This window comes from Helianthus annuus, chromosome 10 (genome assembly GCF_002127325.2).
Source record: "Helianthus annuus cultivar XRQ/B chromosome 10, HanXRQr2.0-SUNRISE, whole genome shotgun sequence".
NCBI lineage: Eukaryota > Viridiplantae > Streptophyta > Magnoliopsida > Asterales > Asteraceae > Helianthus > Helianthus annuus.
The window spans coordinates 73,655,942-73,728,030 of record NC_035442.2 but is presented as its reverse complement, the minus strand read 5'-3'; positions in this window follow the sequence as shown (position 1 = coordinate 73,728,030).

The window sequence follows — 72,089 nt, the reverse complement described above, 5'->3', positions numbered from 1 at the left end:
ACTTTGATGTTATTCTAGGAAAAGATTGGTTATCTCGGCATCACGTAACTATAGATTGTCATTCTCGCCGTGTTATTTTCGGTGATCTTCATCATCCTGATATTATATATCAGGGAACTCAAGCTCATAAATCTCTTAAAATTATCTCTGCGCTTAAGGCTCGAAAATCCATATCAAACGGCTGTGCTGGATTCCTAGCATCGATTAAGGATACTTCTACTAGTATTAAGAGTATCGATAGCCACTCTGTTGTTCGTGAATATCCTGATGTATTTCCGGATGAACTCCCGGGATTACCACCCGACCGTCAGTTAGAATTCACCATCAACTTAATCCCTGGTGCCGAACCTATTTCTAAAGCTCCATACCGTATGGCCCCGATGGAACTGAAGGAGTTGAAGGAACAATTGCAAGAATTGTTAGATCTAGGATTCATAAGACCCAGTGTTTCACCTTGGGGTGCTCCGGTCTTATTTGTGAAGAAGAAAGACGGTAGTATGCGTTTATGTATTGACTACCGAGAGCTGAACAAGATTACTATTCGTAATCAGTATCCTCTGCCTCGCATTGATGATCTCTTTGATCAACTTCAGGGGGCTCAGTTCTTCTCAAAAATCGACCTGAGGTCTGGGTACCATCAGCTAAAGGTCAAGAATGATGATGTTCCCAAGACCGCTTTTCGTACTCGATATGGTCATTATGAATTTTTGGTTATGCCCTTTGGGCTAACTAATGCACCCGCAGCCTTCATGGATTTGATGAATCGCGTATTTCACCAATTCCTAGACAAATTCGTTATTGTCTTTATCGATGACATTCTGGTGTATTCTAAGAGTCGCGAAGAGCATGAAGCACATCTACATGTAGTACTTGGAACCTTGCGGCATGAAAAGTTGTACGCAAAGTTTTCCAAATGTGACTTTTGGCTTAGCCAAGTGTCATTTCTAAGTCATGTCATATCAGCAGAGGGAATTATGGTAGACCCAATAAAGGTTGAAGCTATTACAAAATGGCCAAGACCCAATTCTGTTACCGAAATACGAAGTTTCTTGGGTCTTGCTGGCTATTACCGAAGATTTGTTGAAAGATTCTCGGTAATTGCTTTACCACTCACAAAACTCCTAAGGAAAGGGGTGAAGTACTCATGGAATGAGGAACAAGAGAAAAGCTTTGAAGAATTAAAGAAACGACTCGTATCCTCTCCGATACTCGCTCTCCCTTCTGGATCAGGAGGTTACCAAGTCTACAGTGATGCCTCAAAGAAAGGATTAGGTTGTGTGCTAATGCAACATGGGAAGGTTATCGCTTATGCCTCCCGTCAGTTGAAGCTTTATGAAGTTAACTATCCTACACATGATTTAGAACTAGCCGCAGTCGTCTTTGCACTTAAGATTTGGCGACACTATCTGTATGGTGAAAGTTGTGACATCTTTACCGACCACAAGAGCCTCAAGTATATATTTACGCAGAAGGAGCTAAATATGAGGCAAAGAAGGTGGTTAGAACTTTTAAAAGATTATGACGCAAATATTCAATACCATCCAGGCAAAGCCAATGTTGTAGCCGACGCATTAAGCCGAAAGAATTCCGGGACTATATCTTGCCTACAAATTCAACCTCGTATTAGGAGGGATCTCGAAAGGATGAACATTTGGCTTCAGGATAGTAAATCTGATGGATATCTAGCTAGAATGCAGATTGAACCCGACCCCATATCCCGGATCAAAGATGCACAAAAGCAAGATGGAGAACTTTGGGCAATTGTGCAAAATCTCGAGGTGGGTAAGCAATCTGAATTTAGTATAGACCATCAGGGGGTGATTTGGTGCGGCAAAAGACTTTGTGTACCCGATGACTCTACCCTTCGTGAGTCATTGTTAGCCGAAGCTCACAGCTCACCATTTTCGATTCACCCAGGATCTACCAAGATGTATAGAGATTTAAGACAGAACTTCTGGTGGAATGGCATGAAGGAAGACGTTGCTCGATACGTAAGTAAATGCCTCATTGCCAACAAGTGAAAATTGAACACAAACGAGCAAGCGGTCTGTTGCAGCCATTGGATATTCCCATATGGAAGTGGGATGAGATCACAATGGATTTTGTTACTGGTTTACCTAAGACATTCAAGAAGAATGATGTTGTATGGGTTGTTGTCGATAGATTATCAAAATCAGCACATTTTCTACCAATTCAGCAAGGATTTTCGGTTAATAAGTTATCCGAAATATTTCTTCAAGAAATTATTCGACTCCATGGCACACCATCTTCCATTGTTTCCGATAGAGACCCACGTTTCACCTCACGATTTTGGAAAGGTTTTCAGGCAGCTTGGGGGACACGACTAAAGTTTAGTACGGCTTTCCATCCACAAACAGATGGGCAGTCAGAACGCACGATTCAGACCTTGGAAGACATGCTCCGAGCATGCGCACTTGAATGGTCTGGAAACTGGGATGAATATATATGTCTTGTTGAGTTCGCTTGCAACAATATTTGGCAAGCAAGTATTGGCATGGCACCTTTTGAACTTTTGTACGGTCGGAAATGTCGCGCACCATTATGCTGGGATGAAGTCGGAGAAAAGATCCTTGAAGGGCCAAAATTAGTTCAGATTACAAATGAAAAAGTCACTATGGCCCGAGAAAAACTGAAAGAAGCTCAGAGTAGACAAAAGAGCTATGCAGATCAAGATAGACGACCCCTCGAATTTAAAATTGGTGATCACGTGTTCTTAAAGGTATCACCTTGGCGTGGCGTTCGTAGATTTGGAATTAAAGGGAAACTTAGTCCCCGTTTCATCGGTCCGTTTGAAATCCTTGAAAGAATTGGAGAAGTGTCATATCGACTGGCTCTACCGCCTCAACTCTCTCACGTTCATAATGTTTTTCATGTATCCTCTTTAAGAGGATATAATTATCATCCACTCCATGTCATTAGTTATCCGTTACTTACAATTCACGAAGATTTGTCCTACGAAGAGGAACCAGAAGCCATCTTAGATCGACAAGAAAGGGTTTTGCGTAGGAAAGTAATTCCGTTTGTTAAAGTCCTTTGGAAAAATCACTCTGAACACGAAGCAACATGGGAATCAGAAGAATCAATTCGTTCTCTATACCCTAATCTATTCTCGCAATAGAATTTTAGTCAAGTAACAGTAAATCTTGCTCTTTGATATATGTTCATTTGTTTCTGTTTACGGTCATTTATGCTTTACCTTATGTGAATATATTTTAGCTATGACTAAGTATATTTATGTAGAAAATATCAGTACTAATAGCCACTCTAAGTATCTGAAAACTTTTCGTACCGTAAGATATTTTATTAAGATACGTTATAGAAAGGCCATTAGGGCACATATATAAGGTAATTGACAAGTATAGTCATGACTTTAGTTATGAATTTCAGATACACATGTGTGGTTAGGAGATTCTGGTTATATAAGTTAGTAACTCTGCTATAAAAGTTTCGTTTCTGTTACTTATGCGATAGGTTATATTCTTATTTGAAAAATTTCGAGGACGAAATTTCTTTTAAGGGGGTAATAGTTGTAATGCCCATAAATTTAAAATCAATATTCTAGAAATAAAAAGAATAATAGACCACTAGAAAACCCTAGTTAAGACACCCAAGTAATTCTGCACAACCCCTGAAAGTTTCAGAGCAATCAGAATCAGGATCAGGACCCCTAAAACTCAAGGGGGGTAAACCCTAGTTGACGATTATCTACTTAAAACGTTGTCTAAATATAATTGGACCAAACTTCCGACCAATCAAAGATAGTCCCGTGCAGGGCAAGCCAAAGAAATATAGGTGTCCCTTACGGACCGTAAGGGCTTAGGCTTACGGTCCGTAAGCAGGAGCAAAATCGAGTATAAATAGCAGAACATTGGCACTTGCTTCTGTGCACAAAAACGACGCTCAAATTCTCAATTGACGTCGAGTTATACTTCTTCCACTACCCAAACACACACACACCTCGAAACGCTACCGCAATCAGGGTAATAACTCGATCGCTATTACGATTCAACGTCCGATCGATTATAACTATCCAACGATTGTCTGAGTGATGCTCAAATTGAGCTTCTACTTTGATTATTCGTCATGATTTCAACTTGAATATTTGAGTGCTGTTCGAATTCGGACTATACTCTGTTATTCGTTGTGAACCCAATTGAATTATTAAGTATTGCACTTGATAATAGTTGTGAGGGTTTGATCTCGTGAATTGACGTAAATGTTGTATTAAGTTACTAACCTAGTTTGTGTGCATGTTATTAGGTGAAAAGATTAATCAATAGTCGAAACTCTGCCCATATAAATCTAAAATATTAGCACAAGGTAGCTTTACTTTGAAATTATTAAGGTACGGATCCATACCCCACTCTTTATTGCTTCATATTCAAATTCTTATAAAACCACTAAATTACTATATCTGTTAAAAACTCCTCACGTCTTTGATTATCGATTCATTTGACAGTCCGTTCGATTCCTATCCTAATCATTTGATTTAGCTTTCATGTCATGCGATAGTATTATGTTACACTCATTATCGCATGTTCCAATATATGTTCCGTTTTGTTATGAAAATAAGTTTTATAAGTTATGTGAATAAGACCATTTGTACTCTGATACCCTGAGTATCGCTTCTCGTGGAGTGTCCCACGAGCATGTTGTTGTGGCATCGACATCATGTGCTCCATCCGTGACGGAGAGATCAGTTCACGGCGTTTCTTAAGTACAAGTGTGGAACATAAGGCTATTAGGAGGCGTATGGATCGATCCTAGGATTTAAGTATAAGGAGGTGGATAACGGGTATGCCAATTCGCCATCTCATGTGATAATTATGCAGGAGTAGCTACCTGTGTATTGTCACGTTTTAAGTTTGCTCATGGGTACATCCATAAGATATGATTATGAAATTATGTTCTTGCATCGTATCATTTTCGCATAAAGTTCCATCCGGATAAGATTTCATATAAAGCGTTGTTTGTTATTTGAGCCAAAAATTCCGTACTGAGCATTCGGCTCATTCCATAAACTTTTTGTATATACAGGTCCACAGGTTACTTTGGGAGGGGAAAAGAGAGAAGAATAAAGCCTAGGAATAAATCTGAAGATGTTAGTTAATTAAGATGAATATCTCCGCTTGTATATTAATCTTAATTTTAATGGTCGTGTGGTTGTATCCTTATCAAATAAATAAATGGAATTATGACTTTTGTTTATGTTACCGTTATTGTGACACGTCAGCCCTTCCGGTTTGGGGTGTTACAGCTGTTGTTTTCGCGCTTAAGATATGGCGACACTACCTGTACGGTACCAAGTGCACTATCTACACCGATCACAGGAGTCTCGAGCATATCTTCAAGTAGAAGGAATTGAACATGCGTCAACGTCGATGGGTTGAGCTACTCAATGATTACGAATGTGCCATTAAGTACCATCCAGGCAAAGCCAATGTTGTGGTTGACGCCATCAGTCGAAAGGATACTACGCCTAGGCGTGTACGAGCACTACAACTTACTATTCAGTCTAGTCTTCCTGCACAGATACGAGATGCTTAGGTGGAAGCATTGAAACCAGAAAACGTCAGGCCAGAAGCCTTACGCGGCTCAAGGCAATGATTAGAACAGAAGGAAGACGGTTCCTATTATGTAACAGGGCATATTTGGGTCCCACATTATGGAAACTTACGCGAGCTGGTAATGGACGAAGCTCATAAGTCTCGATACTCAGTACATCCAGGTTCGGATAAGATGTACCACGATCTCAGGACTATGTATTGATGGCCTAGTATGAAGGCCCACATAGCAACTTACGTTGGCAAGTGTTTGACCTGTGCGAGAGTCAAAACGGAATATCAGAAACCATCAGGCCTACTTCAGCAACCCAAGATACCACAGTGGAAATGGGAGGAAATTTCCATGGATTTTGTTACTAGCCTACCTAGATCCCAGTGTGGGAATTGGATCGACTCACAAAGTCTGCACACTTCCTGGCTATTAAGGAAACGGATAAGTTCTCCTCTCTAGCAGACGTATATCTTAAGGAAGTTGTTTCAAGGCACGGAGTGCCAACTTCTATTATCTCTGATCGTGATGCACGATTTACTTCAGAACTGTGGCAAGCGATGCACAAATCTTTTGCTCACGGCTAGACATGAGCACAGCTTATCACCCTCAGACGGATGGACAGTCTGAGTGCACGATTCAAACTCTAGAAGACATGCTTCGGGCATGTGTCATCGATTTCGGCAACAGCTGGGAAAAACATCTCCCTTTGGTGGAGTTTTCGTATAATAACAGTTACCACACCAGCATCCAAGCCGCTCCATTCGAGGCATTGTACGGACGTAAATGCCGGTCACCTCTCTGCTGGGCAGAGGTGGGGGATAGCCAAATCATAGGTCCAGAAATGGTAGTTGATGCTACTGAAAGGATTGCACAGATACGGCAACGCATGGCGGCGGCTTGTGACCGTCAGAAAAAGTTATGCTGATAAGCGCAGGAAACCACTCGAGTTCCAAGTTGGGGATCGAGTGCTACTCAAAGTCTCACCCTGGAAGGGTGTGGTTCGTTTTGGCAAAAGGGACAAACTCAATCCGCGGTATGTCGGGCCAATCGAAATCATAGAAAGAATAGGCAAAGTAGCCTACAGACTAAACCTACCAGCAGAACTCGGGGCAGTTCACAACGTATTTCATGTGTCGAATCTGAAGAAGTGTCTGTCAGATGAGACCCTCATAGTTCCTTTGAAGGAGCTCACTATCGACGAGCAGTTGCGATTCGTTGAGGAACCTGTTGAAATCACGGACCGGGATGTTAAGGTCCTCAAGCACACCAGAATACCTCTTGTTCGAGTTCGTTGGAACTCCCGTCGTGGCCCAGAGTTCACCTGGGAACGCGAAGACCAGATGAAAGAAAAGTATCCCCAATTATTCGCGAACAGTACAACCACTACTGAGGTTGAAGCTACCACGGAATTTCGGGACGAAATTCCAGATCAACGGGGGGAGGATGTGACACCCCAGGAAAACCATGCAACTTAACTAGCTTCCTCAGTGAGTACGTACCAAATTTCGGGACGGAATTTCTTTTAAGTTGGGGATAATGTGACAACTCGTATTTCAGAACCTATTTATGTGCTTAATGTAACGCATGTGAACTTGGCATGATTATCTGATATGTTGACTTAATGAATGTTATGTTTGATATGTGCTATGTGTAATATATGTATGTATGCAAACGAGCCAAACGCACCACACACACCTGATCGCACAAGCCCATTTGGGCTACACCCTTTGCACTCGAGAACTCAAAGGCAACCCATGAAGGGTTTCGGCCCACTCCTTTATGTTACCTAGGGTGTGAGTATAAACTCTACAATTCACCAACTCACACAAGTTTAGCAAACCCTAAATCTTTCTCATCCTCTCTCTCAAACTCAACGGCAAACATACCCTCCCCATCGAAGATTTTTTGGGTTCGGATCACCTTTCCTGTTTGATTCTACTAATCGGTTAGTGTTTTTCTATGATTTCATGATTAATGTTGTGATATGGGTGTTACACGATGTTATGATTTCCATGATCTGATATGATGGTTAGGATTGTATGATGAACGATGATGGCTATATGATAATATTTCTGTGAATCGGATTGAATGATAATAGATGTTAATCGACTATTGTGTCCCGTTTTCAGATTGGTTGCTTGTTGATTTAGGAGCGAATGAATGTAATCGGCTACATGTTCATGTGAATCGATAGATTAGTGTTCATGCTTTGATTTTGATTAGGGTTCATAAGAGTTAGATGTTGGAAACCTTAGTTTGATCGATCCATATACAATTAGAAACTGTTGATTGTGTGTGGATTAATAAATCATAATTACGGAATTTGTTAATGATAGAGTAACTGATTGTTTGATTGGACCGAATAATTGGAAACAAGATAACTGAATTGCACAATTCTAGGAAACGTATAACTAGTTGCCATGATAGGATAACTAAATTGATCGCACAAGCTGATCTAATCGCACAAGAAGTCCAGTCGCACAAGAGTGAATGAATCGCAATAGTCGTAATATTTGTTTAACTGTTGGGCCGTGTATATCATGTTAGACTGGGCCAGTTTCTAATCGCACAACCCAAATGTATCGCACAAGCTATCCGGATCGTACAAGCTCACCCGGATCGCACAAGACTCTTGCATGTTATTAGATTGGGCCATGTATTTTATGTTTGGGCTTTTGACTATTTGGGCCGGGTGTTTATCTGAATCGCACAACATGATGTGGGTCGCACAAGGCTGTGCCGACCGCACAACATGTTGGGCCGAAGTGTTTAGTTGGGTTATGTTAGTGAACTTCACAAAAGGTTCGACCCAATACATCTTAAATCGTACAAGTGTGAAAATACTATGTTCTTGACTATTATGTGTTTGCCATGATCTATATGTGTCCCTTATATGTTGACTTATGTGATACGTACGTGCACTACTCGAAACGAAAACCTGACTTGTATGGTAACCATGTTAGGACGTGGTTGACCACTAGCAGCTAGACTTGACCTTTCTGTGTATCTGCCGAGCAAACCAAGGTGAGTTCACACTCTTACCAAGGCATGGGATTTCCGGGGTTGGGAGTGGGATTGAAGGAATGAGATTGAACAAATACTTGTACTTACACTGTTACTAGACTATCTACCATCGTCATCGGATGCGAAGGATACATACGTAAAACCTACGTATACTTGTACTCATCACTGTCCTAAGGATGCGAAGGGCACTTACGTAAAACCTACCTAAACTTATATTCACTACTGCCTCGGGTTGTGACAGGCACTTACGTAAAACCTACGTAAACCCCCGCGTACCACTGTCCTCGGGTTGAGAAGGACGCTTACGAAAAACCTACGTAAACCTTGTACGTACTACTGTTCTCGGGTTAAGAAGAACACTTATGGTTACAAATAGTCTAGTGTATATACAAATATGGGAAGCCCCCACTAATAGAACATACTATCGGCCTAGTAGAGCCACATGTTACGAAAAGAACTTACTATTACGAACTTACTTACTGTGAACTCGCTCAACTAGTTGTTGACTCTCTGTTACATGCCTTGCAGGACCATAGGTACATGGAGCTTGCACGGGAGGCGTGATCCTTGTGGGCACATGGACCATTGAGTTCCATGTTAAACATTTACATTATGAGAACTTGATACTTATGTTGGATTTTTACATTAATGCTTCCGCTACACAATTGATTATGTTTGGTTTTGAAAACACCTTTCGTACTGATGAATGACATTTACTATTTACTCTTATGTTCAATATGATTGGTGTCTTGATCCTGGTCATGTCACGTCTCCAAGCGGTGGTACTCCGCGGGTGGATTTTGGGGGTGTGACAGTTTATATCTCGAAAACAATCTACTAAGAGTGTAGAAACCTACTGGCATATCATCAGTGAGACCGTTTATTACATTTAACATTCCATTTATTTAGCGTATTGACTGCCTACTGATGTACTATCATTTCCTCTTTTTACAATCTACTCATTTTTTTACTTTTATCATGTTTTTGCTTTTTCAAATTTTCTAATGTTTTTGGATTTTATAACCGATGTATATAGCTTTGTCTCGCCATCCATTTTCTGCTTCACATGCTCTGTTTTGCAGAAAATATACTCCAATGATTTACAACACATTGATATTTTACAGTTTGAAAACCGTTTTTCAATATTGTGAAATTAATCATGTTTGTTCAGCCGTGAGGGTTTCGGCGTATTTATTTTTGACAAAATTTAAAAACAAACATATTTTTGAATTTTAAATTTTTCAATTTTTAGGGTTTTTGAAATATGGTTTATTTATGTATAGAAATGAACGAACTCCCTGATTTCAGACACAGGGACCAGCAGCCTCCTCCTCTCGTGTCAGGCTGCTCCGATACTCCTTTTGATGACATTCAGTTGTTTTCAAGAGCACCTGCACATTCAATGTATTCAATTACTTGAACAAGTTAGCCCAGGTCTGTTTGACCTTAGGCATTTCAACCCAGTATGATTCATTCAACTTCGGAAAATCTTTATTATTTTTCATAAATGTATTTTCATTCCGATTATCACTCACATAAACCTTTTGTTTCTTTTCTACCCAAGTTTGTCCTTTTGAAGCACTTCTTTTGTAAAAATGTGAATCATTTTGAGTGTTTTGATTTTCAACAACTTTTGTTTTCCAAAACTGATTTGGTTTTGTTGCATCGACAGTTGTTTTCCAACTTTGTGTTCTAAATCTGGGTAGGTGAGAATTCCAGGTTTGTCTTGAATCGAAACTATTCGGGTTTGATTTCCAAGTTTGATTCGAAACAAACTTGTTTATATTGTACCTCCAAGTTTGTTTTGAATCAAATCTGGTTGACCTTTGTTTCACATCCTCAGATTTATGTTTTTCAACATCATCAGACTTCTTTTTCTTCTCAATATCAATAGGTTTTAGATTTGGACACTTGCGAGCAAGATGTCCAGTTTGATCACATTTAAAACATGTTCTCTTGGACACATCTTTAACCTGTTGTTGTTGCGTTTTCTTTTGAGCATAGAACTCTTCATTAGACTGTCGTCTAAATTGAAGTTCTTTCTCTTCTTCAGAACTTTTTCCGTGAACAAAGTTCGACTTTTTCTGATAATTTGGTGTTTCATTTCTTTTCCAATTATGTTTCTTTTTATAACCTAAACCAGCCTTCATGTTTTTCTTTTTGTAACCAGGTTTGTTATAAAAAGTTTTGTGACTCTTTCCAGCAAACTTTGAATCTCAGATTTTTCAATTTCAATCATCTTGAAAACTTTGTCAATCTTTTCTGAAATCACATTCTGAATCGGGACTTCAAGATCTGAGAATAATTTGTCCAATCCAATCATGGTATATACCAATCCTTTTGAATCATCATTCGCTTTTTTCTTAGATTTTGAGTTTTTAAGATAACCTTCATGAAAACTTCCTTCATTTTCATCCTATGATTCAGATTTACCAGTTTCAACGAACTCTTCTTTCAAAACACTTTCAACGACCTTACCTATCACCTCTGAATCACTGGAATCATCAGATTTGGAATAGGTTACGTCAATATTATCTAGCAATTGATCAGCCATGTTGAAAGTTTTTCCATCTTCTCGTCATCATAGAATGTGATTTTTTCCTCAAACGGTGGTGGAACTTGATGTTGCTCTGAGCCAATTCCTTTCTTGTTTTGCTCAGAATCTTTACCATTCGATTTTAGATTGAAAATGCGCTCAAGAACATATGATGAAGCGTGATAACTGTGTATGTTTTTGTTATCTTGTTCTAAATTAGCTATTCAATCTCATGTGCTGCCCTTTATGTTATCATGACCAGGACTCGAGGAACCATTTGTTCTTTGAGTGTTCGTATGCTAAGGAGGTTTGGTTTAACATTAGGGATATGGCGAATATGGGTGATGTTAACTGCCGGTGGGATGACATTATGTTGTGGATGGACCAACATTCCACTCGGCAGCCAGTCAATGTTGTGAGCAGATTGGTGGTTGCGGCAGCATCCTACTTCGTTTGGCAAGAAAGGAACTCGAGGCTCTTCAATCGGAACCAACATTCCGCGTCGGTCTTATCTCAGGAAATCGTTAAAATCGTTCGGTTGCGGCTTTTGTCCTTCAAATTCAAACAGGGAGCGGTAAACAGGAGTCTTCTTCAGAAGTGGAACATTCCAAGCAGTAACTTGGATATTGATCCGGGCTAGTTAGTTTGTCGCGTCTGTGTTGGGTTGTTTAGTCTGGGGTGGGCTTTGTCTGTTTAGCAGTGTGTTTGGTTGTTTTTGTTTTGGTTGTGTATTTCTTTTGTCTCTAGTCTTGGCATGTCAAGTCTAGAGGGGTGTAACATTTCAGTTGCACTATTGTGCTTATTGTGATTTATAAAATTCACCGGGGTAACCCTTTACCCAAAAAAAAAAAAAAAAAAAAAACATCTTCAATGTAAGAGTTTACAACTTGTTACTTTATTTCATACTGTCGCTTAAGCGTATCAGATGTTTCAGAACAATGTTTCAATCTCGATTGAACAAGTTTCATTTGGATTTTCACGTCTTCATATGATTCTTTTGTTATGTGATATGCAAGTTTTATTGAATAAGACTCCTTTTTCATTTCTTGGAAAGCGTTTTCTTTTTGGAAACACTCTTCAGTCATTTTTGAAACTTTTTCTTTCAGGATTTCATTTTCTTTTTCTAAAATCTTGCATTTTTGTGTTAATTTTTCGTCATTATCTTTCAAAATCTTTTTGTTTTCTAACATTTCTTGGCATTTTTCTTTGAAAACTTTTTCGATTTTATTGAATTCTATATCTCTTGTTCTGAATTTTTCATCTTTTTTTAGTTCAAGCACTGCACGTTTCCATGCATTTCTTGCACTATTCTGCAATTTTATTTAATACTTCAGAATCAGTTTTTACCTCAGTGATTGGCACCTCGGCTTCTCTTCTGTCTGTGTCTGATCAGCTTCTCTCTTCTTCTGTTCCTCACCAACACCAGCACTATCATCCACTTCAATCAATCTTTCCTTCTTCACATCATCTTCTTCTTTCTTCTTCAGATTATCTTCATTTTGCTGTTCTTCAGTAACAACTTCTTTTTCTTTCACAACTTCAACTTTTACTTGCTCTGCAGCCTTTTTCAAATCATCCACCAAACTTTCAACATTCTTCTTCATCCTCTATTCATCTCTCTGTCTTAGACTCGCTGTCATGACATCTCTGATGATTTTATCCAGCTTTTTCTCATAATGTTTATCTTTCGCAACATTTGAATAGTACTCACCGGATAGAGGAATTACTGCAAGAACGTCGTCAAACACCACTTCCTTTCGATGGACAACTGGTTCTCCTTTGCTATTGACATAACATTCTCATTTCTTGTCAAACCTTCCATAATTCTTCGCTTCTTCATATTCTTTCTCCATTTCTTCGATTCGATACCCAACAATACATCTCTCTATGTATGTCTTCTCTTTCAAAATCTCTTCTTTTGTTTTCTCTTTCACAACAGCAACAAATGCACTATGTTTATTCGTTGATTCGGTTTTGCCATGTGTTGTGAACATGTACCCGACAACATCCTCTTCTGGAAGCACTTTACTCCAGTCATACCCTTCATCATCTTGGATCACAACACATGCTCTTGATTTCTATTTCTCAAAATTATCTTCAATTTGTTTCAACCTTGGTGATTCCTCTCTGCTCCTGTGACAAATCGTTTTTAATAGTAATCTTCTTTAAACGGATTAGCGGTTTCTTCAACAGCAGAGTTTCTGCATTCTCTTTTAAAATGACCCTTTTGCTTGCATTTGAAGCAGATCACTTTTGATTTGTCGAAGCCTAGTTTTGTTAATAGTCCACAGATTGATTGTCTGCCAGTAATATCCATGAACCGCTGAGCACTTCGAATGCAGCTTGCCAAACACCATCTCAGAACAATGAGTTCCATCTCCTCTGGATCTATCTGGTCGTAATCTTCCTTTGTCAATTCAGAATTTCCAATTTTCCCAGCTACAAGATCTTCGTATGAATCCAGAACTGATCCAAGAAAACTCATTTGCTGTTTAGCAGCGTTGATGCTCATTGCCGGAGAATTCTTTAGCTTTAAAGAGATGTTTCAAAGAATCTCATCAAGTTCTTCAGAGTTTGATGTTGTTGACGATGAATGATATCCCGGATTGTATCTTGATGAGCTTTTCTGTGAGTCTTTCATCTTTTCAACACTGTATGATGTCTTTGGTGATTCACTAACTGTCACCGAAGGTACACTGCCCTTGTAGTAAAGACCGACATTCTGTTGATGCGAAGAACTAGTCATCTTGCTTTGCTTTTGCAGCTCAAGCTCATGACTTACTATCTTTTCTATCAAAACATCAAGAGTGATTGTATCAAACAACACATCTTTTTCAAAATAAACACGAACGTTTGCCACTGATCAGCTCGTGGTAACGCTTCAATGATTTTATCAATGATTTCTTCACGGGTTTTTATTATTCCAAACCTATCGAGTTTGCTTTTAAGGTGACATAACCTTTTAATCATTTGTCTTACTGATTCACCTTTTATACCATCAAACAAATCAAATTCTTTTTTAAGTAAAGCTATTTTATTCGTTTTGATTTCTTTACCCCCTCAGCTTTAACCCGTAATGCTTCCCACACAGATTTAGAAGAGCAATCGTGATTAAGAAATGCGAAGATATCATCTCTAATCGACTGTTGGATTAAAGCAATCATTCATTGTCCGTATGAAAAATTCTTTTTATCGTCAACAGATAAGCTTTTAAGTGGGATCTCTTCGTTTTTATCATCGACTCGCCTGCTATAACCAAATTCCATGCAAAACCAGCTTTCGTGCGCATAAGCTTTGGCCCAGTTAATGAATCGTTCTTTCCACCACGCATAATCTTCAATACTGTCAAGTTTTGGTGGTTTCGAATGAGTTCCGTAAAAATTATCATGATTAATATTTTCAGTCCTTGCTTTCGATAAGCTTTTCGGTGTGACAATTGATGTTTCGGAAGATTCGGACGTGAACGCCTTGTAAAACGTGTTGTAGAATTCTTCAGCCATGACGGTTGATTCTTTGATTTTCTTCTCCGTGTAACGCACCTTGAATTTGCTCCTTGTTTATCACCTCGAATCACCTGCAAATACACAAACAATTGATCAATTTTAAACAAACACACACTCGGATCGGATGTATATCCGGTCGGACGGGGTCAACGAAAAGTCAATAGGATGACACTGATCGGATCACTTGGATCGGATGGCAATGGATCGGATCACTTGGATCGAATGGCAATGGATCGGATCACTTGGATCGGATGGCAATCCGTACGAATCACCGTTCGTCAAATATTGGGCCGTTACTTTGAGAATGGCTCAGCTGACTTTTGTGGAACGGATTGTGATCCATTCGGATCACTCTTTAATGGGCCTTCAATTTGGATCGGATGACCTTTTAAACAAATTGCTTTTGGATCGGATGAGTTATTTGGATCGGATTGTGATCCGTTCGAATGGCCATTCATCAAATATTAATAAATCTTGATCGGATCACCCTCCGACAGATGACAACACAATACAAAGTAATAAGCTTGATAGCCTTTTCATATGGCCGATGACTATAAGTGTCAGACAATTAACATTTTCACATGCAATCTGTATCATTCACATGTAACTTGTATTATGAGAATTTCAATGTATAAAATGGTTGGCAACTTTATTTGTCACACCCCCAAAATCCACCTGCGGAGTATCACCGCTTGGGAGCGTGACTGACCAGGATCAAAACATATAGTAAAAGTATTTGCCATTAAACCAAACCAAATCCATATGAAAGGTGTTCCAAAACATAAGTAAGTTATCATTGTTTAGCGGAAGCGTATAATCAAAACCCAACATAATTAAGTATGAAATGTCATAAGTGTTTAATAAGATAATCACGATCCAAGCCCACAACGACCAGCTCCTCCCTGTGCAAGCTCCAAGTATCTAACGACCTGCAAGGCATGTAACAGAGGATCAACAACTAGTTGAGCGAGTTCACAGAAAGTAAATGCGTAATAGTAAGTTCGTATGTAACATGTGGCTCTACTGGGCCGATAGTGTGTTCTATTGGTGGGGGCTTCCCATGTTGTATAACCACTAGACTATGCGTAACCATAGGTGTTCTTCACAACCGAGAACAGTAGCGCGTATGGGGTTTACGTTAGTTTTACGTAAGTATCCTTCACAACCGAGGATAGAAGTACGCGGGGGTTTACGTAGGTTTTACGTAAGTGCCTGACACAACCGAGGCAGTAGTGAGTATAAGTATACGTAGGTTTTACGTATGTGTCCTGCACAACCGAGGACGATGGTATGGTAGTCTAGTAACAGTGTATGTACGTATCTATTCAATCACAATCCTTCAATCCCAATTCCCGTGCCCTGGGAATCCCATGCCTTAGTAAGAGTGTGAACTCACCTTGGTTTGCTCGGTATGCTTAATTATGTGCTAGCAATTATTCAATCAAATCCTATAGTAAGCACGTATACTTGATCAGTTCATGTTCGTAATGTTTCATATGCAATTAATACCACAGAGTATGTTCGACAATCGATATCATGCATCATACGTCAGTTAATCACATTAGTACGATCCCTGTTGCTCATCAAGGCTTTCTCAATTTAATCTAACAATAACATCCGCGCGTAGCTGGATTAATACACTTTGCATAGATCACATGCGCATCAGAGTTAATCATGACCGTATTACAGTTAATTCATGCAACGTGGTTATCATACGGAGTCAATCACATTTAACATAGCATAGCATATTTAACAGTGTTAATGGCTTAGCAAAGTAACCTTCATATCTTAACAGTTTCAATATGTTATAACATACGTTCACAGTTTCATTTTATCATCACACAAAGTCAGACATGCCTTGCCCTATTTAAAAGTCAGACAAGTGTGTGTGGGGGGGGGGGGTTCCCCTGTTCAAACTCGGATAGCACAAGAGAACATGTCACATACTCGGACAAGGGTAATGGGGGGTTAAAGTTCGGACTTGAGAGGCCCATCACCAAACTCGGACCAATGTGAGGGGTGTAATGAAGCTTGGACAAATCAAAGGGGGAAGGGGTCTAAAACTCGGACCAGGGGTGGCTCCCCTCAAAAATTCGGACCAAGGGCTTCTCATGACAAAACTCGGACCTTTGCTTTGCATTAGAACTTCGGACATGCCACTCTAAGGAACTCGGACTCATGTGAGTTCATCAAATACTTCGGACCAGGTAACATATCAAAAAGGTCGGACCTCTTGTGAATTCACAAAGGTCGGACCTAGTGTCTCACCTATAAAACTCGGACAATGTTCACATTAAAAGTCGGACCTTCATTTCACACATAAAGTTCGGACCTAGCATGTTTTTTATTAAAACTCAGACAAGTAAAATCATTAAAACTCTGACTCGTGTTTAAGGTTCATATTCAATTATGATCGTAGCAGTTACGTTCTTGCTTTCATACGAACAGAAAACCCTAAATTCATACGTTTGCATTACACTGATCAAAACAACAATCGCTATGTCTACATATTATGCATCAAAATCATCAGGCAATTGATTATATGACTAATCATCTTCATATCACAATAATCAACATCAATAAAAAAGAAACACAGAAGCATCATATGGAGACTAGGGTTTACAAGAATTACAAGAATCAAGCATTGCTAACAATCAAACAATCAATAAACAATGATTACACAATTACCTTGAATGATTCTAGAGAAGGAGAGGAATCAAGAGTGATGAATATCTTGGTGATGATGATTGCCAGAGAAAGTGAAAGTACGTGCTTGGATTTTTGTGAGAATGATTAGTGAAAAAGGGATTAGGGTTAAGTATCTCTAGGATTTCACTAATTACCCTCTAACTCCCTAAGTATCATATTTTACACATGCACCCCATCTCATAACAATTTCATAGTTTCACCACCAAGTTCATGCATTTAACACATTTATCACAATTAACACATAACCATGCACAATCACACAATACACTTCATTGAATTGAAACGTATACAATTCTATAGAACGTGCAATAAACAACTAGATAATAAATGAACGTGTAATAAATGCGAAATAGAAATCTTGGAAATTCGAGTTGTCACATTATCCCCAACTTAAAAGAAATTTCGTCCCGAAATTTGGTACGCACTCACTGTGGAAGCTAGGTAAGCTGTATTGTTCACTGGTTTTCCTGGGGTGTCACATCATCCCCCCGTTGATTTGGAATTTCGTCCCGAAATTCCGCAGTAGTAGCTTCAGTCTCAGTAGTGGTTGCATTGGTTTCGAATAACTGGGGGTACTTTTCTTTCATTTGGTCGTCGCGTTCCCAGGTGTACTCTGGGCCACGTCGGGAGTTCCAACGAACTCGAACAAGAGCGATTCTCTTGCTTTTGAGGACGTTAACATCCCGGTCCGTGATTTCAACTGGCTCCTCGAAGAACTGCAATCGCTCGTCAATAGTGAGTTCCTTAAAAGGAACTATCAGGGTCTCATCTGACAGGCACTTCTTCAGATTCGACACGTGGAATACGTTGTGAACTGCACCGAGTTCAGCTGGTAGGTTTAGCTTGTAGGCCACTTTGCCTATTTTCTCAATGATCTCGAACGGTCTGACATACCGCGGATTTAGTTTGCCCCGTTTGCCAAAACGAACCACACCCTTCCAGGGTGAGACTTAAAGTAAAACCCGGTCCCCGACCTGAAATTCCAACGGTTTTATACGCTTATCCGCATAGGCTTTCTGACGGTCGCGTGCTGCCGCCATGCGTTGTCGTATTTGTGCAATCTTTTCTGTGGCGTCCACTACAATCTCCGGACCCGTGATCTGACTATCCCCCACCTCTGCCCAACAGAGAGGTGACCGGCATTTACGTCCGTACAATGCCTCGAATGGAGCGGCTTGTATGCTGGTGTGATAACTGTTATTATACGAAAACTCCACCAAAGGGAGATGCTTTTCCCAGCCGTTGCCGAAATCAATAACACATGCCCGAAGCATGTCTTCAAGAGTCTAGATCGTTCGCTCAGACTGCCCATCCGTCTGAGGATGATATGTTGTGCTCATGTCTAACCGTGAGCCGAAAGATTTGTGCATCGCTTGCCATAGTTCTGACGTGAATCGTGCATCCCGATCCGAAATGATGGAGGTGGGCACCCCGTGCCTCGAAACAACTTCTTTAAGATAAATGTCTGCAAGAGTGGAGAACTTATCCGTTTCCTTTATAGCCAGGAAGTGTGCAGACTTGGTGAGTCGATCCACGATCACCCATATAGTGTCATTCCCACGCTGGGATCTGGGTAGGCCTGTAACGAAATCCATGGAAATTTCTTCCCATTTCCATTGCGGTATCTTGGGCTGCTGAAGTAGGCCCGCTGGTTTCTGATACTCCACTTTGACTTTTGCACACGTCAAACATTTGCCGACGTAAGTTGCTATGTGGGCCTTCATGCTAGGCCACCAATATGTAGTTCTGATGTCGTGATACATTTTATCCAAACCTGGATGTACCGAGTAGCGAGACTTGTGAGCTTCATCCATCACAAGTTCTCGTAAACCGCCATATAGTGGTACCCAAATACGCCCTGTTACATAGTAGGCGCCGTCTCCCTTTTCTTCTAATCGTTGCCTTGAGCCGCGTAAAGCTTCAGCCTTTACGTTTTCTGGTTTCAATGCTTCTATCTGAGCCGTTCGTATCTGAGCAGGAAGACTGGACTGAATAGTGAGCTGCAAGGCTCGTACACGCCTAGGTAGAGTGTCTTTTCGACTGAGAGCGTCAGCCACAACATTGGCTTTGCCTGGATGGTACTTGATGGCGCATTCGTAATCATTAAGTAACTCGACCCACCGTCGTTGACGCATGTTCAATTCCTTCTGCTTGAAGATATGCTCGAGACTCCTGTGATCGGTGTAAATAGTGCACTTGGTACCGTACAGGTAGTGTCGCCATATCTTAAGCGCAAATACAACAGCTCCCAGCTCTAAATCGTGCGTCGTGTAATTCCGTTCATGAACTTTGAGTTGTGGCGGAGCGTAGGCAATAACTTTATCCCGCTGCATCAATACACAACCAAGACCCTGTATCGATGCGTCACAATAAACCACGAAGTCATCCGTGCCCTCCGGCAATGAGAGAATAGGCGCGCTGCAAAGCCTATCCTTTAAGTACTGAAAAGCAGTTTCTTGTGTATTACCCCAACGATAGGTAACACCTTTCTGTGTCAACATAGTAAGCGGTTGTGCGATCTTGGAGAAGTCTTTAATAAATCGTCTATAATACCCCGCCAAACCCAAGAATTGGCGTATTTCTGTTGGTGTACGCGGTGCAGGCCAGTTCCTGATCGAATCTACCTTGGATGGATCGACATGGATCCCATCCCTGTTCACCACATGGCCTAAGAAGTGGACTTCACGAAGCCAGAAGTCACACTTTGAAAAGTTGGCGTACAATTGGTCCTTTCGAAGAAGTTCCAAGATAAGACGTAAGTGCTGCTTGTGTTCCTCCGGACTCTTGGAGTAGATCAGAATGTCGTCAATGAAAACGATGACGAACTTGTCTAGATAGGGTTTGCACACCCTGTTCATAAGATCCATGAAAACTGCAGGCGCGTTCGTAAGCCCAAATGGCATGACTAGAAACTCGTAGTGACCATAGCGAGTTCTGAATGCTGTCTTGGAGACGTCCTCATCCCGGACTCTCAGCTGATGATACCCTGACCTTAGATCAATCTTGGAATAGTAACTTGACCCTTGCAACTGATCGAATAAGTCGTCAATGCGTGGAAGAGGATAGCGGTTCTTCACTATAACCTTGTTCAGTTCGCGATAGTCTATGCACATTCTGAAAGTGCCATCCTTCTTTTTCACGAATAGTACTGGAGCTCCCCAAGGCGAAGAGCTTGGACGAATAAAGCCCTTATCCAAGAACTCTTGTAGTTGCTTAGACAGTTCTTCCAGTTCAGTTGGAGCTAAACGATACGGTGCGCGAGCTATAGGTGCTGCTCCTGGAGCTAGCTCGACTTGGAATTCGACCTGACGATGAGGCGGTAGACCAGGTAAATCCTCTGGAAATACTTGAGGAAATTCGCGTACAACTGGAATATCCTCTATTCTTTTCTCTTTCGTCGATGCATCTGTAACAAGTGCCAAAATGGCAGTATGCCCCTTTCGTAAACATTTCTGAGCCTTCAAGAAAGAGATAATGCCAACCATTGCACCACTCTTGTCGCCTTGAACTTCAAGAGGTTCTTTACCCGAACGAGGAATACGAATGATCTTCTCCTTACATAAGATCTCTGCTTGCTGCTTGGACAACCAATCCATGCCGATGACAATGTCGAAACTACCCAGAACTATTGGAATAAGATCAATCGAGAAGGTCTGACCCGCTAGAACGATGTTACAACCCTTGACTACATGCGTGGCTTCTACACTTTTACCATTAGCTAACTCTACGACATGCTTGGTGTTTAGGGGTGTTGGTGTACGTTTTAACAATTTACTCATTTTCAAAGACATATAACTCGTATCCGCACCCGAATCAAACAAAACAGTAACATAAATATCGTCGAGAAGAAACTTACCCATAACAACGTTGGGATTATTTCTGGCATCACCCTGCCCCAGCACAAATGCACGACCCCTTGCTTCATTGCCGTTGTTGTTCCCACCATTGTTGTTGTTTCCATTGCCCTGATTGTTGTTATTGTTGTTGTTCTGGTTCCTGTTCAGCTGAGGACAGTGCCTTTTGAAGTGCCCTTCCGCGCCACAATGAAAACAACCCTTGTTACCCTGTTGTTGATTCTGCTGTGCTTGTGGCTGCTGCTGATTCTGGTTCGCAGGCCGAGGGCTTCTACAATCTTTGGCCTCATGACCCATCTTGAGGCATCTTTGACAGCGACCCTTGTTACACTAGCCACTGTGGTGTCTGTTGCAGTTGTTACACTTTGGGAGGTTCCCTCGATATCCGCCCTGCCTATGGCTGCCTGAAGAATGCTGACTGGGACTCTGGTAACTGTCAGTCTTTCGCTGCTGAACCTGTGACTGAACTGAAGCTGATCCCTTGCTAGACTCCCCATCCCATTTTCTCTTGTTGTCACTGGGAGTAGCAAGTGTAGTAGCAGTGGTAGCGGTAGCAGTAGCGCTGATACGTTTAGGCAGTTTGTTCTGATCCACTGCCTGATCTGTGATGCGATGAGCGAGGCGTTGAATAGCCTGGATGTTGTCAAGATTAGCCGATGTCACATGGCTCTGAATTTCTGGCGCTAATCCCTTGAGGTACAACTCAATGCGCTTGATTGGAGGGTCCACCATAGTTGGACACAGCACAGCCAGTTCGTTCGATCGTTTAGTATAAGCTTCGATCTCTGACCCAACCATTTTCAAATGATACAGCTCGTCTTCCAACTTATGAATGTCTTCCCGAGTGCAGTATTCCCTTTTGATCAGTTCCTTAAATCATTCCAAGGGGTGGCGTTAGCAGCTGCCAACCCTAAGATCTGCACTTGTGCGTTCCACCAAGTTAGAGCAATCCCCTCTAAAGTACCAGTGGCATACTTGACCCTGCGAGCCTCAGGGCATTCACACATCTCGAACACAAACTCGAGCTTTTCAAACCAGTGGAGGAGTCCAACCGCTCCATCAGTGCCACTAAATGTGCTAGGACGACGATCCATAAAGTTCTTGAAAGTACAGAAGGGTTGTTGAGCGTGTTGACCTATTGTGTACGAATAGGACAAGGTTAAACAGAAGAGTTAATGTAGGATCTAAAGATCCTAGTGTGAGTCTAAACTGCAGGGTATACTACCTGCTTGAGCAGCTGCAAGTGCCGCAGCAACTTGTTCATTAACGAAAGCCGTCAACTGAGCTTGTGTCATGTTAATACGTCCAGCCATTGATCTTCACATCAAAGGCATCATAAGTGAGAAAGGTTCGCGAATAGTGCGATGACAGAAGAGTGTAAGCACACAAATGTTCTCAAGCAATAACAAGTAATGAGCAGTGTAATCTAAGCATACTACGAGCAAAGTTCTATGCAATTCTAGCATGCAGGCAATAAACATAAACCTTATTACCTAGGATGTTGAGTCTTGCACGTGGAGCGAAGCGTCGTTGTGGATCGTTGAGAGCACTATTCTGGTTATAGTCTGGTTTTAATAAAAATGTTTTCCCATATTAAAACCAAGTTCTCTATAACCAATGGCTCTGATACCAATCTGTCACACCCCCAAAATCCACCTGCGGAGTATCACCGCTTGGGAGCGTGACTGACCAGGATCAAGCCACCAATCATATAGAACAATACATATAGTAAAAGTATTTGCCATTAAACCAAACCAAATCCATATGAAAGGTGTTCCAAAACATAAGTAAGTTATCATTGTTTAGCGGAAGCGTATAATCAAAACCCAACATAATTAAGTACGAAATGTCATAAGTGTTTAATAAGATAATCACGATCCAAGCCCACAACGACCAGCTCCTCCCTGTGCAAGCTCCATGTATCTAACGACCTGCAAGGCATGTAACAGAGGATCAACAACTTGTTGAGCGAGTTCACAGAAAGTAAATGCGTAATAGTAAGTTCGTATGTAACATGTGGCTCTACTGGGCCGATAGTGCGTTCTATTGGTGGGGGCTTCCCATGTTGTATAACCACTAGACTATGCGTAACCATAGGTGTTCTTCACAACCGAGAACAGTAGCGCGTATGGGGTTTACGTTAGTTTTACGTAAGTATCCTTCACAACCGAGGATAGAAGTACGCGGGGGTTTACGTAGGTTTTACGTAAGTGCCTGACACAACCGAGGCAGTAGTGAGTATAAGTTCACGTAGGTTTTACGTGAGTGTCCTTCACAACCGAGGATAGCGAGTAGCATAAGTATACGTAGGTTTTACGTATGTGTCCTACACAACCGAGGACGATGGTATGGTAGTCTAGTAACAGTGTATGTACGTATCTATTCAATCACAATCCTTCAATCCCAATTCCCGTGCCCTGGGAATCCCATGCCTTAGTAAGAGTGTGAACTCACCTTGGTTTGCTCGGTATGCTTAATTATGTGCTAGCAATTATTCAATCAAATCCTATAGTAAGCACGTATACTTGATCAGTTCATGTTCGTCATGTTTCATATGCAATTAATACCACAGAGTATGTTCGACAATCGATATCATGCATCATACGTCAGTTAATCACATTAGTACGATCCCTGTTGCTCATCAAGGCTTTCTCAATTTAATCTAACAATAACATCCGCGCGTAGCTGGATTAATACACTTTGCATAGATCACATGCGCATCAGAGTTAATCATGACCGTATTACAGTTAATTCACGCAACGTGGTTATCATACGGAGTCAATCACATTTAACATAGCATAGCATATTTAACAGTGTTAATGGCTTAGCAAAGTAACCTTCATATCTTAACAGTTTCAATATGTTATAACATACGTTCACAGTTTCATTTTATCATCACACAAAGTCAGACATGCCTTGCCCTATTTAAAAGTCAGACAAGTGTGTGTGGGGGGGGGGGGGGTTTCCCCTGTTCAAACTCGGATAGCACAAGAGAACATGTCACATACTCGGATAAGGGTAATGGGGGGTTAAAGTTCGGACTTGAGAGGCCCATCACCAAACTCGGACCAATGTGAGGGGTGTTATGAAGCTCGGACAAATCAAAGGGGGAAGGGGTCTAAAACTCGGACCAGGGGTGGCTCCCCTCAAAAATTCGGACCAAGGGCTTCTCATGACAAAACTCGGACCTTTGCTTTGCATTAGAACTTCGGACATGCCACTCTAAGGAACTCGGACTCATGTGAGTTCATCAAATACTTCAGACCAGGTAACATATCAAAAAGTTCGGACCTCTTGTGAATTCATAAAGGTCGGACCTAGTGTCTCACCTATAAAACTCGGACAATGTTCACATTTAAAGTCGGACCTTCATTTCACACATAAAGTTCGGACCTAGCATGTTTTTTATTAAAACTCAGACAAGTAAAATCATTAAAACTCTGACTAGTGTTTAAGGTTCATATTCAATTATGATCGTAGCAGTTACGTTCTTGCTTTCATATGAACAGAAAACCCTAAATTCATACGTTTGCATTACACTGATCAAAACAACAATCGCTATGTCTACATATTACGCATCAAAATCATCAGGCAATTGATTATATGACTAATCATCTTCATATCACAATAATCAACATCAATCAAAAAGAAACACAGAAGCATCATATGGAGACTAGGGTTTACAAGAATTACAAGAATCAAGCATTGCTAACAATCAAACAATCAATAAACAATGATTACACAATTACCTTGAATGATTCTAGAGAATGAGAGGAATCAAGAGTGATGAATATCTTGGTGATGATGATTGCCAGAGAAAGTGAAAGTACGTGCTTGGATTTTTGTGAGAATGATTAGTGAAAAAGGGATTAGGGTTAAGTATCTCTAGGATTTCACTAATTACCCTCTAACTCCCTAAGTATCATATTTTACACATGCACCCCATCTCATAACAATTTCATAGTTTCACCACCAAGTTCATGCATTTAACACATTTATCACAATTAACACATAACCATGCACAATCACACAATACACTTCATTGAATTGAAACGTATACAATTCTATAGAACGTGCAATAAACAACTAGATAATAAATGAACGTGCAATAAATGCGAAATAGAAATCTTGGAAATTCGAGTTGTTACATTATTAAATAATACTGATCACATATCACATGCAATCTGATCACCACTCAAATTATTATTGGGCCGCGCTAAGTGAACTGACAATACAATTTAAACTTTGATTGTGATTGGGCCAAGAATTTAACTATCACATGGGCTTTTAGACTTAAAGTTGATGTCTGTTAATAGAATGGGCTGTTCAAGAAGAAACCAATTATGAATGGGCCAACATATCCGATCGGATGACTTTTAAGAGGTAATGTCGAATGGATTAGTTTTGAATCGGATGGCCCTTCAGTCGAAGGGCCCTCCGTCACTTGTCACTTATACACATCTGATCGGATCACTTTGAATCTGATTGTATTTTGACAAAAATCAACAGTTGAGCTACTCAATCAAACTCATAAAGTGGCCGACATCAGTTATGATGTATCAAATTAATTGGACCACTAAAACTGATGGCAAAGTAATCACATGCAATATTTATTTTCGTGGGCCGATGTTATCTTTTTTTTTTTGAACGGCCAACCAACAACTGATGAACTAAACACTGATGATACTCTAAAAGACTGCTGAAGACAAACACTGTTGCTCTATCTACTGCTGTTTTCTAAGTACTGCTGAAGACTCAAGCACTGCCCACTCAAAGACTGATCACCTTTGAAGAAAGCACTGAAGTTCAGCATCAGTGCTCAGACTACAACAGTGGAACGTGAAGCAGTAGTTATCTCAAGTTTGTATTATACTGATTATCAGATGTTGTATATCAGTAGTTTGTATAGAACAATGTTTATTGGTTGTTAGGTCGTTAGAAGTCACTATCATGGTGACGTCAGCCAAGATGCTTCAGTGGTTTGGACTGCCTATAAATGTAACAGTACCCTGTACTGTTACATTTGATTGACTGAGTAGATTCTTCTTCTCCAGTCTAATCCTTTCATCTTGTGCAACCAACCTTGGGGTATCTGGCTGAGGGAGAGCTTAGTTTCTGTAAACATGCTGTAATCATTTGCTTTGTATTTTCAATCATTCAACTCAATGAAAAGCACTTGTTTATCAAACTATTTTCTTCCTTGATTGTGTTTATACAGTTTGTATCCATTTCCGCTGCACTTTACATTGTTACATATTCATTGATCTGTCAAGTTCATACAAAATAGCACAATCATGTCAGCCTCAGATCCCAACAAATTCTCTAGAAAGCGATATAGAGTTTAAAATCGAATAAAAGTCAAAACATGAAAATCATCAAACATAAACAAACAAAAATTAGGATCAAATAACTTTATTTCATTGATAATTGAATTGTTTACAATGATTACAAGCACAGATGTCACAGTCTCCCCTATTTGTGGAAATTTCGTCCCGAAATTTGTTTAGAGGAAACTCGTGGGAAAAGATGTGGATACTTCGCCTTCATTTGATCTTCACGTTCCCAAGTAAACTCAGGTCCACGTTTAGATTCCCATCGAACTTTAACCAAAGGAATGCGCTTGCGTTTAAGCCATTTGACTTCACGATCCATAATTTCCACAGGTTTCTCAACAAAATGTAGTGTTTTATCAACACGGATTTCGTCAAGCGGTATGTGGAGGTTCTCATCAGCTAAACACTTCTTGAGATTGGATACGTGGAAGGTTGGATGAACATTTCCAAGTTCAGGAGGTAATTCAAGTCTGTAGGCTATCTTACCGGTTCTTTCGACGATCTTGAATGGTCCAACGTATCTAGGTGCCAGTTTTCCTTTCTTTCCAAATCTGATTACACCTTTCCAAGGTGAGACCTTAAGTAATTCACGATCACCGACCTGGAATTCCAAGGGCTTGCGTCATCGGTCCGCGTAACTCTTTTGACGGCTTCGAGCTGTCTATAGGTTATCACGAACTTTCTTAACCTTATCAGTTGTCTCTAGAATGAGGTCAGGTCCAGTAAGCTGAGCCTCACCTATCTCATTCCAGCAGACTGGTGAATGACATTTTCGACCATAGAGAGCCTCGAAAGGAGCCATGTTGATACTGGAGTGAAAACTGTTGTTGTAGGAGAATTCAATCAATGGAAGATGTGAATCCCAACTACCACCAAAATCGATCACACAAGCTCTAAGTATATCCTCCAAAGTCTGGATTGTTCTTTCAGTTTGGCCATCTATCTGTGGATGATATGCTGTGCTCAGATTAAGTTGGGTCCCCATAGCAGATTGCATGGTTCTCCAAAAACGAGAAGAGAAGCGAGCATCTCTGTCAGAAATAATGTTCAAGGAAACACCATGTCGAGATACGATTTCATACACATAGATTTTAGCCAGTCTTTCAGCAGAAAAATCCTCACGGATTGGCAAGAAATGTGCTGACTTAGTAAGACGATCAACGACTACCTAGATGGCATCATGACCTTTCTTTGTGCGCGGAAGTTTAGTAATGAGATCCATAGCGATGTTTTCCCATTTCCAAACTGGAATCTCTGGTTGCTCCAAAAGACCATAAGGATGTTGGTGTTCAGCCTTAACCTTGAGGCAAGTAAGGCATTTTGAAACATATAAGGCAATGTCCTTCTTCATACCAGGCCACCAATACAGAGTACGAAGATCCTTATGCATCTTATCTAAGCTAGGATGAACAGAATAACGAGACTTATGGACTTCATCCGTAAGCAAGGTGTGAAGATTATCCTGGCTCGGGACCCACAAACGGTCCATGAAATAATATGATCCATTGTCTTTAAGCACAAGATCAGGCTTAATGTGACAGGGTAATTCCTTACCCATCAAGTTTTGTGAAACACAAGCATGTTGAGCCTGAGAAATACGTGCTTGGATATCGAATCGAGCTTGAATATCAGATTTAACACGAACACAATGAAGTTTAGTACGTTCCTTATGACTCAATGCGTCAGCCACAACATTCGCTTTACCAGGATGGTAGCGAATTTCGCAATCATAGTCGTTTAGGAGTTCAACCCAACGTCTTTGCCTCATGTTGAGTTCTTTCTGATTGAAGATATGCTGAAGACTTTTGTGGTCAGTGAAAACCACACATTTTGTGCCATACAAATAGTGTCTCCAGATTTTGAGAGCGAAAACAACTGCACCCAACTCAAGATCATGAGTGGTGTAGTTTCTCTCATGCACCTTCAACTGCCTTGATGCGTAGGCTATGACTTTGTTCCTTTGCATCAGAACACAGCCAAGACCTAATTTCGATGCATCACAATAAACGACGAAATCATCATTGCCCTCAGGCAAAGTCAGAATAGGTGCGTCACAAAGCTTCTGCTTCAAGGTCTGAAACACTTCTTCTTGCTTAAATCCCCATTCAAAGGGTTTGTTCTTCTGAGTTAGAGCAGTTAGAGGAATTGCAATCTTTGAGAAGTTCTCAATGAAGCGGCGGTAATAACCCGCAAGACCAAGAAAAGAACGAACCTCAGTAGGAGTAGTAGGCGTATCCAAATATGTCTCAAAAATTGAACTACCTTAAGCCAAAATTCGCACTTGGAGAATTTCGCAAAAAGTTGCTGTTTCTTTAGGAGTTCCAGAGTAAGACGAAGGTGTTGCTCGTGATCATCTTGCGTCTTAGAGTAAATCAAGATGTCATCAATAAAAACGATAATGAACTTATCCAAATAAGGCTTGTAGACCCTATTCATCAAGTTCATAAAAACAGCAGGAGCATTGGTCAAACCGAGTGGCATGACTGTGAACTCATAATGCCCATATCGAGTGTGGAATGCTGTCTTGGGAATATCCTCTTCATGCACACGAAGTTGATGATACCCAGAATGAAGATCGATCTTCGAAAAGTAAGTAGCACCCTGTAACTGCTCAAAGAGATCATCAATGCGAGGTAGGGGATATCGATTCTTGATGGTAAGCTTATTCACCTCACGATAATCGATGCACATTCTAAAAGATCCATCCCTCTTCTTGACAAAAAGAACGGGAGCACCCCAAGGTGAAAAGCTCGGACGGATAAAACCTTTGTCAGAAAGCTCCTGAAGCTGCTTAGACAACTCTTGCATCTCAGACGGTGCAAGACGATATGGAGCTCTGGCAATAGGATTTGCACAAGGTATAAGATCAATACGGAACTCGACTTGGCGTGCTGGGGGTAGACCAGGTAACTCTTCCGGAAACAACTCCGGATAATCCAGAACAGCTGGGATATCTTGAATAGACTACCTTGGCCCTTATCTGCTGTAACATGCGCCAAGAAGGCCACATAATTCTTTCGCAGATACTTCTTAGCTTGGAAAAAAGACATAAGCTTGAGGCTACTAGCAGGTTTCTCACCACGAACCTGTAGGATCTCACCTGACGAGAGCGGCACACGAACGATGTCACACCCCCAAAATCCACACGCGGAGTACCACCGCTTGGAGGCATGACATGACCAGGATCAAGCCGTCAATCATATTGAACATAGCATAATATAAATAAGATAGTTCGTAAAACCCAATTCAATACAATTGATGTACTAAACCAAACATAGTATCAATAGCGGAAGCATAAGTATGTAAACTCAAAGTAAATCATAAGTTCAAATATTCGAAACGTTAAACGTAGTGTTCATGATCTGTACTCCACAACGACCTGCTCCTTCCTAGTGCAAGCTCCATAAGCACCTAAGGTCCTGCAAGGCATGCAGCAGAGAGTCAACAACTAGTTGAGCGAGTTCACAGTTAATAGTTCAGTAACAGTTCAGTAATAGTATAGTGTGAGTAGTATGTTCGTTCGTTATGTCATATATCATATTTCCATCGCGGCCTCCCAGGCAGGTATGCGAAGATGTTAGGGGTTGTTCATCCCAAGTATTCTAGACTAGGTTTATTTGTATCGCGGCCTCCCAGGCAGGTGTGCGAAGATTAGGAGATTTAGTTCGCGGCCTTCCTAAGGCAGGTGTGCGAAGTCAGTCATAATATCGCGGCCAACCCTTGGCAGGTGTGCGAAGATCAGTTATAATATCGCGGCCAACCCTTGGCAGGTGTGCGAAGATCAGTTATAATATCGCGGCCAACCCTTGGCAGGTGTGCGAAGATCAGTTATAATATCGCGGCCAACCCTTGGCAGGTGTGCGAAGATCAGTTCAGTAGGTGTTACTAGTCTAGTCGTATCATATCGTTCGGTTCTATCAGCTAAGTATGTACAATAATTCAACAAATCCCATTCCCACCCGGGAACCCCATGCCTTGGCTGTGTGAACTCACCTTGGTTTGCTCGGTAAGATTAATTTACTTGTGTATCGTTGGACACCCCGAACCCTAGTATGATTCCAGTGATGGTCAGTTTTGTTTATACAAAAACCACGCACTCATTGAACAAATTTCACAGGTAATAAGCAATTATGGCACCTATCATTACTCATGTTACAGCTAGTGTTTATGCCATAAACATACTCACATCATAAGTTTATATTTCCAGATATCACATATTAACAATTTATCGTACACCCAATCAAACGTGCAAGTTTACATATCACACAACAGGTATTTGGGTCGCAATTTGTTTCGTATCATGTCTACTAAACTTCAGTCCCTGATGTTGGGCCCAATAATACTAAAAGATGTGCGACCATAATATTGCCAATAATCATCTAAACAATCCAACAGTCTGGCCCAATTGGTCTCCGGCCTGAACTGAACTGAGTCGTCCTGGACTGCTTGTGCCCGAGCCCAGCCCAGTTGCCACACGGCTGCCCATTCTTTCCCGAACCCCTTAGCAGCCCCTCGGACCTTAATAGCCCCTAGTTTAGACTGTCATGTTAATCATGTTCGAAACAATCGAAATTCATTGAAAGTTTTAAGTTGTAGTATTATTAAATCATTGCTAGAGAATTGAAAGGTCCAATCAAAAGGCTCAATAGTGGTTATTAAGGTCCAATTAAAGATTAGTCTTCACAATTGTTTATCAAATCCTAAATATTATGCTAGACATCAACTAGTGGCACACATAATACAAATACATGCATAAAGACCATTCCCATGCAACATGGACAAAGTGGCCGACATTTATAAAGTTATCATCAATTTGGCTGCATTATCAAGACAATTCACATGCATATTAAGTAGCCATGAATCTCATAAACCAACATTCAATTTCACAAGACAATTCACTTTTATATATATATCAGATCCATTCATACAATTCCTTTAAGTATACGGTTGTCAGTATACATCAATCTATTCAACCTTGGTTCATGACAGAAATATTAAATCTTATCTATTAACCAACACATCAACAATCGATCACATATAGATTTAAGCATTACCTAACATCAGCAAACAATAATTTCGACTTGACAGTTACAAAGATATTGAGCAAGTAATCATGTAAAGATTAAACACTAACCATGATGAACAAAACTAACGGATCGATCAGGAAGAAAGGTTCCAAATGTTGCTGCTACCGTCGCACAAGAGAAGAGTAGTTTAGGGTTTCTTAAAAGTGTTCTCACATAACTGTTTTCACAAGTTATATCGTAAACATCATTTGGGCCAGCCGAACACCCTTGGGCCGGAGCCCAATCGTAACGAAAACACTGATTTCGTCGGAGAGATGGATGTTTTCGTCAAGTGGTTGTTTTCGGGTGTGAGTGATTTTGGCCAAAGCTCCAATTTTCTTCACAAGGTCTAAAATAATAATTTACAACTTTTATTTATTAGGTAACACTAACCAAAGTCAACATAACCACTTAATCAATCATCCAATAATCATTAAACATCAATTTTCAATACTTAACCAGGTGCACAAACAAGAACAGTTACGAGAAAAGACCTTGAAAACTCGGGTTGTCACATTATCCCCGACTTGAAAGAAATTTCGTCCCGAAATTTAGCACGTGGTTACTGAGGAAGCTAGTTGTGTTGCGTTGTTTCCTGGTTTTCCTGGGGTGTCACATCATCCCCCCGTTGATTTGGAATTTTGTCCCGAAATTCTGTAGTAGTAGCTTCAGCCTCAGTAGTTGTTGCACGGTTTTCGAATAACTGGGGATACTTTTCTGTCATCTGGTCTTCGCGTTCCCAGGTGTACTCTGGGCCACGACGGGAGTTCCAACGAACTCGAACAAGAGGGATTCTCTTGCTTTTGAGGACCTTAACATCCTGGTCCGTGATTTCAACTGGCTCCTCGACGAACTGCAACCGCTCGTCGATAGTGAGTTCCTTAAAAGGAACTATGAGGGTCTCATCTGACAGACATTTCTTCAAATTCGACACGTGGAATACGTTGTGAACTGCACCGAGTTCAGCTGGTAGGTTTAGCTTGTAGGCCACTTTGCCTATTTTCTCAACGATTTCGAACGGTCCGGCATACCGTGGATTGAGTTTGCCCCGTTTGCCAAAACGAACCACACCCTTCCAGGGTGAGACTTTTAGTAAAACTCGGTCCCCGACCTGAAATTCCAACGGTTTCCTACGCTTATCCGCGTATGCTTTCTGACGGTCGCGTGCTGCCGCCATGCATTGTCGTATCTGTGCAATCTTTTCCGTGGCGTCCACCACAATCTCTGGACCCGTGATCTGACTATCCCCCACCTCTGCCCAACAGAGAGGTGACCGGCATTTGCGCCCGTACAATGCCTCGAATGGAGCGGCTTTTCCCAGCCGTTGCCGAAATAGATAACACATGCCCGAAGCATGTCTTCAAGAGTTTGGATCGTTCGCTCAGACTGCCCATCCGTCTGAGGATGATATGCTGTGCTCATGTCTAACCGTGAGTCGAAAGATTTATGCATCGCTTGCCATAGCTCTGACGTGAATCGTGCATCCCGATCCGAAATGATGGAGGTGGGCACCCCGTGCCTCGAAACAACTTCTTTAAGATAAACGTCTGCGAGAGTGGAGAACTTATCCGTTTCCTTTATAGCCAGAAAGTGTGCAGACTTGGTGAGTCAATCCACGATCACCCATATGGTATCATTCTCACGCTGGGATCTAGGTAAGCCCGTAACGAAATCCATGGAAATTTCTTCCCATTTCCATTGCGGTATCTTGGGTTGCTGAAGTAGACCCGCTGGTTTCTGATATTCCACTTTGACTTTTGCACATGTCAAGCACTTGCCGACGTAAGTAGCGATGTGGGCCTTCATACTAGGCCACCCGTATGTAGTTCTGATGTCGTGGTACATTTTATCCGACCCTGGATGTATCGAGTAGCGAGACTTGTGTGCTTCGTCCATCACAAGTTCTCGTAAACCGCCATAAAGTGGGACCCAAATACGCCCCGTCACATACTGTGCACCATCTTCCTTTTGTTCCATTCGTTGCCTTGAGCCGCGTAAGGCTTCATCTTTGACGTTTTCGGGTTTCAATGCTTCGATCTGAGCAGTTCGTATCTGTGCAGGAAGACTGGACTGAATAGTGAGCTGCAAGGCTCGTACGCGTCTAGGTAGAGTGTCTTTCCGACTGAGGGCGTCAGCCACAACATTGGCCTTGCCTGGATGGTACTTGATGGCGCATTCGTAATCGTTCAGTAGTTCAACCCATCTTCGTTGACGCATGTTCAAATCCTTTTGCTTAAGGATATGCTCGAGACTCCTGTGATCGGTGTAAATCGTGCACCTGGTACCGTACAGGTAGTGTCGCCATATCTTAAGCGCGAAAACAACAGCTCCCAGCTCTAAATCGTGCGTCGTGTAGTTCCGTTCGTGAACCTTGAGTTGACGAGAAGCGTAAGCAATAACTTTTTCTCGTTGCATCAACACACACCCAAGTCCCTGTATCGATGCATCACAATAAACCACAAAATCTTCCGTGCCCTCTGGCAGTGAGAGAAAAGGTGCGCTGCAAAGCCTATCCTTTAGGTACTGAAAAGCGGTCTCCTGGGGCTCCCCCCAGCGATAGGTGACACCCTTCTGTGTCAGTAGCGTAAGAGGCTGTGCGATCTTGGAGAAGTCTTTTATGAATCGTCTGTAGTAACCCGCCAAACCCAAGAATTGGCGTATTTCCGTTGGTGTACGTGGTGCAGGCCAGTTTCTGATCGAATCTACTTTGGATGGATCGACATGAATCCCATCCTTGTTCACCACGTGGCCTAAGAAGTGGACTTCACGAAGCCAGAAGTCGCATTTCAGAAACTTAGCGTACAGCTGTTCCTTCCGTAGGAGTTCCAAAATAAGGCGTAAGTGCTGCTCGTGTTCCTCCTGACTCTTGAAGTAGATCAGAATGTCGTCGATGAAAGCAATGACGAACTTGTCAAGATAGGGTTTGCACACACTGTTCATAAGGTCCATAAATACGGCAGGCGCGTTCGTTAACCCGAACGGCATGACAAGAAACTCGTAGTGGCCATAACGAGTTCTGAATGCGGTTTTGGAGACGTCCTCATCCCGGACTCTCGGCTGATGATACCCTGACCTCAAGTCTATCTTGGAGTAGTAACTCGACCCCTGCAACTGGTCGAATAAGTCATCTATACGCGGAAGAGGATAACAGTTCTTCACCGTCACCTTGTTGAGTTCACGGTAGTCGATGCACATCCTGAAAGTGCCATCCTTCTTTTTCACGAAAAGTACTGGAGCTCCCCAAGGCGATGAGCTTGGACGAATAAAGCCCTTTTCCAAGAGCTCTTGTAGTTGCTTCGACAGTTCTTCCAGTTCAGTTGGAGCAAAACGATACGGTGCTCGGGCTATTGGTGCTGCTCCAGGAGCTAACTCAATCTGGAATTCGACTTGCCGGTGAGGCGGTAAACCGGGTAAATCTTCAGGAAACACCTGAGGAAAGTCACGTACAACTGGATGGTCTTCCAACTTCTTTTCTTTCGCTGATGCGTCGGTGACAAGTGCCAGAATTGCAGTGTGCCCCTTTCGTAATCATTTATGCGCCTTTAAGAAAGAGATGATGCCAACCACAGCACCACTCTTGTCGCCTTGGACTTCGAGAGGTTCTTGGCCAGAACGAGGAATACGAACAATCTTTTCTTTACATAGGATTTCTACTTGCTGTTGCTGCTGGCGATTCTGATTTGTAGGCCGTGGGCTCCTGAATCCCTAGCTTCACGGCCCATCTTGAGACACCTCTGGCAACGTCCCTCGTTGCACCAACCACTGTGGTGTCTGTTGCATTTGTTACACAGTGGGTGAATTCTTCGATATCCACCCTGCCCCTGACCACCAGAAGTTGGCTGACTCGGGCTCTGGTGATCACTATTCTTGCGCTGCTGCTGTGCTTGAGACTGAACGGTAGCAGAACCCTTGCTGGAATACCCATCCCATTTCCGCTTGTCGTCACTAGGAGTAGCGGGAGTAGCAGAAGTGGTAGCGGTAGTAGTAGCGCTGATACGTTTAGGCAGCCTGTTCTGATCCACTGCCTGATCTGCGATGCGATGAGCGAGACGCTGAATGTCTTGGATATTGTCGAGGTTAGCCGATGTAGCATGGCACTGCATCTCTGAGGCTAGACCCTTGAGGTACAATTCGATACGCTTGCTTGAAGGGTCCACCATGCTTGGACACAAGATGGCCAGTTCGTTCGGCCGTTTCGTATAAGCATCAATTTCCTGACCCCATCATTTTCAAATGGTAAAGCTCCACTTCCAACTTGTGGACGTCATCACGCGTGCAGTATTCCCTTTTAATGCGTTCTTTGAATTCGTTCTAGGGGGTGGCGTTAGCAGCTGTCAACCCTAGTATCTGTACTTGCGCGTTCCACCAGGTTAGCGCGATTCCTTCCAAAGTACCAGTGACGTACTTGACCCTGCGAGTCTCAGGGCATTCACACATCTCGAATACTGACTCGAGCTTCCCAAACCAATGGAGTAGTCCCACTGCTCCTTCTGTTCCACGGAATGTGCTTGGACGACAGTCCATGAAGTTCTTGAATGTGCAGACAAATTGCTGTGCGTTCTGACCCGTTGCGCGAGAATAATAGGTCAAGGTTAAGCGCGAGAGTTGGGTCACGAGAATAGGATCTAACATCCTAGGATAGGTTTGGAATAGCAGGTTATACCTCCTGCTTGTGCGGCTGCAAGCGCCGCATCAACTTGTTCGTTAATGAGAGCCGTCGACAGGGCTTGAGTCATGTTAACACGTCCAGACATGATCGAACAGTAAAGGTAGCGTAAGTATGAATGGTTCGCGAGTAGTGCGATGACAGAAAAGTGTAGGCATATAGGTGTTCTCAAGCAGTAACAAGTAGTGAGCAAAGTAATGTAAGCATACTACGAGCAAAGTTCTATGCAATTCTAGCATGTAGGCAACAAACATAAACCTTATTACCTAGGATGTCGAGTCTTGCACGTGGAGTGAAGCGTCGTTGTGGATCGTTGAGAGCACTGTTCTGGTTATAGTCTGGTTTTAATAAAACGTTTTCCCATATTAAAACCGAGTTCTCTATAACCAATGGCTCTGATACCAATCTGTCACACCCCCAAAATCCACACGCGGAGTACCACCGCTTGGAGGCGTGACATGACCAGGATCAAGCCATCAATCATATTGAACATAGCATAATATAAATAAGATAGTTCGTAAAACCCAATTCAATACAATTGATGTACTAAACCAAACATAGTATCAATAGCGGAAGCATAAGTATGTAAACTCAAAGTAAATCATAAGTTCAAATATTCGAAACGTTAAACGTAGTGTTCATGATCTGTACTCCACAACGACCTGCTCCTTCCTAGTGCAAGCTCCATAAGCACCTAAGGTCCTGCAAGGCATGCAGCAGAGAGTCAACAACTAGTTGAGCGAGTTCACAGTTAATAGTTCAGTAACAGTTCAGTAATAGTATAGTGTGAGTAGTATGTTCGTTCGTTATGTCACATATCATATTTCCATCGCGGCCTCCCAGGCAGGTATGCGAAGATGTTAGGGGATGTTCATCCCAAGTATTCTAGACTAGGTTTATTTGTATCGCGGCCTCCCAGGCAGGTATGCGAAGATGTTAGGGGATGTTCATCCCAAGTATTCTAGACTAGGTTTATTTGTATCGCGGCCTCCCAGGCAGGTGTGCGAAGATTAGGAGATTTAGTTCCCGGCCTTCCTAAGCCAGGTGTGCGAAGTCAGTCATAATATCGCGGCCAACCCTTTGCAGGTGTGCGAAGATCAGTTATAATATCGCGGCCAACCCTTGGCAGGTGTGCAAAGATCAGTTATAATATCGCGGCCAACCCTTGGCAGGTGTGCGAAGATCAGTTATAATATCGCGGCCAACCCTTGGCAGGTGTGCGAAGATCAGTTATAATATCGCGGCCAACCCTTGGCAGGTGTGCGAAGATCAGTTCAGTAGGTGTTACTAGTCTAGTCGTATCATATCGTTCGGTTCTATCAGCTGAGTATGTACAATAATTCAACAAATCCCATTCCCACCCGGGAACCCCATGCCTTGGCTGTGTGAACTCACCTTGGTTTGCTCGGTAAGATTAATTTACTTGTGTATCGTTGGACACCCCGAACCCTAGTATGATTCCAGTGATGGTCAGTTTTGTTTATACATAAACCACACACTCATTGAACAAATTTCACAGGTAATAAGCAATTATGGCACCTATCATTACTCATGTTACAGCTAGTGTTTATGCCATAAACATACTCATATCATAAGTTTATATTTCCAGATATCACATATTAACAATTCATCGTACACCCAATCAAACGTGTAAGTTTACATATCACACAACAAGTATTTGGGTCGCAATTTGTTTCGTATCATGTCTACTAAACTTCAGTCCCTGATGTTGGGCCCAATAATACTAAAAGATGTGCGACCATTATATTGCCAATAATCATCTAAACAATCCAACAGTCTGGCCCAATTGGTCTCCGGCCTGAACTGAACTGAGTCGTCCTGGACTGCTTGTGCCCGAGCCCAGCCCAGTTGCCACACGGCTGCCCATTCTTTCCCGAACCCCCTAGCAGCCCCTCGGACCTTAATAGCCCCTAGTTTAGACTGTCATGTTAATCATGTTCGAAACAATCGAAATTCATTGAAAGTTTTAAGTTGTAGTATTATTAAATCATTGCTAGAGAATTGAAAGGTCCAATCAAAAGGCTCAATAGTGGTTATTAAGGTCCAATTAAAGATTAGTCTTCACAATTGTTTATCAAATCCTAAATATTATGCTAGACATCAACTAGTGGCACACATAATACAAATACATGCATAAAGACCATTCCCATGCAACATGGACAAAGTGGCCGACATTTATAAAGTTATCATCAATTTGGCTGCATTATCAAGACAATTCACATGCATATTAAGTAGCCATGAATCTCATAAACCAACATTCAATTTCACAAGACAATTCACTTTTATATATATCAGATCCATTCATACAATTCCTTTAAGTATACGGTTGTCAGTATACATCAATCTACTCAACCTTGATTCATGACAGAAATATTAAATCTTATCTATTAACCAACACATCAACAATCGATCACATATAGATTTAAGCATTACCTAACATCAGCAAACAATAATTTCGACTTGACAGTTACAAAGATATTGAGCAAGTAATCATGTAAAGATTAAACACTAACCATGATGAACAAAACTAACGGATCGATCAGGAAGAAAGGTTCCAAATGTTGCTGCTACCGTCGCACAAGAGAAGAGTAGTTTAGGGTTTCTTAAAAGTGTTCTCACATAACTGTTTTCACAAGTTATATCGTAAACATCATTTGGGCCAGCCGAACACCCTTGGGCCGGAGCCCAATCGTAACGAAAACACTGATTTCGTCGGAGAGAGGGATGTTTTCGTCAAGTGGTTGTTTTCGGGTGTGAGTGATTTTGGCCAAAGCTCCAATTTTCTTCACAAGGTCTAAAATAATAATTTACAACTTTTATTTATTAGGTAACACTAACCAAAGTCAACATAACCACTTAATCAATCATCCAATAATCATTAAACATCAATTTTCAATACTTAACCAGGTGCACAAACAAGAACAGTTACGAGAAAAGACCTTGAAAACTCGGGTTGTCACATTATCCCCGACTTGAAAGAAATTTCATCCCGAAATTTAGCACGTGGTTACTGAGGAAGCTAGTTGTGTTGCATTGTTTCCTGGTTTTCCTGGGGTGTCACAAAAGATCTTCTCAACAAATACTACCTCTGCGTGATGCTTGGCTAACCAATCCATACCAACAATAATGTCAAAGCTTCCAAGTTGCATAGGCGTGAGGTCAATAGGAAAAAGATGGTCGTCAAGGTTCAACTGGCAGTTGCGAAGAATAGAATTAAGAACAGCGGGTTCACCACTCGCAACTTCGACTGTCAAAGGCTTACCTAGTTTCGTTCTAGACACGCGAAGCAATGGCTCAAAAGATAACGACATAAAACTCTTATCGGCCCCTGAATCAAAAAGAACAGACGCAGGTTGATTATTAACAAAGAACGTACCGTTCACCACATCATTGTCTGCTTGCGCCTCTTGTGCATTCATGTTGAAAGCTCGCCCACGAGCCTGAGCTTGAACTGGGTTCGCATTTACCAACCTTGGACAATGGTTACGGTAGGGGTCAGATCCCCATAGTTATAACAAGAACCTGGTGGGAAGTGAGGTCGTGTAGCTTGACCTTGTTGCTGAGTAGGAGGCTGAGCAACTTGTTGAGCCGGGTTCTAAACTGTCTGATTCTGGTTAACCGGAATGCGGTATGTAGCAGCGAGATGACCGTTTCTTCCACAGTTGGTGCAATGACGACACTGCAGGTGGGGTAGGTGATGGCTGTTACACTTGTTGCACAAAGGTGCATTGCCAAGATAAGGCCTCTTGGCAGGTTGTTGCGCAGGCTGATTTTGTGCAGCTTGAGCCTGTGTAGTAACGGCATAGTTTTGGGAAGCCTTTCGCTTCCTAGACCCCTTTGAGGAACCCGCATCATTTCCTTTCTTGTTTTTACCTTTCTTGCTATCCTTCTTGTTAGACTCTAGCTTTTTACCCTTCTTGTCACCCTTTCTATGCAACTTACCTTTTCGAATCTATGACTCAGTCAACGTCGCAGATAACTCGATCGCCTGACGGACAGTGGTAGGATTACTACCAGTAACGATGTCTTGCACAGAGTCAGGTAGACCATCGATGTATCTCTCGATAGCCTTATCGAGTGGGGTAACCATTGTTGGGCAAAGTAAGCTTAACTCCTCATACCTGTCAGTATACGCCCTGTGCTCACCACTTTCATGTTTTAAATCATCAAACTCCCTCTCCAACGCTCGCAGCTCATGACGAGGACAAAACTCCATCATCATAAGAGTTCTTAGTTCAGCCCATGTTTGTGCCAAAGCAACTTCAGCACCACGGTCTCTCATAACCCCGTTCCACCATGTCAAAGCCCTCTTCTGAAAAACGCTAGAAGTAAACTCGACCTTCCGATCCTCAGGACACAGAATGTGGCGGAATGTACTCTCAATGCTCTCGAACCATTGAAGGAGCCCAGTTGCCATTGAACGCGAAAGTGCTATAGAACTCCATGTTGTATTCGTGGACCGAGTGGAGTCTAGTGTAGAGGGCCGCCCTGAGTGGACCCCTGACTAGGTTGTTGAAGCGATCTATCTGCCCCACTGCTTCCAAGGTCTCGAGGCATACTTGTATTGGATTTTCCTCGAGCCTTGTCTGAAGAACTTTAAATCGAGCTTGATAGTTCCACTCATTCTGATTGAAGCGTGTGAATTTCTTGGCCATCTGAAAGAAAACACAAAACAATTAGCACGAAACAACAATTTTCTGAAGAAAACTGAAAACAGGAAGCTGAAGCCAGTGGCCACGCCCCGTGTTCGGTTGATATTTTCTGGCCACGCCCCCGCGCTCAGGCGTCTGTTTCCCAAAAATCCCATTTTTCGACCCGGTTTCGAAAACATGAAAATTTTTGGTTCAGAAGGGGCGGTTTTCCCCGAAAATGAAACCCTAAGTGCCGTTTTTCCAAAAACAACCCGTTTACCCCTTCAATTTCATCTTTTTCGGTTCAAAAACAAGGGTTTGAGGTTTTTGTTCGAAATCGGGCAAATCCACAAACAATTCAAGTTGATTTACGTCCTATAACATGCAACTAAACTACTACTTACAGATCTAAGCAAAAACTTGAGGTTTGATTCGGTTCAAGTTGAAGAACCCTAGATTTTCCCCAAATTTTTGATGTTAAACTACATGCAAATCATTAATTTAACTAACTATGATGATAGAATCATACCTTGACGTTGTTGAACGGTGGAAGAACGTGAAAATCTGCAGAGATTTGTGAAGGAACCAGAGAGTTTTCGGGGAAACGGGTAGTGTTGAAGTGAAGAATGAAAGGAAAAAGGGGTTTTATCCCCGACAGTAGCCGGCCACGACCCCGTGTCCAGCGGGCACGGCCCCGTGGGCGGGTAAAAACTGAATTTTTTTTAAGTGTGAACGTGTGAGTGGCTTGTTTCCCAAAACTTGGTTTTAGAAATCTTACCGATTTTTGAAGCTTTCCCGACGTCCATTACCTACAAGATATGGTGTTGATGCACAAACCTCCGTTTATTCGTTAGGCGCTTGTAGCGAGATCTCCTCCTCTTCATCCTCAATGAATCCTTGATAAAGCTTTAGCCGTTGGCCATTGACCTTGAATGGAATTCCATTATGAGATTTTATTTCAATTGCCCCGTGTGGAAAAATATGGGTGATAGAAAAAGGTCCCGACCACCTAGACCTTAATTTACAAGGAAATAATCGAAGTCGTGAATTAAACAATAGAACTTGATCTCCTACCGGAAATTCATTAGGTTTAATATGTTTATCATACAAATTTTTCATTCTTTCCTTATAAATTTCAGAGTTAGAGTATGCGTGATTCCTTAATTCGTCTAATTCATTTAATTGACAAAATCGATTTTTATCGGCAATTTCTATGTCTAGGCTTATGTTTTTTATTACCCAGTAGGCTTTGTGTACTATTTCTATTGGCAAATGACAACTTTTTCCATAGATAAGCTTTATGGGGTGGTGCCTATTGTTGTTTTATATGCAGTTCGAAAAGCCAATAAAGCATCGTCTAATTTATCTGCCCATTCCTTTTTTTTTAATCCTACGGTTTTCTCAAGTATTCTTTTTAAACCTCGATTAGTCACTTCGGCTTGTCCGTTTGTTTGAGGGTGATATGCGGTTGAGATCCGGTGATAGACCCCATATCTTGTTAAAAAATTTTCAAGTTGATGATTGGAAAAATGGGTACCCCTATCACTTATTAATGCTTTTGGAGTTCCAAAATGAGAAAATATTCGTTTCAGGAATGTTACCACAACTCTTCCATCATTTGTTGGAAGAGCTTCGGCTTCGGCCCATTTTGACAAGTAATCCACTGCCATAAATATATATTTGTTTCCTTTTGATGGTGGGAAAGGTCCCATAAAGTCGAGTCCCCACACATCAAAAAATTCACAAACAAGAATGTCATTTTGTGACATTTCACTTTTGGAAGAAATATTACCTGATCGTTGGCAAGCGTCACATGTCTTGATAAGTCTTTGGGCGTCTTTGTAAATGGTTGGCCAATAAAATCCTGAATCAAATACCTTTCGTGCGGTACTAGCGGCACCATGATGTCCTCCGTATGGACCTTCATGACAATGGCGGAGAATTCTTCTTGCTTCACCACCTTGTACGCATCGGCGGATAAGTTGGTCGGCACACATTTTGAAAAGATAAGGATCTTCCCAAAAATAATGCTTCACATCGGCAAAGAATTTTTTTCTTTGATGATGTGACCATCCTTTTGCGACTATTCCACTAGCTAAGTAGTTGGCGTAGTCGGCGTACCATGGCTCTTCTCGGTATTCCACCATTTCTAGGGACTCTGTTTGGGAATTTTTCATTGATTAGCTCGTCCTTAGTTGCCTCCAAAGCTGGATCATCCAAGCGAGATAGATGATCTGCAGCTGTGTTTTCTGCTCCGCTTTTGTCTTTTATTTCAATGCCAAATTTTTGGAGGAGTAGAATCTGTCTGATTAAACGTGGTTTGGCATCCTGTTTCTTAAAGAGATAACGAATGGTTGCATGGTCTGTGTAAACTATCGTTTTAGAAAGAACAAGATAAGAATGAAATTTATCAAAAGCAAATACTACAGCTAGTAATTCTTTTTCCGTTGTTGTGTAATTTTCTTGTGCATCGTTAAGTATTTTACTAGTGTAATATATTGGGTGAAAATGCTTATCTTTTCTTTGTTCCAAAACAGCTCTAACTGCAAAGTCACTAGCATCACACATGATTTCAAAAGATAATTTCCAATCAAGCGCTATCATGATAGGTGCATTGACTAGCATTTCTTTTAGTGTTAAGAATGTGTTAGTCCCGAAAAACCCAAGATATCACTCAATGGTTCAATCAAACGCGGAATATAAGATCAAACCGAAAGAACAAAAAGAAATTTATCATTACAAACTTTAGTGTCGTTTCTTAGATCGCACACGGTCTCAAGAACTGTCTGGTACTATCTTCGAGAACCTTGCACATAATCTCTAGGATTGTCTGGTACAAGGTTCTCCTTAGGGGATTACATTATTACAAAATAAGAGAGCTCACCTACCAATAATCTAGACATGACTATATATAGGAGCCTCTACCCCATTGGCCCATATGGCCTAGCCCAAGCCCAAGACCTAATCTAAACCCCATAAACATAAATGAATACAATAAAGATAAGCGTAAAACTCTAGACCTAACAATCTCCCCCTAGTTTTATGCTATCTTTATTACGGTTTAGATGATCTCCAATCTCGGGTCTTCTCCTTTAGTGGCCCAGTAGTGAACAAGTCTAGCAATGTATCTCGGATGATGATGTGAAGATTGATCTCGGATGAAAAGGTGGATGAAAAGGTGGATGAATATGATGTCGGATGGAGGGAAGTTATTTTGATTGGAACTGATGCATCTCGGATGATTAAATGATGTTTCTTGACAATCTCGGATGATATTGGATGATATTCAAGACTGATATTCAAGGCTGTCTCGGATGAACTTCGGTGTATCACGGATGAAGGAAAGTGACCTCGAATAAAGATGTATGATCTCGAGTGAAATTTCAAATCCGAGATGAAATACTGATTCACTAACAAGAACACACGAATTCAAAATGATCCATCTTGTATTCAAGTCACACATACCTGGGCTCCTATTAATGTATCAAATTGGTTCCTCATGATTCAGCCCAATATTCTTCCCAGTTATATCAACAAGGTCTACCGGTTCATTAGGTTCATTATCCAGGCCCACATTAGGGGTTGGCCCAGAAACAAAACCTTCACCATTAGATCCATTAGACATAGACCCAAAAGAATTACCTGAGTTCACCGAAAGTGAAGGACCAAAGTTTGCTGGACTAGTCCCTTTAGTCTGCTGACCAAAAAAAATGTAACTACGATCCTTTTTACTTACATTTGGAAATAGGCCCACTTCAGCATCAAACTCTGAAAATAAAATGTCACACCCCCAAAATCCACCTGCGGAGTATCACCGCTTGGGAGCGTGACCGACCAGGATCAAGCCACCAATCATATTGAACATGTAATTAATAAGTAAAAGTAAATGCCATTCAACCACCAATATGAAAGGTGTTCAAATTATAAATATGTTATCTCTGTTTAGCGGAAGCGTATAAATAAAACCCAGCATAATAAAGTATCAAATGTCATAAAGTGTTTAACGAAACAATCACGATCCAAGCCCACAACGACCAGCTCCTCCCTGTGCAAGCTCCATGTATCTAACGACCTGCAAGGCATGTAACAGATGATCAACAACTAGTTGAGCGAGTTCACAGAAAGTAAATGCGTAATAGTAAGTTTGTTTGTAACATGTGGCTCTACTGGGCCGATAGTATGTTCTATTGGTGGGGGCTTCCCATGTTGTATATCCACTAGACTATTCGTAACCATAAGTGTTCTTCACAACCGAGAACAGTAGTACGTACAAGCTTTACGTAGGTTTTACGTAAGTGTCCTTCTGTACCCGAGGACAGTGGTACGCGTGGGGTTTACGTAGGTTTTACGTAAGTGTCCTTCCTGACTCCGGAAGACAGTAGCATGTTATTGTTTACGTAGGTTTTACGTAAGTGTCCTTCCTGACTCCGGAAGACAGTAGCATATTCCTGTTTACGTAGGTTTTACGTAAGTGGCCTGCTTAACCCGAGGACCATGGTAGATAGTCTAGTAACCGTGTATGTACGCGTAATTGTTCAATTCCATCATTCAACCCATTCCCTATCCCCAGGAATCCCATGCCTTGGTAAAGAGTGTGAACTCACCTTGGTTTGCTCGGTATGTTACGTTAAGTTACCCATTCCAAGTTGGTCAACCAAGCCCTACCGTGGTTACCAAAATAATTAGCTTGTATGCACGTAAGTCATGTAATCCACAATCACGACACACGTATCGTTGTGCACATAATGTCATACAATCGTAACAAGAAATCACACATCACCCTAATTATAGCATTCATTGAATAATTAGTTTCGTATCCACTTATCAGCTTTCATCACTTGTGCATGTATCATAATATCATTTAGCAGAACCATTCATGCATTCGGCAGATTGTACTCAACGTCCATTATCTAATACACTGAAATCATTCAAAACCACAAGCATCAACTTATCACAACATTCCACACAAGCTATTTCTTAACGGCTCACTACGGCACTTCTCGTTGCTGTGCGGCCTAGTTGGTTCGAGGCCCACTAACGTGTGTGACCCGACCTCTTGTGTGGAAGCAGTTGGTGACCCGGCACCAACATAAAGGGGTGGGACCCAGAGCCTATGGCCTGCTACCAAGTATACAGCCCACTCAGTACGGCCCAATTATATGTGCGGTTCATGAAGGTAATCAGCCCATGTGCAGTGTATGTGTGTGACTGGGCTTAAATGTGCAGTCCATCAAGGGTGTTCGGCCATGCTCTTAGTGTGCAACTAAGGGTGTGTTAATCCATTTATTCAATATCATTGATTTGCAATACACACATAATTTCCAATTATCAATCGGTTTCAACATTGGGGTTCATGAGCCTAATCATTATCTACAAACAAATCAAACACATGATCATGCAACACAATTTGTGAACTTATCCTTGAATTCAATGTATATGTCAGACTATTATAATCATTTTAATAGGCTAAAATGATTGCACCGAATAGTTTGCCAACAACTCTTTCCATTGGACCTCCTATAATCTATCACATGCATTCTGATTAATTGATATATACATATATGGGCCGAAACTCGAGATAACCTGATTGGACCGATTAAAGGGTTGTTTATAACAAAACTTCGGTCAACAACTATACTTCAATTCACATGCAACTCAACACAAATCACATAATTATACGGTATCTTGTATCACTATTACATCAACAGTAAGTTAAGATCAAGAAATTAGTTAATCTAAATCACATAATAACCAATTACATACCATACAAAATCAATAATAGCCTGTCAATCTTTTCGGTGCTGAAATCCCTCACATGGCCCATTGATTATTCTGACAACAAACATTATTCCTCCTAATCCAAAACGGTGTTAGATCATCACATGATTACCGGTTTCGATAAGAGATCCCACAATTATTTATGCATACAAATCTGATTTATAACAATGTTCTACACTCTCACACACATCACAAAGTAACTAATCGTAAATAACCGAAAGGAATCATGTTACACACATCAACAGTATCACGCAAGACTTATCAAATATATTGTGTCTAGGAACCATGATCATTGGTTACATTAAGGAACAATTAACTGATAACTATTATAATAGAGATTCACTAACCTCTATCTTGATAGCCGGCTGGTATCTTACAAGGGCTCCACTGCCGTCGCACACTAGGTGTAAGGGTAGGGTTTGTTCTACTTTGCTCTCCTAATCATTCACGTAACATGTAATCATATAGGTAAAGGATTTGGGCCGGTTGCGATACTAAACACAATAACAATAGGTGGGCCGGCTACCTATAGTAACCAACACAGTGAATGGGCCGGCTACATTTGCAAATCGGAACAATGACTTGGGCCAGTTCTAACCATAGTGTGGAACCGTAATTATACTAACATATGTGATTCTAACAAAGGCTATAACCATCGTTGAACAGAAACATACAAGCACAGATACAAGCATGGCACGCCAAAGAGGAATAACGAAAAGTTAGGATCACGCTACTAACCTTGAAAGTTCGGGTTGTCACATTATCCCCAACTTGAAAGAAATTTCGTCCCGAAATTTAGCATGCGGTTACTGAGGAAGCTAGGTAAGTTGTATTGTTTACTGTTTTTCCTGGGGTGTCACATCATCCCCCCGTTGATTTGGAATTTCGTCCCGAAATTCTGCAGTAGTAGCTTCAGCCTCAGTAGTGGTTGCACGGTTTTCGAATAACTGGGGATACTTGAGTTTCATATGATCTTCACGCTCCCAGGTGAACTCTGGGTCGCGACGGGAGTTCCAACGAACTCGAACAAGAGGGATTCTCGTGTTCTTGAGGACCTTAACATCCTGGTCCATGATTTCAATAGGTTCCTCGACGATCTGCAGCCGCTCGTCGATAGTGTGTGTGACAACTCGAGTGTTTGACTTTCACTTTCGCATTTATTGCGCGTTGACTTTGACTTTGACTGTTTAGTTGTTGGATTGTGGACTTGAATTATACGAGTTGTTTGCCTATATGTTACTATTTGTGGTGATAGAAAATAATATTAGAATTGTTATTATTATAATATTAACTTTAACCTAGCCCTCGAAGGATGACATGTAGTTCGAAGGATTCGAAGGACCACGAAGGATAACCTTCGACCCCGAAACATAACCTTCGAGCACGAAACATATCCTTCGATATGTTTCGGCCCAGTCTTTCCAATGGGCTTGGCCCATTACTGTGATACGTATATATGGGAATGCATGAAATCAGTAGTTATTTTTCTAAAAAAAACCCTAGAGCATCTTTACTTGTGACGGCAACCACAAACTTACGGAGACTTCTTGCTGATCAATTCCCTGTTTTCAATATCGGTTAGTGTTTAATGTATATGCTTTCATGATTTATCGATCGCCTTACAATATGTTGTTGATCGGACTTGTATGCTAATCGATTATGTATGTTAATGGGATATGAATGTTATAATTGCCTAATCGTTTTGCAATATGTGTTTTTATGATCGGTTAGTATGGATGTTTTGAAAGATACTAGGGTTGTATGTTAATCGGTTGTGCATATTGGTAGGATTTGGATGTTCATCGGATTTGTATGCAAATTGGATCTGTTGTGATTAGGGTTAATGATAAGGCTTGTGGATTGGTTGTGATGTATACACTACGGATTGTTATTGTTCACTGTTCTTGAAAACGGAATCGTATAGGATAAAGTGTTATGCTTGTTAATCAAATTAGGGTTCTTGAGTGAAACCTTGTGATTATGCTTGTTTGATCCTGTTGACAATAACTGATTAGTGAAATTGTGTTAATGGATAAAACGTAACTGCCATGACCGAAAGATATCAATGGCCCGAACCATGGTAGTTTGACCGAACCATAATCTGATCGAACCATAGTTGACCGAAGGATACTGGTTGACCGACAGATAGTTGGACCGAAGGATAGTTAGGACCGAAAGATGTCATGGTCCGAAACATGACATTCGGTCCGAAGGATCATTGTGACACTTGTTTTCGAAAGATGATAGTATGAGTCGAGGGATACTAGGGTTTTGAATAATGTTTGAACAGTGGAACATACGTTGATTTAATTGACATGCCATGCTTAGTGATGAACGTGCAATACTACGTGCCGTGCTGATATGCAAACTGACTGCAATGTGAACAATTAATTGCATGCGTATCATTTTGAACATGAACTGATTTGTTATACGTGCATACACTAGGACGTGATTAATTACTTGTGAGTGCATAACTTAGCATACCGAGCAAACCAAGGTGAGTTCACACTCTTACCAAGGCATGGGGTTCCCGGGGTTGGGAATGGGATTGGAAGGTTGATTAGATACTCTATTGACACTATGACTAGACTACCACATCACTATCCTCGGTTGTGAAGGATACCTATAGTTACGAGTAGTCTAGTGGTTAGGAAACGTGGAACACCACCACAGGAAACGTGGAACACCACCACAGGAAACGTGGAACACCACCACAGGAAACGTGGAACACCACCACAGGAAACGTGGAACACCACCACAGGAAACGTGGAACACCACCACAGGAAACGTGGAACACCACCACAGGAAACGTGGAACACCACCACAGGAAACGTGGAACACCACCACCAGTAACGTGGAACACCACCACCAATAGAACATACAATCGGCCCAGTAGAGCCACTTGTTGCAAACGAACTTACTATTACGCATTTACTTTCTGTGAACTCGCTCAACTAGTTTGTTGATCATTCTGTTACATGCCTTGCAGATCGTTAGGTACTTGGAGCTTGCACACGGAGGAGCTGGTCGTTGTGGGGCTTGGATCGTGATCACCTTGTTAAACACTTTTGATGTCTGATACTTATTTGCTATGGGTTTTACAATAATACGCTTCCGCTAAACAATGTTAACTTACTTATGTTTTGGAAACACCTTTCATATGGAAATGGTTTGGATTATAATGTGATTACTTTTACTTTATACAATGTTCTGTATGATTGGTGGCTTGATCCTGGTCAGTCACGCTCCCAAGCGGTGATACTCCGCAGGTGGATTTTTGGGGGTGTGACAGATTGGTATCAGAGCCATTGGTTATAGAGAACTTGGTTTTAATATGGGAAAACGTTTTATTAAAACCAGACTATAACCAGAACAGTGCTCTCAACGATCCACAACGACGCTTCGCTCCACGTGCAAGACTCAACTTCCTAGGTAATAAGGTTTATGTTTATTGCCTACATGCTAGAATTTGCATAGAACTTTGCTCGTAGTATGCTTACATTACCTTGCTCACAACTTGACATTGCATGAGAATACTTATGTGCTTACACTCTTCTGTCATCGCACTACTCGCGAACCTTTCTCACTTATGTTGCCTTTGATGTGAAGATCAATGGCCGCACGAATTACCATGACTCAAGCCCAGCTAGAGGCTCTCGTTGCTGCGGCAGTTGCAGCCGCCCAAGCAGGTCAACCCGCTCAGCAACAACCTGGGTGCACATTCAAGAATTTCATGGACTGTCGTCCTAGCTCGTTCAGCGGCACGGAGGGGGCAGTTGGACTCCTCCACTGGTTTGAAAAGCTCGAGTCGGTTTTTGAAATGTGTGAATGCCCTGAGGCTCGCAGGGTGAAGTTCGCCACTGGCACACTTGAAGGGATTGCGCTCACTTGGTGGAACGCACAAGTGCAGATTTTAGGGTTGGCAGCTGCTAACGCCACACCCTGGAATGAATTCAAAGAACTGATCAAGAGGGAATACTGCACTAGAGAAGACATTCACAAGTTGGAGGATGAGTTGTACAACTTGAAGATGGTGGGTTCAGAGATTGAAGCTTACACCAAGAGGTCGAACGAGTTGGCTGTGCTATGTCCAACCATGGTAGACCCACCATACAAGCGCATTGAGTTGTATCTCAAGGGGCTTGTACCAGAGATTCAGAGCCACGTTACCTCGGCTAACCTCAACAACATTCAGGAGATCCAGCGTCTCGCTCATCGCATCACCGATCAGGCAGTGGATCAGAACAAACTGCCAAAGCGTATCAGTGCTACTGCTACCGCTACTGCTTCTACTACACTTGCTACTCCCAGTGAAAGTAAAAGAAAATGGGAGGGGGATTCTAGCAAGGGGTCAGCTTCAGTGCAGGCGCAGTCTCAGCAGCGAAAGACGGACAGCTACCAGAGTCCAAGTCAGCACTCCTCTAGCAGCCATAAACAAGGAGGGTATCGAGGAAACCTTCCAAAGTGTAACACCTGCAACAAACATCACAGTGGCCAGTGTAATAAGGTTCGTTGTCAAAGATGCCTCAAGATGGGTCATGAGGCCAAAGACTGTAGGAGTCCACGGCCTGCAAATCAGAACCAGCAACTCCCACCGCCAGCTCCACAGAACCAGCAGCAGCAACCACAGCGTGGAAACCGGGGATGTTTCCAGTGTGGGGCAGAAGGACACTACAAACGCGATTGTCCTCAGTTGAACCAGAATCAGAACCACAACAATAACCAGGGCAACGGGAACAACGACAACAACGGGGGAAACAACAATAACAATGGCAACGAGGCAAGAGGTCGAGTTTTCATGTTAGGAGGAGGAGACGCAATGAACGCTAATTGAACTTATGACTTCTTTTTGGGGTTTTTCATTATTATGTTTCCGCTATTCGAACAAAGTTTGGTTTGAACATCAAATGTTTTGGGTTTTATGAATTATTTCAACTACTATATTTTATGATTGATGTGATAAATGGTTTGATATTATTGAACACACCCGCCGTATTTATGGACATTACGAACAGAGTGTGCAAACCCTACCTAGACAAAATGTTCTTGACTCCATCAACGACATTCTGATCTACTCCAAGAGTCAGGAGGAGCACGAGCAGCATCTTCGTCTTATTTTGGAACTCCTTCGGAAGGAACAGTTGTACGCCAAGCTTTCTAAATGCGACTTCTGGCTTCGTGAAGTCCACTTCTTAGGCCACGTAGTGAACAAGGATGGGATACATGTCGATCCATCCAAGGTAGATTCGATCCGAAACTGGCCTGCACCGCGTACACCGACAGAAATACGTCAATTCTTGGGTCTGGCAGGTTACTACAGACGGTTTATTAGAGACTTTTCAAAGATCGCGCAACCACTTACGCTACTGACACAGAAGGGTGTTACCTATCGCTGGGGAGAGCCCCAGGAGACTGCTTTTCAGCACCTAAAGGATAGGCTTTGCAGCGCGCCTATTCTCTCACTGCCCGAGGGCACAGACGACTTCGTGGTTTATTGTGATGCATCCATTCGGGGACTGGGATGTGTGTTAATGCAGCGCGACAAGGTTATCGCTTACGCCTCTCGTCAACTCAAGGTTCACGAGCGCAACTACACGACGCACGATTTAGAGCTGGGAGCTGTTGTTTTCGCGCTTAAGATATGGCGACACTACCTGTACGGTACCAGGTGCACGATTTACACCGATCACAGGAGTCTCGAGCATATCCTTAAGCAGAAGGATTTGAATATGCGTCAACGACGATGGGTCGAGTTACTTAACGATTACGAATGCGCTATCAAGTATCATCCAGGCAAAGCCAATGTTGTGGCGGATGCCCTTAGTCGAAAGGACACTTTACCACGGCGCGTGCGAGCGCTACAGCTTACGATTCAGTCTAGCCTTCCTGCTCAGATACGAGCTGCTCAGACAGAAGCCCTGAAGCCCGAAAACGTCAAGGCTGAAGCCTTACGCGGCTCACGACAACAAATGGAACAAAAGGCGGACGGCGCCTACTATGTCACGGGCCGGATTTGGGTCCCTCTCTATGGCGGTTTACGCGAACTCGTAATGGACGAAGCACACAAGTCTCGCTACTCGGTACATCCAGGGTCGGATAAAATGTACCACGACATCAGCACTACATATTGGTGGCCTAGTATGAAGGCCCACATTGCTACGTACGTTGGAAAATGCTTGACCTGTGCGAGAGTCAAGGTCGAATATCAGAAACCAGCTGGCCTACTTCAACAGCCTACGATACCACAGTGGAAATGGGAAGAAATTTCCATGGACTTTGTTACAGGCCTACCGAGATCTCAGCGTGGGAACGACACAATATGGGTGATCGTGGATCGACTCACCAAGTCTGCACACTTCCTGGCTATTAAGGAAACGGATAAGTTCTCCACTCTCGCAGATATCTACCTCAAGGAAGTTGTTTCGAGGCACGGGGTGCCCATTTCTATTATTTCGGATCGGGATGCACGATTCACGTCAGAACTACGGCATGCGATGCACAAAGCGTTTGGCTCACGTTTAGACATGAGCACAGCATATCACCCTCAGACGGATGGGCAGTCTGAGCGAACTATTCAAGACATGCTTCGAGCGTGTGTTATTGATTTCGGCAACGGCTGGGAAAAGCACCTCCCTTTAGTGGAGTTTTCGTACAATAACAGTTATCACACCAGCATTCAAGCCGCTCCATTCGAGGCATTCTACGGACGTAAATGCCGGTCACCTCTCTGTTGGGCAGAGGTGGGGGATAGTCGAATTACGGGTCCAGAGATTGTAGTGGACGCTATAGAAAAGATTGCACAGATACGACAACGCATGACGGCAGCACGCGACCGTCAGAAAGCCTACGCGGGCAAGCGTAGCAAGCCTTGGAATTTCAGGTCGGGGACCGGGTTTTATTGAAAGTCTCACCCTGGAAGGGTGTGGTTCGATTTAGTAAACGAGGCAAACTCAATCCACGGTATGTTGGACCATTTGAAATCACTGAAGGAATAGGCCCAGTAGCCTACAGACTGAACCTACCAACTGAACTCGGTGCAGTTCACTATGTATTTCACGTGTCGAATCTGAAGAAGTGTCTGTCAGATAAGACCCTCATAGTTCCTTTAAGGAACTGACTATCGACGAGCGGTTGCAGTTCGTCGAGGAACCAGTTGAAATCACGGACCGGGATGCTAAGGTCCTCAAACACGAGAGAATCCCTCTTGTTCGAGTTCGTTGGAACTCCCAGCGTGGCCCGGAGTATACATGGGAACGCGAAGACCAGATGAAAGAAAAGTACCCCCAGTTATTCGAAACCAATGCATCCACTTCTGAGGCTGAAGCTACTACTACTGAATTTCGGGACGAAATTCCAAACCAACGGGGGGATGATGTGACACCCCAGGAAAACCAGTGAACGATACCTAGCTTCCTCAGTAAGTGCGTACTAAATTTCGGGACGAAATTTCTTTCAAGTTGGGGATAATGTGACAACTCGAGTGTTTGACTTTCACTTTCGCATTTATTGCGCGTTGACTTTGACTTTGACTGTTTAGTTGTTGGATTGTGGACTTGAATTATACGAGTTGTTTGCCTATATGTTACTATTTGTGGTGATAGAAAATAATATTAGAATTGTTATTATTATAATATTAACTTTAACCTAGCCCTCGAAGGATGACATGTAGTTCGAAGGATTCGAAGGACCACGAAGGATAACCTTCGACCCCGAAACATAACCTTCGAGCACGAAACATATCCTTCGATATGTTTCGGCCCAGTCTTTCCAATGGGCTTGGCCCATTACTGTGATACGTATATATGGGAATGCATGAAATCAGTAGTTATTTTTCTAAAAAAAACCCTAGAGCATCTTTACTTGTGACGGCAACCACAAACTTACGGAGACTTCTTGCTGATCAATTCCCTGTTTTCAATATCGGTTAGTGTTTAATGTATATGCTTTCATGATTTATCGATCGCCTTACAATATGTTGTTGATCGGACTTGTATGCTAAACTTGTGACGGCAACCACAAACTTACGGAGACTTCTTGCTGATCAATTCCCTGTTTTCAATATCGGTTAGTGTTTAATGTATATGCTTTCATGATTTATCGATCGCCTTACAATATGTTGTTGATCGGACTTGTATGCTAATCGATTATGTATGTTAATGGGATATGAATGTTATAATTGCCTAATCGTTTTGCAATATGTGTTTTTATGATCGGTTAGTATGGATGTTTTGAAAGATACTAGGGTTGTATGTTAATCGGTTGTGCATATTGGTAGGATTTGGATGTTCATCGGATTTGTATGCAAATTGGATCTGTTGTGATTAGGGTTAATGATAAGGCTTGTGGATTGGTTGTGATGTATACACTACGGATTGTTATTGTTCACTGTTCTTGAAAACGGAATCGTATAGGATAAAGTGTTATGCTTGTTAATCAAATTAGGGTTCTTGAGTGAAACCTTGTGATTATGCTTGTTTGATCCTGTTGACAATAACTGATTAGTGAAATTGTGTTAATGGATAAAACGTAACTGCCATGACCGAAAGATATCAATGGCCCGAACCATGGTAGTTTGACCGAACCATAATCTGATCGAACCATAGTTGACCGAAGGATACTGGTTGACCGACAGATAGTTGGACCGAAGGATAGTTAGGACCGAAAGATGTCATGGTCCGAAACATGACATTCGGTCCGAAGGATCATTGTGACACTTGTTTTCGAAAGATGATAGTATGAGTCGAGGGATACTAGGGTTTTGAATAATGTTTGAACAGTGGAACATACGTTGATTTAATTGACATGCCATGCTTAGTGATGAACGTGCAATACTACGTGCCGTGCTGATATGCAAACTGACTGCAATGTGAACAATTAATTGCATGCGTATCATTTTGAACATGAACTGATTTGTTATACGTGCATACACTAGGACGTGATTAATTACTTGTGAGTGCATAACTTAGCATACCGAGCAAACCAAGGTGAGTTCACACTCTTACCAAGGCATGGGGTTCCCGGGGTTGGGAATGGGATTGGAAGGTTGATTAGATACTCTATTGACACTATGACTAGACTACCACATCACTATCCTCGGTTGTGAAGGATACCTATAGTTACGAGTAGTCTAGTGGTTAGGAAACGTGGAACACCACCACAGGAAACGTGGAACACCACCACAGGAAACGTGGAACACCACCACAGGAAACGTGGAACACCACCACAGGAAACGTGGAACACCACCACAGGAAACGTGGAACACCACCACAGGAAACGTGGAACACCACCACAGGAAACGTGGAACACCACCACCAGTAACGTGGAACACCACCACCAATAGAACATACAATCGGCCCAGTAGAGCCACTTGTTGCAAACGAACTTACTATTACGCATTTACTTTCTGTGAACTCGCTCAACTAGTTTGTTGATCATTCTGTTACATGCCTTGCAGATCGTTAGGTACTTGGAGCTTGCACACGGAGGAGCTGGTCGTTGTGGGGCTTGGATCGTGATCACCTTGTTAAACACTTTTGATGTCTGATACTTATTTGCTATGGGTTTTACAATAATACGCTTCCGCTAAACAATGTTAACTTACTTATGTTTTGGAAACACCTTTCATATGGAAATGGTTTGGATTATAATGTGATTACTTTTACTTTATACAATGTTCTGTATGATTGGTGGCTTGATCCTGGTCAGTCACGCTCCCAAGCGGTGATACTCCGCAGGTGGATTTTTGGGGGTGTGACAGTGTGCTCCTTTAAGGGAACTATGAGGGTCTCATCTGACAGGCACTTCATCAGATTCGACACGTGAAAAAACCTTGTGAACCGCACCGAGTTCAGCTGGTAAGTTTAGTCTGTAGGCCACTTTGCCTATTCTTTTCGCGATTTCGAACGGTCCGACATACCGCGGATTGAGTTTGCCCCGTTTGCCAAAACGAACCACACCCTTCCAGGGTGAGACTTTGAGTAGCACTCGATCCCCAACTTGGAACTCGAGTGGCTTCCTGCGCTTATCAGCGTAACTTTTCTGACGGTCACGAGATGCCGCCATGCGTTGTCGTATCTGTGCATTTCGTTCAGTAGCATCGACTACCATTTCTGGACTTGTGATCTGACTATCCCCCCACCTCTGCCCAACAGAGAGGTGACCGGCGTTTACGTCCGTACAATGCCTCGAATGGAGCGGCTTGCATGCTGGTGTGGTAACTGTTATTGTACGAAAATTCCACTAAAGGAAGAAGTTTCTCCCAGCTGTTGCCGAAATCAATAACACATGCCCGAAGCATGTCTTCTAGGGTCTGGATCGTGCGCTCAGACTGCCCATCTGTCTGAGGATGATATGCTGTGCTCATGTCTAACCGTGAGCCAAAAGATTTGTGCATCGCTTGCCATAGCTCTGACTTGAATCGTGCATCCCGATCCGAAATGATGGAGGTGGGCAACCCGTGCCTCGAAACAACTTCTTTAAGATAAACGTCTGCGAGAGTGGAGAACTTATCCGTTTCCTAAATAGCCAGGAAGTGTGCAGACTTGGTGAGTCGATCCACGATCACCCATATAGTATCATTCCCACGCTGGGATCTGGGTAGGCCAGTAACAAAATCCATGGAAATTTCTTCCCATTTCCATTGTGGTATCTTGGGTTGCTGAAGTAGGCCCGCTGGTTTCTGATACTCCACTTTGACTTTTGCACGTGTCAAACACTTGCCGACGTAAGTCGCAATGTGGGCTTTCATGCTAGGCCACCAATATGTTGTTTTGAGATCATGGTACATTTTATCCGACCCTGGATGTACCGAGTAGCGAGACTTATGTGCTTCATCCATTACCAGTTCCCGTAATCCGCCATATAGTGGGACCCAAATACGTCCTGTTACATAGTAGGCGCCGTGTTCCCTCTGTTCTAATCGTTTCCTCGAGCCACGTAAGGCTTCAGCCTTTACGTTTTCTAGTTTCAATGCTTCCACCTGAGCATCTCGTATCTGTGCAGGAAGATCAGTCTGAATAGTAAGCTGCAAAGCTCGTACACGCCTAAGTAAGGTGTCCTTTCGACTGAGAGCGTCAGCCACAACATTGGCTTTGCCTGGATGGTACTTGATGGCGCATTCGTAATCATTAAGTAACTCGACCCATCGTCGTGGACGTATATTCAAGTCCTTCTGCTTGAAGATATGCTCGAGACTCCTATGATCGGTGTAAATAGTGCACTTGGTACCGTACAGGTAGTGTCGCCATGTCTTAAGCGCGAAAACAACAGCTCCGAGCTCTAAATCATGCGTCGTGTAGTTCCGTTCATGAACCTTGAGTTGCCGTGAAGCGTAGGCAATGAGTTTATCCCTTTGCATCAATACACAACCAAACCCCTGTATCGATGTGTCGCAATAGACCACAAAATCGTCCGTGCCCTCTGGCAATGAGAGAATAGGTGCGATGCATAGCCTATCCTTCAGATACTGAAAAGCCGTTTCTTGTGTATTACCCTAACGATAGGTAACACCTTTCTGTGTCAACAAGGTAAGCGGCTGTGCGATCTTTGAGAAGTCTTTGATGAATCGTCGTCGTCGATAAGGACAATTACAAACTTGTCTAGATAGGGTTTGCACACCCTGTTCATAAGATCCATGAAAACTGCAGGCGCGTTCGTTAGCCCGAATGGCGTAACTAGAAACTCGTAATGGCCGTAGCGAGTTCTGAATGTTGTCCTGGAGACGTCCTCATCCCGGACTCTCAGCTGATGATAACTGGACCTTAGATCAATCTTGGAGTAGTAACTCGACCCTTGAAACTGGTCGAATAAGTCGTCAATGCGAGGAAAAAGGATAGCGGTTCTTCATGGTGACCTTGTTTTTCACAAATAACACTGGAGCTCCCCAAGGCGAAGAGATAGGCCAGATAACTCCCTTATCCAAGAGTTCTTGTAGCTGCGTCGATAGTTCTTTCAATTCCGATGGAGCTAAGCGATACGGTGCGCGAGCTATAGGTGCTGCCCAGAACTGTAGGAATGAGGTCGATAGAGAACGTCTAACTAGCGAGGATAAGATTACAATCCTGAACTATGTATGGCCTCTAGACTTGTACCATAAGCTAACACTACGACAGGTTTGGTGTTCAAGGAAGTTGGTGCACATTTTAATATTTGACTAACTTTCAAGGACATATAACTGGTATCCACACCCGAGTCAAACAAGACAGTAACGTAAAAGTCGTCAAGAAGAAACTTACCCATTATTACGTTAGGATCGCTCCTTGCGTCACCCTGACCAATCACGTACACGCGGCCCCCGCGTCATTGGTCGTGGTTCTGAGTCTGGTCGTGGTTTATATGCGGACAATGCCTCTTGTAGTGATCTTTAGCATCACACTGAAAACATCCTTTAAAACTTTGTTGTTGCTGCTGATTCTGTGAAGATTGAGGCGGCCGTTGTTGTTCTTGAGTTGCAGGACGTGAGCTTCGACAATCCTTAGCTTCATGACCAATCTTGAGACACCTCTGACAACGACCCTTGTTACACTGACCGTTGTGGTGCCTATTGCATCTGTTACACTTTGGATGATTTCCTCGATATCCACTCTGCCCACGACTACCAGAAAACTGCTGACTGGGACTCTGGTAATCATCTATCTTTTGCTGCTGCGCCAGAGGCTGAACCGGAACTAATCCCTTGCTCAGGTTTCCATCCCACTTGCGTTTGTTGTCACTAGAAGCACACATAGTAGCAGCTTTAACACGTTTCGGTAGTTTGTTTTGATCTACTGCCTGGTCTGTGAGACGATGAGCAAGCCGAGTGACTTGCTGGATAGTGCCAAGGTTAGCTGCGGTCACATGACTCTGAATTTCGGGCACCAGACCCTTGAGATACAGTTCGATGCGTTTGGTGGGAGGGTCTACCATAGTGGGACAAAATGTGGCTAATTCATTCGATCTCTTCGTATAAACTTCAATTTCAGATCCCACCATCTGTAGGTTGAGGAACTCTACCTCTAGTTTGTGGATGTCTTCTCGACTGCAAAACTCTTCCTTAATTAGGTCCTTGAACTCGTTCCAGGGTGTGGCATTAGCAGCTGCCAGTCCTAACATTTGAACCTGTGCTTCCCACCAGGTTAATGCAGCGCCTTCGAGTGTTCCAGTAGCAAACTTTACCCTACGAGACTCAGGGCAATCACACACCTCAAAGTCAGTTTCGAGCCTTTCGAACCAGTGGAGGAGGCCTTCAACTCCCTCAGTTCCACTAAAGGTACTAGGTTGGCAATCCTTGAGATTTTTAATGGTGTAACCAGGTGGCTGTGCGTGTTGACCTATTGTGTATAAGAATAGGACAAAGTTAAACACAAGAGTTGGTTTAGGAGTGTAGGATCTAAAGATCCTAGTTACGACTGCAGGGTATACCTCCTGCTTGTATGGCTGCAAGTGCCGCAGCAATCCGTCCGTTAATGAGAGCCGTCAACTGGGCTTGTGTCATGTTGATACGTCCGGCCATGATCTTCATAGCAAATGTAACGTAAGTGAGAGAGGTTCGCGAATAGTGCGATGACAGAAGAGTGTAAGCACACAAGTGTTCTCAAGCAATAACAAACAGTGAGCAATGTAATCTAAGCATACCACGAGCAAAGTTCTAAGCAATTCTAGCAAGTAGGCAATAAACGTAAACCTTATTACCTAGGATGTTGAGTCTTGCACGTGGAGCAAAGCGTCGTTGTGGATCGTTGAGCATTGTACTGGTTATAGTCTGGTTTTAATAAAAACGTTTTCCCCTTATTAAAACCAAGTTCTCTATAACCAATGGCTCTGATACCAATCTGTCACACCCCCAAAATCCACCTGCGGAGTATCACCGCTTCGGAGCGTGACCGACCAGGATCAAGCCACCAATCATATTGAACATGTAATTAATAAGTAAAAGTAAATGCCATTCAACCACCAATATGAAAGGTGTTCAAAATATAAATATGTTATCTCTGTTTAGCGGAAGCGTATAAATAAAACCCAGCATAATAAAGTATCAAATGTCATAAAGTGTTTAACGAAACAATCACGATCCAAGCCCACAACGACCAGCTCCTCCCTGTGCAAGCTCCATGTATCTAACGACCTGCAAGGCATGTAACAGAGGATCAACAACTAGTTGAGCGAGTTCACAGAAAGTAAATGCGTAATAGTAAGTTTGTTTGTAACATGTGGCTCTACTGGGCCGATAGTATGTCCTATTGGTGGGGGCTTCCCATGTTGTATATCCACTAGACTATTCGTAACCATAAGTGTTCTTCACAACCGAGAACAGTAGTACGTACAAGCTTTACGTAGGTTTTACGTAAGTGTCCTTCTGTACCCGAGGACAGTGGTACGCGTGGGGTTTACGTAGGTTTTACGTAAGTGTCCTTCCTGACTCCGGAAGACAGTAGCATGTTATTGTTTACGTAGGTTTTACGTAAGTGTCCTTCCTGACTTCGGAAGACAGTAGCATATTCCTGTTTACGTAGGTTTTACGTAAGTGGCCTGCTTAACCCGAGGACCATGGTAGATAGTCTAGTAACCGTGTATGTACGCGTAATTGTTCAATTCCATCATTCAACCCATTCCCTATCCCCAGGAATCCCATGCCTTGGTAAAGAGTGTGAACTCACCTTGGTTTGCTCGGTATGTTACGTTAAGTTACCCATTCCAAGTTGGTCAACCAAGCCCTACCGTGGTTACCAAAATAATTAGCTTGTATGCACGTAAGTCATGTAATCCACAATCACGACACACGTATCGTTGTGCACATAATGTCATACAATCGTAACAAGAAATCACACATCACCCTAATTATAGCATTCATTGAATAATTAGTTTCGTATCCACTTATCAGCTTTCATCACTTGTGCATGTATCATAATATCATTTAGCAGAACCATTCATGCATTCGGCAGATTGTACTCAACGTCCATTATCTAATACACTGAAATCATTCAAAACCACAAGCGTCAACTTATCACAACATTCCACACAAGCTATTTCTTAACGGCCCACTACGACACTTCTCGTTGCTGTGCGGCCTAGTTGGTTCGAGGCCCACTAACGTGTGTGACCCGACCTCTTGTGTGGAAGCAGTTGGTGACCCGGCACCAACATAAAGGGGTGGGACCCAGAGCCTATGGCCTGCTACCAAGTATACAGCCCACTCAGTACGGCCCAATTATATGTGCGGTTCATGAAGGTAATCAGCCCATGTGCAGTGTATGTGTGTGACTGGGCTTAAATATGCAGTCTATCAAGGGTGTTCGGCCATGCTCTTAGTGTGCAACTAAGGGTGTGTTAATCCATTTATTCAATATCATTGATTTGCAATACACACATAATTTCCAATTATCAATCGGTTTCATCATTGGGGTTCATGAGCCTAATCATTATCTACAAACAAATCGAACACATGATCATGCAACACAATTTGTGAACTTATCCTTGAATTCAATGTATATGTCAGACTATTATAATCTTTTTTAATAGGCTAAAATGATTGCACCGAATAGTTTGCCAACAACTCTTTCCATTGGACCTCCTATAATCTATCACATGCATTCTGATTAATTGATATATACATATATGGGCCGAAACTCGAGATAACCTGATTGGACCGATTAAAGGGTTGTTTATAACAAAACTTCGGTCAACAACTATACTTCAATTCACATGCAACTCAACACAAATCACATAATTATACGGTATCTTGTATCACTATTACATCAACAGTAAGTTAAGATCAAGAAATTAGTTAATCTAAATCACATAATAACCAATTACATACCATACAAAATCAATAATAGCCTGTCATTCTTTTCGGTGATGAAATCCCTCACATGGCCCATTGATTATTCTGACAACAAACATTATTCCTCCTAATCCAAAACGGTGTTAGATCATCACATGATTACCGGTTTCGATAAGAGATCCCACAATTATTTATGCATACAAATTTGATTTATAACAATGTTCTACACTCTCACACACATCACAAAGCAACTAATCATAAATAACCGAAAGGAATCATGTTACACACATCAACAGTATCACGCAAGACTTGTGTCTAGGAACCATGATCATTGGTTACATTAAGGAACAATTAACTGATAACTATTATAATAGAGATTCACTAACCTTTATCTTGATAGCCGGCTGGTATCATACAAGGGTTCCACTGCCGTCGCACACTAGGTGTAAGGGTAGGGTTTGTTCTACTTTGCTCTCCTAATCATTCACGTAACATGTAATCATATAGGTAAAGGATTTGGGCCGGTTGCAATACTAAACACAACAACAATAGGTGGGCCGGCTACCTATAGTAACCAACACAGTGAATGGGCCGGCTACATTTGCAAATCGGAACAATGACTTGGGCCAGTTCTAACCATAGTGTGGAACCGTAATTATACTAACATATGTGATTCTAACAAAGGCTATAACCATCGTTGAACAGAAACATACAAGCACAGATACAAGCATGGCACGCCAAAGAGGAATAACGAAAAGTTAGGATCACGCTACTAACCTTGAAAGTTCGGGTTGTCACATAAAATATCACCACCAGGCCTATATTCTTTAGACATATTTAATCCGTTTGTAGTAGGCCCAGTTTCAGCATGAGGAGGACTCGAGACAGGCCCACCATCAAAACCTAGCTGATACGATATCCTCAACATCCTCCAGTGAACATTTCTGCTGCAGCACCAATGGTCCCCACAGAACTCTGCACTGAAAACAATACATTCCCTTTATCGTTTGACCGTTGATCATGCATTCCCATCTGACGACTTACAATTATTAGGGTTTTATGAATGTTCCTCAGTCGCCATCTCCGACACTCACCGCACTCTCCGACGACGACCTGCAACCGGTGACGACCTGAAACATTCTTCTCCGATCACCGAACATCGTCTCAGTCACCTTGTGTTTTAACCGTTGTTCACCGTCATCATCCTCCTTCGTCATCCGTCATCGTCTTCATTCCCGCCGCTACAACCGCCGTCAACCACCACCAAACATTGTTCGTCTTCTCCGACGTATCCTCCGGCCATTGACATCTCTTTAACCTGGTACATCTTCATCACCGCACAACCTCCACAACCTCCATCATTGACATCGTCACCGTCGCTTTCTACCATCTTCAACGGCGACCGAAATTGTACCAGATCTTATTAACCGGAGATCTCTCCTTTGACGCACATACTTCCCCTGACACTGTGCAAACTTCTTCTTGTTCTTCGAGTGATATCAAAACCGAGCCTTTGAAAGACTTCAATGGCTCTGATACCACTTGTTAGTCCCAAAAAACCCAAGATATCACTCAACGGTTCAATCGAACGCGGAGTATAAGATCAAACCGAAAGAACAAAAAGAAAATTATCATTACAAAACTTAGTGCCGCAGCTTAGATTGCACACAGTCTCAAGAGCTGTCTAGTACGATCTCCGAGAACCTTGCACACAATCTCTAGGATTGTCTGGTACAAGGTTCTCCTTAGGGGATTACATGATTACACAATGGGAGAGCTCTACTACCAATAATCTAGACATGACTACATATAGGAGCCTCTACCCATTTGGGCCACATGGCCTAGCCCAAGTCCTAATCTAAACCCAATAAACATAAATAAATATAATAAAGATAAGCGTAAATCTCTGGACCTAACAGAATGCTTTGTTGCAATCCTTGTCAAAGATGAAAGGAGCATCTTTTTCAAGTAATTTTGTTAAAGGTCTTGAGATTTTAGAAAAGTCTTTGATAAATCGTCTATAAAATCTGGCATGCCCTAGGAAACTTCTGATGGCTCTAACCGAGGATGGGGGTGGCAATCGAGAAATACTGTCTATTTTAGCCCGATCAACCTCCATTCCTTCGCTTGAGATTTTATGACTGAGTACTATTCCCTCCATTACCATGAAATGGCATTTTTCCCAATTAAGGGCGAGGTTAGTTTCCTCACATCGGAATAACATTCATTCAAGGTTATCGAGGCATTGGTCATATGAATCTCCAAAGATAGAAAAGTTTTCCATGAAGACTTCCATAGTCTTTTCTATCATATCATGGAAGATGGCCACCATGCAACATTGAAAAGTTGCGGGGGCATTACATAGACCAAAAGGCATGCGTCGATATGCTAAAGTTCCATAGGGACATGTGAATGTTGTCTTTTCTTGGTCTTTGGGTGCTATCGGTATTTGAAAGTTACATGAAAAACCATTTATGAAACAATAAAATTTATGACCGGATAATCTTTCTAACATTTGATCAATAAAAGGTAAAGGAAAATGATCTTTCCTTGTTGCCTCATTTAATCGACGATAATCTATACACACTCTCCATCCTGTGACGGTTCTTGTTGGTATTAATTCATTTTTCTCGTTAGTGACCACCGTCATACCTCCTTTTTTAGGAACTACTTGAACGGGACTTACCCAAGGACTATCGGAAATTGGGAAAATGAGTCCAGCATCAAGTAATTTGATGACTTCATTTTTAACCACTTCTTGGACGTTTGGACTTACTCTACGTTGTGGTTGTATTACCGATTTATAGTCATCATTCATTAAAATTTTGTGCGTGCACATGGAAGGGCTTATTCCTTTAATATCTACAAGCTTCCAATCGATCGCGATTTTGTGTTTTTTCAAAAGTGTGATTAGTCTTTTTTTTTTCTACACTAGTTAAGTTTGATGAAATAATTACAGGTAACTTACCATCCTTGTCGAGAAAATCATATTCCAAACCTTTTGGGAGTTCTTTGAGCTCAAGTGGTGGGTCTTTAGGAGACTCCTTATTTGGTTGCTCATGTTGGTCAAGAACCAAAAAGGTTTGTTCAATGGTGACCTCTTCTTCAACAAAGTGGTCGATTTCTTCTTTTGTATCGGGTGGCTCATCTTCATCTTCAATTAGCGGGTCATCATTGCCGATTGGATATTTCATTGAACGCTCAAGATCGACACTTCTTTTGAATGCCGCTAATTGAATAGGTAGATTATTATGCTTCCGATTTTTCAAAGCTTCGTGGGTTTTCACAAAAGGTCGTCCCAACACTAGTGGAGCGTCATCAAGGATGACGAAGTCAGTTAGGATTACCATTTGATTTGTTTGGACTAACAAATCTTCAACTACCCCCATTGATTTTATTGTTTTTCTATTAGATAGGAAAATGGGTATTTTAAGTGGAGAAAAATCACCAATACTTAATTTTTCGAAAATGTAGTTTGGCATTATATTAACACAAAGATCTTTGTCAATCGTAATATTACTAATAAAGGAATTTTAAAAGAAACATGGAACCAGTGTAATGTTAATTTCGAATGGGTCATCTTTTATTTGCGTAGTTTGATCATTTGTTAACTTAATGCTTACCATTTCGTCAATTTTAGTGTTAGTGTTTAACTCTTTTAAAAACTTAGCATGAGTAGGTACTAAACAAAGATTTTCGAAAGAAGGTGATAAGAGATTAATTTCTTGAAAATTAGACTCTTCTAGAATTTTAATGTTTTCGGACTCACCTTTTTCGTTGTCTAGTTCATGTGTTGGCTTTTCACTTACTTGTTCTTCCATTTTTACCTCTTCAACTATCACTTCTTTAGTACATGTTACCTCTTCCCTTGCGCGGGCTTCTTTTATATAACGCTCGATAGTTTTAAGGTGTTCTATTATCTTTTTGGCTACGGGTGAGATAGTTGGTGGTTCGTCAAATTGAGCGGAATAAGTATCCTCAAAGCTTGAATTCAGAAGTTAGATCCTTGGTTCCTCATAATACTCATATGAGGTAGATGGTTCACACCATTGTTCCTCATTGTAAGTATATGATGGTTAAGGGTCGTAACTTGGTTCTTCATAATACTTATATGAGGTGGGTTGTTCACGCCATGGTTCCTCATAGTAAGTATATGAAGGTTCATACCTTGGTTCATCAAGATATGAGTAAGAGGGAGAAGGTTCATACCTTGGCTCTTCATAGTATGTGTATGAAGTGGTTGGCTCGTATCTGGGCTCCTCATAGTAGGTGTACGAAGGGGATGGTTCAAAGAGGTCAGAATATTGTACCGAATGAGGATTACCACAAATGGTACAATACTCTTCTTCATAATCATCCTCCTCATAGTGGTAGTTGTAACCCCCTGAGTATTGATCCATAAGAATCACTCAGCAGAGCACAACAGAGTCTCGGGACCAGAAAACAAAAATAAAAATGGAAACCGAGGCTCACCACGGCCCCGTGTTTAGTGCGCACGACCCCGTGGTCAGGTTCTGTATCTGGGCATTTTAAAAAATGTAACTAGTTTGATTCAGCACGGGGGCGTGTTCAGTGAGCACGACCCCCTGTTCGGACTCTGTATCTGGGAGTTTTGTAAATTTTATGCAGCACGGGGGCGTGTTCAGTGAGCACGGCCCTGTGTTCAGACTACTATAATGCAAAAACTACCTAAAAATGTAAAAATGTGCGTGCAGTTTTTAAAAAGGTTTTGAAAAACGATTTCAATCGATTTTAAGCTTTCTTAAAATCCTTGTGTCCCCGGCAACGGCGCCAAAAACTTGGTGTGTGTAAGGTGTGTTATGTTTTTATTGATATTTTAAGCCCATTTTACACATTAGTCAAGTTTTAAATTTATAAAACACGATATTCTACTAACACTAAACACACACATGGGCAAGTGCACCCATCGTGAGCATAGTATAGCGTTCGTAAGATACCGAGGTCGTCCAAGGACACAAGAGCTTTTAGTACCGGTTTATCCTCGACGTTTATTCAAATCAAAATTTTTAGAAAATGTTTCAAACATGAAAAATAAAAACTAAAATGCTGAAAATAAAAATAAAAAAAACAAATAGATAAACCGAATCACTTGGATCTGACTCGCCTTTAATGTATCATTTGATGATTTCCGCACTTTTGCACTTTTTAAGAGATTATCTTAGTTATAGTAGTAGGCCCCTCTTTTGAAGGTGACGTTACCCTCAACCCAGTGGTTTGAGTCAGCAAGGATACAATCCCATAGGGTTGGAATATTGGAAGATAATTAATTAAGTTATTAATGCGTAAAGTGGTAGGCCCCTCTTTTGAAGGTGACGTTACCCTCGGCTAAGTGGTTTGAGTCAGCAGGGATACAATCCCAAGTAGCCGGTTTAATGTACTAATAGTAGTTTACATAGGAGGGGATCAAGCCATTCGCACTCCCGCCATCCAATACCAAGGGGTATTGAAGGAGGTCCTAGTAAGCTTGACGTAGGTCCTTGCAGGATCTATACACTAAACAAGGCAAGAACCTTACCAAACCATTCCCTTAACCCCCGACCAGGTAGCCAACATATCTCTATATAGATCGTAGAGATATGAATGGTGAAAATCTTTTACTTTATATAGACAATAAAGTAATGTCAAGATACCACGGACAAATGATAAAGAAGTTTCACCTTCAACATAAGAAACTAGTTATTAAAGTCATTAATAAAAAAGCAAATAAAATGTGCGAAAAGATTAAAAATCAAAAGTAATACATTAAATGCTTGTCTTCACCAAGTGATGTAAGAGACTTAGCCAAACATGGCCTATGATTGCCAAGAACTCTTACAATCAATCTTGGATCCCGAGACTACTACACACACTCTAAGGTGGATGATGGATGATGGTGGTGGATGTGGGTATTGTAGTGGTGGTGGAGTGGTGGTGAAGTGGGAGAGAGGTGGTTTGCCAAGGGATGCCTTTGAAGTGAGCCAAGCACCCCTATTTATAGCCTGAATAGTAGCCCGGCCACGGCCCCGTGCCTGCTGGACACGCCCCCGTGGCCATCTTCTTTCTCTTTCTTCATTAATTGCAATTGTCTGCGTTAGGCTCCACACGGCCCCGTGTTCGCTGGGCACGGCCCCGTGTGCAGAAGTGTATCTGTACTATCAAGATTTGCAAGATTCTGCGAATCTTAACGTTGATCACGCTCCGTGGTGAGCTGGGCACGCCCCCGTGGTGGGAATAGAAGCTTCTATAGCTTTGTCCATTTCTGCAGACACCTGACCATGCCTCCATGTCCGCTGGGCACGGGCCGTGGTCAGCCTTCTGTTTCTTGTTTTTTCTTGGGGAGATGTTGTCGAGGGGTCGGTCATGCCATGTTTATTCCTTTTCTTTGTATTTATGTTAGTTTTTGCTGCTTATTTGTTCCTTTTGTTCATTTAAGCTCATTTGGTCCTGAAAATACAAAAGGAAGACAAAAGCACACTTTTTCCAACAGTAGTACTAAAAAAGAGTTAGTTTTATGCCTCATTTGATGTAATTTATATGTTGCGTTTTACAAACATCATCGACGCACGCTGATTGGTGGCACGTAAGCGTCCTTTTGTACCTTCTTGTCTCCTGTACGATAGCTAATCGTGGAGCACGATTGTGTGCAACCTGTTGGACGCTCATTGGCCAATTGTTCAGCCACTTGTACCATCTCTACTTGTCCCAAGATAAGCTGCGCTTCCGCTTCTTGCGCAACCCTCAGGGAAGTCCTGAGTAGCCGGCGTAACGTCTGGTAAGTACGAGTTTTCATCCAAGAGGCCAAGTGTGAAGTGTGGTCTTATGTTTGCTTGACCCCGCGCACGACCTAGGTTAGGCTTGTTTAGTCGGCACAAGGTTAGGGAAGTTACCAGACTAATGTGTTAAGGGTATGGTCTCGCACGCGACCTGGTTGGTCGGTGCAGATTTGGGACCATACCCCTTCAAGTCCCCCAGTCCAGTGCTGCTTCCATGCGCAAGTTGCAAGTGGGTGAAGCTTTGGACTTTGAAAAATAAGAAGCTTAAGCCTGCTTTTGTTTAACTCTTTATGAAGCACCTAATATAGCTGGCGCACGTATAATGCAACACACAGCACGCGGCGCAGCTGCCCAGCTGACGCACGTGTGGTGTGTTACCATGTAAGCGGCGCAACTGTGTTCTTTAACTTTGGAGTCTTAGGTTAGGCTGCACAAGACCCTAGCTTGTTGTTGAAGCTATCTTTGCAAATTTGAGCGTTAAAATCTTGAAATTTGAAAAAACACTGACAGCTGGTGCAATTTGGTGATGAAGGTGACGCTTGATTTGACTGCTACTATGATGACGGATGGGTTGTCACTGTGTCAGTCGCGAGGGTTTATCTGCTATCAGGCAAGTGAGGCCCACACGCGCGTGGTAACTGTCACTTCGTAAATCCCGCCTGACTTGTCGTTGCCAGATTGGATACGCGCGCAGTGGATTTGGCACATTTACCCATCGCATTAAATGCGATGGGTATTAATATGAGAGACGATGAGGGTGTTGGAGACTAATGTTTCTTCAAATCCCTTCTTCTTCTCTCTTCTTACCTTCAATCTCTCCATTGAAATTCTTCGGATCTTTAAATCTTCATCTGTGCTTCTTCAAATCTTCAAGTTTCATCAGCAGATCTTCAAATCTTGGAGTGTACAAAGATGTCTGGTGGTGAAGACATCGTTGTTGTGGAAAAAGCCAGTGGTCTACCACCGTTGAAATGGGACGAAGGCTTGTTCGAACAAGTCGTCCGAGGCTATCAGCTTCTACCATAGTGGGATGCTAGATACCCCAGCCGGGGTCAAACTGCTGCAGATGCACCGGTCAGTTATATCACGTTATTCGCCGAAGGGAATTTCCGGTTGCCGGCGACACATTTTCTAGGTAATATACTGCAATACTTGGTTTCCACAATTCTTAGATGAGTCCGATGTGTATGGTGCACGTGAGACATTTTGAATTCGTCTGTCGTTCTCAAGGACAAGAGTCGGCTGTAGAAAAATTTAGGGTCTTCTACCAACTGTAGAGCAATATGGGTTTCTTTTTCTTCGCACTGCGCAACACGAAGAAGATCTTGATCAGCCCTCCTAAAAGCTTCCATGATTGGAAGATGAAGTTCTTTTATATTCACGCGGAAGTAACTCCCATGGCGATGCAATTCAGAAATAGGGGACCAATCCCGAAGGAGGATGTGGCGATTCCCCGTGGCGCAACATGGTATGAGAATCCTCTGGCGCTGCCGAATCGAGTGTTTGGTGAACAGATACTGGTCGCTGTAGGGATGAGCGAAAAGTGGTCTAAAGACAGTGAAAATATTCTTGTGCTGCTTCTTGAGGGGGAAGGTAAACTTTACTTCCCAATTTCCTCGTGGAAGAAACTCTTATGTAAGTTCTTTAATTATTACTGACTTCTTTTTCTTGATTGTAGAGACTGCGCTTTATCAGGGTGCCTTTTTCACTTTCGCTGGGGTTATGGGTACTAGGCCCCTGCGCGATGGGGAAGAGTTCTGGTCAGAACAGATGCGCCCTAATTTTATGCATGCGCGGCTTGAGGCATTTGCCACACCTCCGATCGCTAGTGAAGGTGCGCGCATCCCCAATCCTATGCTTTGTAGGGCTGTGACTTCTGCTGGGAAAAGAGATTGTCTATCTTTCCAGCGAGGAGTCATTAGATTCTTCAGAATGTAAGTTAAGTCCTTCACGTGACTTATTTGCAGGTGTGCTACGCAACTTGGGTGTTGATCCTGATGAGAAGAAGCCTAAGAGGGTTTCAAAGAAGAAGATGCTACTGGGGGCGCAGGTGTTAAGAAGACGAAGGTAGCCGGCGCGACCTCTGATACAGGGTCACAGAAAGGTACTCCTTAATTCAGACAAAGTAAGCTAGAAGACTTTGTTTATGTGGCTGATTCCTTAGAGACCTTTCATGTTATAGGTGGGGAGAAACAAGGTGGCACCACGACTACGGCGTGAGGGTCCGGAAGCGCGGCCTCAAAAGCCCCAGATTCCGGTGTAACTCCCCTTTCTGATCATGAAGAAGAAGAAGCTGGAGATGACCCTGAACCTGGAAAGTTGGTCAGGAAGAATGTGTTGAAGAGGTCTCGCGCGGAGACGACGCCTGGGACTTCCCCTGCTACGAAGAAGGTTACCCTTGGCAAGACTGCGATTGGGAAGAAAGGGGATCTAAAAGACTTGTACACCGAAGTCTCTCCTGGTAAGTGTTGCCACATTTGGCTTGTGTTTTCTTCCTTGTCTTTTTTGTTTGTGTTTGACACATTTTTTCTCTTTTTATGTCTTCGGGTGCAGAAGTTTTGAAAAAACCGACTTCGGTCGAAACCTACTGTCTCTCCTCCAAGGTTGCCATTGAGGAGAGTGAAGCGGAAGCTTCTAATGTTGAAAACAGGTCCATTGTTATACTCCGGAAGTTAAGAGGGCTCCGTAGGTTATCAAAATTACCTGGTTAAACACGTAGGTTGAGAACCCAATCGTGCACCAGGCGCCCCCCATTCAAATAGAGAACGTTGCATCAACTGCTTGGGGGGATGCTGGCGATGTTCATGAACAAGAGCATGCTGGAGTTCAGCATGTTGCTGGTGAGGGTGACGGTGGTTCTG